This window comes from Megalopta genalis, chromosome 1 (genome assembly GCF_051020955.1).
Source record: "Megalopta genalis isolate 19385.01 chromosome 1, iyMegGena1_principal, whole genome shotgun sequence".
In the NCBI taxonomy this organism is placed as follows: domain Eukaryota; kingdom Metazoa; phylum Arthropoda; class Insecta; order Hymenoptera; family Halictidae; genus Megalopta; species Megalopta genalis.
The window spans coordinates 19955421-20027509 of NC_135013.1; the positions used below are offsets into that span (position 1 = coordinate 19955421).

The following is a 72089-nucleotide window of genomic DNA, read 5'->3' on the forward strand; positions in this document are numbered from 1 at the left end:
GTCCAATTATTATAAATTAAATACAACAGCTAACGAGTTATAATCTTTAATCACTGATAAGATAACTTTTTGCCCAAGTCTAATTGAAAGTATAGCAACGGTAGTGAAAAGCGAGGAAAGTAGAAACGTTGATCAAAATTAATTGAACAAAGGGTAATTTGAACAGTCCGAAACTTTCCGATGAAACCGACGGAATAAAGGCAGGTGCAGCTTCCTCGTAAACACAAAAGTCGCTAACTAAACATTAACGTTCGTCGAATCGTTTAGATTTACGAGTTTCTGCAGGGAAGAATGCGGGCGATCTCCACCACGAGGCTTTGTCGTTTATCGAGGCATTTATTGATCCGTTAATGATAGTTTATGGTCCACGTTTCCTCGGTAGGAAAGAAATTTTAATCGCGTTTCGCGTGAGTTTACGAGCATTGCTAAACGATTTGTTTATGATACGCGCGCCGGAATGGTCGAATTGTAAAGTAAAAGTTGTTCTCCGGGACACTCTATCAAAAAGCACGTTTACCCTTGCAGGAAATTCTGCAGTTTTCTAGTACAGTGTCCCACCATCCAGTGGCGTTCAACAATTATTTTCGCACAATAATGCAAGTTCTATATATTGATCTTAATAATTGCAATAATTTCTCTCGAAAGAAATTTAAAAAAACTTTACAAGTTTTCATGTTTGTTGTGGAAAATGACACCCTTACGATTGACCAATTCTGGTCGCTTTTTTCCTTGACCGCTGCAATCAATTTGTCCAGTTCTTAACATTAAAAATAATAATTTAATTATATAATAATAATATAATAATAATAATAATATAATATATGTAATTATAATATAATTATAATATAATATAATATAGTTATTATATATAATATAATATAATAATAACATAATAACAATAATAATAATAATTTTATAATACAACATTTACGAATATCATAAAAATGGGAGTGAGAGACATCTATAACTGAAATCGGCAATTACTTAGTTGCCAACCCAATATCATAGATGAAATTGGCGATGCAACGAATAAGTTCAGATAAGAAATTAGCGAATGAACAGACTGAATGCACTCGTGTCTAAACAACTTGGGTGGCCGACTCTCTTGGTGTCCACGTGTTCATCCGATCCTACGAGTCGTGACGATCCATCGCTAGGTCGTCGATTTTCGATCGCTAGGATGTGGGCTCGATCCCACGCGAGGATGGCCGTGCTAAATGTGCTGTGGCAAATCGGTGCTGCCTAAATATTGAGTCACTGGCTATTTCTGTAGCCGTTGTCCGCGCCTAGGGCTCGCCGTAACGGCGCGTGAGATTTCGCGGCCTATAGCCGACGAACACGGCCGATTTGTGGGCACGAATCGTTAACGAGTTGGACAGCGCCTGGGTGACCCATGGAAAGAATGGCCACATAACGAAGGCAGAGGTCGATCGGCTTTAAGCTCCTTTGCTTGATTGATATCTGCGATCTCCGACGTTGTGCACGCTGGACTCGTATCAGGACACGTAGATAGTTCTGTCATTTCGCCGCTTTCTGACGGATTACTGTCGGCCTGAAATGATATGAATTTAGTAATTACACCGGTTCAATACCACTTGTGCTGTAACAACGACGCAGACTCGTTTAAAAGATTTTATAGACAATCTGTTAAATTGGAATGTTATTCGTTTCTTTCGAATCGAAACAAATTTCACGATTTCGTAAAATCGTAGAACAGTGAAATTATTCGTTTCTTCTAAGTCGAAACAATATTTGATTTAACGATTTCTTTTTTCGCTTCACAATATCTTGAAGAGATCGTTTAGACTCGTCAAATCGACCCTAAACATTCTTAAATCGGTCAACGTGGTTCACGTCGAAGTCAGTCTGTCGCGTCATCAGTCAAAGTCGGATTTATTTCAAAAACTTTCGCATTTTTATGATACAAGTAGGTGTCAATTTTACGTTTTACCTTTTACGAAGATTTATCGATGGTCATCGATCATTGTGTTTGTGTATTAGATTTAAGAACACTCCCTTGCCAAATCTGTTTCATTGTAATCTTCATTGTTAACCCCTTGTAACAACGAGTCGAGAAACAAAAATAGTCTCGTTCTATTAGGAAAATCGTTGAGAACGTAGTGCAAAGAGTTAATTAGACCAAATAAAAGATTAAAAAAATCAATGGTCCAACAGTTTATTGAATCCTGATTTTAACTGAGATCCAGACGTTTGCTATTAGCACGAATGAGTTGAAGCGAAAGTAAATCGTGGATCTGGTTTTGAAGATGAAAATTAACTAAAATTAAAGAATAGGAATTCGCCATTTATTAATTTCCATAGAAGAGTTCTTGAAATCCTCAGAGGTCTCTGCTACTTTATGCGAGGTTTATACGTGAAAGTAATTATGTTCTTAGTTCCGTTATTAATGTATAATACATCAGGGGTGTCAAACTCAAAAGCTAACTTGGACCAAATAAACAATGCTTAACTTTAGATGGGCCGCAAAAAAAAGATCAATGTTCATAGAAACAAATATTTCTATTTTGACTAGTACATTGTAATAAACACATATATAAAGTTAAATTATTATTTACGTCCCGATACTTGACATCTCCTCTCTCTCTCTCTCTCTCTCTCTCTCTCTCTCTCTCTCTCTCTCTCTCTCTCTCTCTCTCTCTCTCTCTCTTCTCTGATACTATCTTTCCTATTTCGGGAGAAATTTTATTGGCCGAGACTATTTCTATTTTATTTTTACTTTGCGTCGGATATATTGACTGGGCCGCAAAATCGTTCATCTCGGGCCGCATGCGGCCCGCGGGCCGCGAGTTTGACACCCCTGATGTACATAACATATTATGTTGGGTAAAAGTTGGGAAGTTAGCGAGGAATCTACTGAAAATCAATTGGCCTCTTTCGAGGTATAAAGTAAACAATGGCTGATAAGCCCACATTCTGTATAGCAAGACAAATAAAAATAGACGATTCGACGCATTTATTAAATATCAGGAGGATGGCTAATGGCGCCGGCTGCGTCGAGACAGATTCTTGGCACCGAGTGGCTTAATGCTGCTGTTCTGCTGCATTCATCACTTCCAGGAACCGACTGATCGATGGACTGGTCCTGATCCAACTTTGTCTTTAGAGCTGTAGATCGCATAACTTGTTCTTTAACGATAGATGTTAGAACACAGATAGTAGTCCGACGACCGCTGTCAGTCCGCTTTAGAATTTCCTGCGATCTCCTCGCTGCGGCTGGTGAAGCGAGATAAAATAGCGGAGCATAGTTATTTTAAAATGAGTTCGCATTGAAAGCGGAACGTTCGCAAGCGGCAGAATAAATAAAAATTTATTGCAGATAAAACGTTCTCGGAACGAAACTTAGACGCGTCTCTACGAGGAAGTTCGATTTGTAATTCAAGCCGAACGGTTCTGCTCTATGGGCCAGAAAGGCGGCACAGGAAATAGTAATTTGGATCGCGAGCAACCGAATTTATCCGCGCCTCCGATCCCAAACGCGTTTTGTCGCGGCGCGATTAAATTCCACGGAAGATTTATTGTATGTAAATCCGGACAGGTAATGAAACCGTGATCAATCTACCCGGCGTGGCAATCGACAGAACTCGCCTGACAGGTTACGGGACACTAATAACCAGTTCAAGGAATGCCGCGAATCATTTACATAATTTTGACTTAAATTTGACCGCCCGATGCGGCGACTAACGTTCGACTAATTTCAACCGTGACGTGATTTTCATTTACTACATACAGGGTGTCCCAGGTTTTAATGTTCAAACTTTGTCAGTATATTCTATGGCACAGAGTAAGAAAAAAATGTTATGTAAACATCGGTCATATAGAGCTTTATTAAGAAGTTATAACAAAAATTCAGAATAGGAATAGTAATCAACTAAAAAAAAAATAAAAAATAAAAAAAAATCTTCGATCGATGTCAATCATGTATTGTCAACAACGGTTATTAATACATTTCGAAATGTATTAATAAACACAGCTTACATAAACACACGACATGCGCTGATCTATTCAAGCCAATGCTCGCAGTAACAGCAAGTTGATTACTATTCCTATTCTGAATTTTTGTTATAACGTCTTAATAAAGCTCTATATGACCTATGTTTACATAACATTTTTTTCTTACTTTGTGCCATGGAATACACTGACAAAGATTGAACATTAAAACCTGAGACACCCTGTATATGTATAAGCCCCTCAAAACGAGCCGTCATTACTTTTAGAGTCAGGTTTACAATCCTCTTAGCAAACTCTAAACAAAATTTTATTCTTCTATTATCAAGATTTAGGAATACAAGAAAATAAAATAAATAAATAAAACCATACGAGAAGGAAACATTATTTCTTAACTAGTTTTCGAAGTTCATTTTTATTGTAATAATATATTGAACAAATTGAATGTTTGCTAGAATTTGTATAATACAAAAAAGGTAATTTCCTATGGTAAATTTTTACTTTATAGTTTCGATTTCATTAATCAAATGATTTTGATATTGCAGGAATTTTTGGGGTTGACATTCAGCACTTGACATAATTACTATTATACTTTAAGTACTTACTGTCCTTTCAAAATATAATTCAACAAATTATGTACCATTTGTATATCCATATAATGTAACAACGTCATCTGAAATTGTTGCTTAATTGAAAATTATCAAACGTCTTTTTCGTGCAGCTCGTAACGTTTATTAATAGGCTATTGATAAGTAAAGTGTTGATAAAGAAAGTGCTAATCATCGCAGTTCAAAGGTATAGTGCAAGTAATTAATCTTTCTACTATTTCAAATTACAGATAATCTTTATTACGACAAACCCATAAAATCGGCAGCCTAGATATAACTATGATGCAGTGATCAAAATTTCAGACATCATGCAGTGTTGGAAGGATGGAATTAATATCACTTCGGGGGAAGACAAAAAATGACATGTGGACTGCATCGCATATTAAATCACGAGCGTATAGGACACGATAAAGATGATATGGCAGTCGTGGGAGACAATGTCGAAGACTTTAGGCCCGTGGGACGCGTTACATGCGACTCCAGAGCTCCGGAACATGATACAAATGACTTTGGCTTCGTAAAACATGATACAAGTGATTGCAGTCTTGGAAGATATAATAGACGATGTCAGACTCGTGGGATTCAATGTGTATAGATGAGGTCAGACTTAGGAGACCGAATACAGAGAGGCCCACTGTACATGAAGTCGGGCCCACGAAGCCGTATGTAGAGGATGCGAGACCAAATATAGGCAAGGTCAAACCCGTGGGACCGCATACAAGAAATGAACAAGAAATAGATACAGAAATGGTCAGTTTAGGAAGAGGGGATACGATTATTCGAGCCTTGCGGTTCGTTTTTATAGTTACCGATTGTCAACAACTATCAAAACGAAATGCAAGGTTCGAATAATCGTATCACCTCTTCCAAAATTGTTCATTTTTGTGCGCGATCTAAGCGCGAATTAGGGAGAAATTACTGTAGTTCTTTAGAAGTGGGACCTAAATTAAGGACCCACGAAGCCGTATGTAAAGGATGCGAGACCAAATATAGGCAAGGTCAAACCCGTGAGACCGGATACAAGAAATGAACAAGAAATAGATACAGAAATGGACAGTTTAGGAAGGGGGGTTACGATTATTCGAGCCTTGCGGTTCGTTTTTATAGTCACCGATTGTCAACACAACTATCAAAACGAAATGCAAGGTTCGAATAATCGTATCTCCTCTTCCAAAATTGTTCATTTTTGTGCGCGATCTAAGCGCGAATTAGGGAGAAATTACTGTAGTTCTTTAGAAGTGGGACCTAAACTCTAGGTCAGTGCTCGGAATGCTTCGGAACGCAACATTGGGCTCCGCCTCCTGATTACTGCCGCAGCATCTTGCTCCCCGCATTGCTTCCATCGGCTCACAGTCGATTGAAGCAACGCGGGAAGTGAGGCGCTGCGACGATAGTTAGGAGGCGGAGCCTAATGTTGCGTTCCAAAGCATTCCGAGCACTGCTCTAGGTTCTAGAAGACTCGAGAGCCTAGATATCTTGAAACTGAAGATCCTTCCAAATACGTTATAGCATACGTTATAGCATAATATGAATGATCAGATTTGATATGCAAAACTTTAAATTTTCTCGAAACTAGATTTTTCAAAACGGTGATCGTGATATCTCAAAACCTACTTAATCAATTACCTTCAAAATTTAGATGCACATTCAGTATTTATGCATACAATCCGTACTACAACCAACTATATTTCTGTGAACATTTGCAGTTTGGACGTGACTAGACTGCGAGTTTTATGCATTTAGAATAAAAATAGTTAGGTGAAGTATAAAACAGTAAAATTATTAGAATATTATATAATTATTAATCTATATCTAATAATTATTAATCTTCTATAATTATAGAAGAACTTGCAATTATCGGAATGTTACGTCCATAAATTGTTTAGAGTTTAAATAAATTTTAGATTAATTAGTTATATTAATTAATTAATTAGAGTTTAAATAAATTGATGCTGACAAATTAAATTATCCGTGAATGATCTACATCAGGATCCCAGGAGTCTCGAGTGATCGAGAAGATTCTAGGAGTCTCGATTATAATTTTTGCAGAGCCCTAGAATTCTATTGTCCGTACAAGAGATCGCACGAATCTATGATTGCACGTCTCGATTGTCTTGACGTTGATGCTATCTTTATTGAGCCTGACGACTGTAAGATCGTTCAAGTTTCATAAACTTGAGGTCATAAGAATTGTCCCTATAGGATCCACACACAGCTCATCTTGTACTCTATTTTAACGAAGAGACAACGAAACGATATCAGGCAAATAAAATACTGGAATGCAATGGTCGATGTAAATATAAATTTATTGTAGTCTTCAAGTGCTTATACTAAACAGAAACATACGTTAAAATGAACAAGTAAGTACACCTACGTTCCATTCATACACTCACCGTATAAATATTATTTTACACTTAACGCGAAGTGTTATAGTATTCGGTAATCACCTATATTTACTTGTCTTTATGTATGTGTATGTGTGTGTGTGTGTGTATATATATATATATGTGTATATTTTTCCTATATACAAATCGATGTGATGCGGTATATGTAATGTACATACATAATTTCTGGCAGAAAACATATGGCGTTCGTAATTGCTGCCGCCATATTTAATAGTCTACCAGCGATCCTCCATTTAAAAAACGATTTCGATCTCGAGTGCAGATAAAATTGTTTGCCGGTGCTCGTTGTGCGACGCTCCATCTTCTTATGTACACCCGTAATTGTTTCGCTTGGCGTTCGTTAAATTGCTCTTACGATGACGCTGAACACTCATATGATATGATTGCGCGGCCATATTGTCGGCCCGAGATGTTCCCGCGAAAATCTCTGTAACGAGCACGGAAAACCGAAAGTTCCATCTGCGATCGAATCGAGGGAGAATGAGAAACCGCCACGAAATGATACTGAACAAGCGTTTTATTGTACTTCTTTTATTGCGATCTCGTTAAGAGTATACGGAGAGTTAGGTGAACGAACGTCGCGTGCCGATACGGAATTGCGTCGCGAACAGATATCCGAGCGTGGTACATGGTGGATGGGATAAAAACCATACCCCGATTTTCAACACGATAGAAAACTAGTTGAACGTTCGTCGAACTACACGCGAAATTGTAATCGAACGAAAAGGTAGGTCCGGGGCCTAACCTTGGAGTTCAAAGTGAAAACGAACTCCGCGTATAAAACGAATCATACCTTTGGTTAATAACCTTCGATAGAGGACAATCTCTGCTTCTGTCGTCGTATACATAGGCAAACTCAACGTGAACATTGCATAAAGTTGAGCAATCGAATTCAGTCCCAACAACCGTGACAACAGAAGGGTGTTCAGCGAGTCAAAACAGTCGTCCAAAGAGGAAGCATCCGTATGTACAAAAGGAAAATATGGGAAAGGTGAAGAAAGGAACAAAGATCATGGGGACAGATGTCTGGACAAGCGAGAGGACATTTCATCGTTTCAACAAAGAATCACTCTTCGAGCGTCCATCCCCACCAACCGAGCGAATCACTATCGTCTCTAAGTTGTTTCCGTAGAAAATAATCAGTGTATATAGTCAGTCCAAAATGTCTCTAGTCGTGTCGCATCGTCAACAACACTGATTCGGGATCACGACTGGTCACACGATCGCGCAAAAGTCATAGAATCGGCTCGATCGTCTCTCCAGTTCACGCGAGCTTCATGTATATGGTGCGATCCCTCATCTTGCAGTGTTTCAGCTCTCTGAGGGCTCTTTGGGCCTCGCTGGGTGACGCGAACGCTACCCTGGCGTCTCCTGTGGGCATGCCTCTTTCATTGTAACGTCTAATCACGTTTTCTCTCTTGACGTCGAAGTCACCGAAGAACTCGATGATCTCGTTAATGTCGGCCTTGAACGGGACGTTCTCCAAAGACAGGACGCAGCCGGGCTTGCCGAAGCCCTCGACGTAGTCCATGGAACCGGGGTGTCTGCCAAGCAGGTGTCTCGGTATGCCCATGAGTCCTGGAGGACATCTAGGTCCGAAGCCGGTGTTGCCGAAACGGGGCAAGTGATTTATAGGACCGGAAAAGCGCGGCCGCTGTTCCTGAAGTGGAGGAAAATGCTGCTGCTGGGTCTCCATGATCTGCGGGTCGACCATGCCAAGTGTCTCCAGCATTTTCGCTCGAGGCACCAATTCTATGGTTGGCACGTTCTTGCCGAAGGGCAGCCCGTTCTTCGCGGTGGCCCTAAGGGCTTCGTCGGTGGTGTCAAACTCGCAGAAACACTCGCCCGCGGGTTTGCCACTTTGGTTGAGCAACATGTGTATCCGGTGAGGCACGATACCGATATCAGAGAAGAAGTCGAGGATGTCGCGATCGATAGTTTGGAAGGGCAGTCCGCGCATGATCACGCAGTCAGAGCCCGTGGTCTGGCTCATGCTGTTTTGCTCGTGATCGCGTTTCGCCTGGGCGAACTTCTCCTCCGTAATAGCTGTCGCGGTGACTGGTTTGCTACCGATCTTCAGAGACGCGTTCACCGAAGCTTTCGCGTCCTCTATTCTGGCGAACTGCACGTACGCCTGCACGTTACCGGAGTCCTTGGTGTTCGTGATGAATAAGTCGTTGATCTTCCAGTCGTGGAACAGCTTCGCGATGTCCATCTCCTTGGTGAAAGAAGGCAGGTCGGTCAAGACTATGCACGCGGATGATCTGACGTCATCGGCGCTGTCGTCCCTCTCCTTCTCCGGCGAGTAAGAGTCAACCGCCTTGTCGAATAGACTCTCGTCTAGATGAAGAACTTCGACCTCGGAGCTGCGAACATATCTGGTCGTGCTCAAGGCCAACTCCTTGCCCTCCGCCTTGCTGAATTTGACGTAGGCGATACCGACGCGGTTCCCGTGGTTGTCGTTGATCAGCTTCAAACCGTCTTTCCTGATGTAGATACCCTGGAAAGCGTGGCGAACGTCGTTGTACGTGGCGCTCAACGGCATATTGCGAACCTCCACGCAATGACCGCCACCGCCGCCGGCGCTGTTCTTATTCTCGCCGGAGAATCTCAAAGAGCTGTTGGTCGTGCTGCGGCTGCTTTGCCTCTCGTTGTCGAAACCGTACTGAGCGTTGTTCGCCTGGAACGCGTGCGGATTTCGGCGGCCTTCCAGCTCCTGAACCTTGCTGAGGAAAGGATTATTCGGTCTGATCCCGGGTCTGTAGTTCACGGACCCGTTCGGGCTGTAAAGTTCCGTACCGAATTGCGGAGTTCTAGCGGGGAACCTGGCCTGGTCCAGTCTCCCCTGCTCGCCCTGGCTCCACGACTCCTTGGTTCGGTTCAGCGCAGCCACGCCGGTGGTCAAGCTAGGCAGATTGGGGCTGCCGATATTCTGAGCGAGCGAGTTCATGCTGACAGTGTGGCTGAGAGTCTGTACATGCGACTGCATCAAGCCGCTCACGCCGTTTATTCCATTTATGGGGAACTGGTTCGGTTGGAGCATCGATTGCTGCCCGATCACCGAGCTGCTGAAGCTCATGGCTCGGGATTCGCCATCCTGTGCGATCGCTGCGACTCCGGCACCCAAGATTCCAGGGGCTAACAGGGCGGCAGCTTGCATCTGCGTCTGCGGAGGAACCTCCCAGATGCCATTCTCCAGCGACTTCTTCGCGCCAGAAACGGGCTTGTCCTTGTGAAACTGGCCCACGCAGACGACGTCGTTGTTGTCGTCGTCGTTCGCCTCCTTCCGGCGCTCTCCCGTCGAGCTGCGCTTCGTGTCCCTGTCTCTGGATCGCGTGCGATCCCGGGATCTAGATCTGTCGCGACGACGGCGCCTGTCCCTCCTGTCCCGCTCCCTGTCGCGGGATCTGCTTCGGTCTCGACGCCTACGATCACGGCCTCTGTCTCTGTCACGGCGATCACGGTCCCTATCCCGGTCACGGGACCTCGATCTGTCTCTCGATCTTGACCTGTCGCGTCTGTCCTTGCGATCCTTGCTCGACTCGCTGTCGTTGTCCTTCTCTTTCTCCCTTCTGTCGCCCGGGGACCCAGGCTTGGGAACCACTGGCGCCACTGCAACCGGCGCTGTCTGCATGAACGACTGCAGGCTCAGGGTCTGCTGCCTAGCAGCTTCTATGACTTTTTGCATCTCCGTCCGCGAGCTCAACAACAGCTTGATTTTCATCTCCTTGATCTTGCCGCCGTCGTGCATCATCGCCTGCCGGGCATCCTCGTCGGTACTGAAAGTGCAGTCGGGATTAGACCGAGGGAACGGTTTTCACGCTACGGGTCGCGTTAGACCGCTCGTGCTCGAATACAGTATTTTCTCTCATTTTACGGAAAATTCGCTTTCTTTGAAACTTCATGCTAACCCTTTTATACTCCGTTGGCGCCGCTGCGGCGACATTAATGATACGCTTCATAACTCCGGTGGCGCCGCAAACAGCGTCGTGAGAAATTTGCATGCGAATCTAACATTCCCAACCTCGAGTCTACCATTCTATGCGGAGCGCGAGGTTTACTTGCATTAGAATAACGGAAATGGTCATAAAAGGGGCGTGAATAAATCAATTGGGTAATAAAATTTCTGTTTGCAGGATCTCTATTGCGAAAATGATTGGCCGTGTCAGTTCATCGTCTCGAAAAATGTTCAGAGTGTAAAGGGCCAGAAATAAGTTAATTTTTTATCGAAATTGCAAGTTTTTCGAGATTGTACTGTTGCGTCGGGGAGTTTAGTTATTCTACGGAGGATCGGAAAAGAGACAATTCTAAGTCGAGTTATTCTTGTACAGGGTGTTAAAAGCGCCAACGATACTTCCGTGACTACTCTTACGACTACAAATTACTCGGCGCGCCTAAGATTATGGGAAAATCATGGCTTCCAGGAAGCTAACTACCGCTGAACGCTTCGTATGCGCAACAACGTTGGGCCCGAGACACGATGTAAAACGCGTGACAGTAGTTCAAGTTCTTATTTCTTCTTTTGGGCTTTCCTATTCAATGAAGCATGGAAAACATCGTTCAACAGTGAGCTCTTTTATAATAATATTAGTAACTTGAACAATGTTAGTTTAGGTTCAGATTAGTTTAAGTACTGATACTTAGAAATACATTACGGAAATTCGTGCATTAATAGTTCAGACAAATAATCAAACATTTATTTAATTTATATATAATATCAATCAACCTACAACAATCTCTGTATTTCTACATACTATATTTATTAACACTTTATCCACCGGAAGCCTATGAACTGGATTTTCAATTATTGTGTTCTACTAAGAGGAATTATAAAATTTTTTTTAATATGATAATTCCAGACGAACAATTCATTAAAAAGCTTTTAACCGTAAATCGAGGACTTTGAAAAATTATAAAATCATCGTCGGTAGGTAACATATTAACAATCTGATTGTTGTAGATTCTAAGGCAACGATATGTTCTTTTCGAACTGCATCGAGTACTATTGACAAGATTGCTTCCAATATCAGCGAGTATCCATCATTAAGTAGTATCAATGCGATGCTGGTTTAGATGATCTAGAAAATTCAATTCTATTTACACGAAAATCTAGGTTGCCGAAAGAGTGCCAGACATGTGTTGGCCCTAATCCTGATCTTTAACCTTTTAGGTACGGCTGAATTCTGCGCGAGGCTATTTCTCTGGACGGCAGAGTCTGATGTGTACTGTACAGAGTCTGATACTGTATATACAGGGCGTCCCAAAAATGTCTCGCAATCCAAAAGTGGCGGGTTGCTCAGGCCATTCGAAGCAACTTTTTCGTTTACAAAAATTTTCTCCGAGGCACCGTTAACGAGTTATTAACGAAAAACAGTGACCAATGAGAGGCGAGCTCAGCTGGCGCGCGGCGATCGAGCCAATGAGCGGAACTGGGCTTCGTGCGGTGGTTGGCTGGGCCACCTCGCGTCAGCCGTACTCGATTCTTATTGTTCACTGTTTTTCGTTAATAACTCGTTAACGGTGCCTCGGAGAAAATTTTTGTAAAGGAAGAAGTTGCATCAAATGATCCGAGAAACCCGCCATTTCCGGATTGCGAGACATTTTTGGGACACCCTGTAGTCTGTTGTAAATCGATGTGAAGACAAAAGAAGTGTGAAACAATGCGTATGAAGACGATTATTTGGTTCAAACGATGAGCGAGTGAGCTACTAGAGCAAGCCACTATAGTGGCGCGTCGTGCCTAAAAGGTTAACTTTGCAGCATACGATCACGTCAAGCTATTTAATCGACGTTAAGCAGTGGATTTGCAGGTTGCACGCTCGGTTTCTTCAAAACTGCACGAACTTCCGTAATCTATCGATCGATAGTCAACTTCTCGGCGGGAATACGAAATCAAAGGCGCAACCACTTGTTGCGCCGTGATGCAGGGCAACGAATCGCCCCCAAAGTCCCGCAAAACAGCCTCGGAACATCGCCCGAGCGCATTTAACGATCGAACGCGGTGCAAGAAATCAGCGCCCCGTGTCTCGAGGAAGCGATGCGAACGATAGAAGGGGGCGCAATAGTACGGCGTGTTTCTATTAGTAGATACATATATGTAACGTTTGATTACCTGAACGCTATAAACGCGTCGCCCAGCTCGCCGCCGACGATGTGGACACCTCCTTCCGGTATGCTCAGCCCTCTGAAAAATTGGCGAATGTCCAGAGCGTTGGCGGACCATGCCAAGTTCTGTAGCCTGATTATGACGCTCATTCTCGACTGTGTTACTCGACGGATCTGCAACCGAGCCGAACGATTCGTATTAACACCGAGGTTCGAACAGTCTCCCATGATCGAGTCGCTGCGCACAGTGCTTCGAAGTCGGGGATTATGTTCGGGAAGGGTGCACGAAAAGGAATAAAAGTCAAATTTCACAATTATCATCCCTTTATTTCCCATTCTTACTGTACATACACTTTCCTCTGTTTCTGCTTCAAATCGCGCTCCGATCTCAAGAAATTGGAGAAATCCAAAGCTCTCTGTTAAGAGGTTACAATAAGCAGATTGCAGGTTTTACGTGCACGTGACAAAAATGTGTAGATCAATCTCAAAACGGTAAAAACATTTAGAAAATTTAAAAACATTATTGTGTGTCATTTGCGACAAATTATCGAAATTATTAAGAAAAGAAATAAATGTTTCTGTAGTTCCTACATCTTGCGATTAATGCGGACAATTTTTATTTTGCATAACGATCCTAAGCTTGAAGTAAAATAAATTCGAATGTTTAAAGTGACTAAAATTCTTCGTCTAATTTTGTAAAAGTTCCGCACGCTCTTTGTCAACTGCTGATCTTGACGTTGACGACACTAAATCTACTGAGCAGAGGTAAGGAAAAAGCCGGTTTTACAATTTTGTTTAAAGTTGCTGAAATTATAAAGTCGCTTCCATAGGAAATGATTGAATAACTTTTTTAATCCAACAATGCATTGTAATAGAAAGATTATATTAGGTTATTGATTCAGTGTTAAAAAATTGTCTTGTTCAATAATTGTTCATATTTAAATTAAGCACACCGTGTTGTTTTCAGTATTTCTAATTTTATAGTAAATATTCCTACTATTTCTATTCAGCTCTCGGCAAATCAAAGATACATTTCAACAAGTAATAATTAATCTGTTCATCGTTAATCAATATTTTTGCAATAAATATTTCTATCGCGTTGTTTATGTTCAGCAGTTCCAGCTCGTACCTATTTTTAAAAAAGGAGCTGTTTCGGTGATAAGTATAGTAATTATCTTGCAGAAAAAGGCGAACGAGGCCAGCCTCGTTCTCACGCCGTATTTTGCATCGCGCCATTGTTACGGCGCTGGAGAATTCGCATGATTCGTGCGTACATTTTTACTGGTCCGCATATTTTTAGGCCTTTAAGCCTCGGAGCCGTCTTACAGTTCCAAGTAATTCGTTCCGGAAACAGAGAATCGTTCTGACAACGATGCTTGTCGGCGTAAATCATGGTAACCGCGACCTCGATCGCGCGATTGTTCCAGTCACTTTGTCTCTTATCTGGTTGTCACTCGGCGTGACGTAACGAAGCCTCGCGAGACTATCCCCGGATCGGCAAAAGCGTGAATAATGACAAAGAAAAGACGATCGGCCGATAGCGACGTTAATTGACCGACATTTCGTCGGACGTATACCGGTGGGTTCGATTTCTGAGAGCGCATCGGCGAGTGAAGAAATGTTCACAATTTTTGTGTCATTTCACATGCGTAATTAACAGATTACTACGTCGAGAGAAATCTCATTTCTCTTGCTCTATGTTTGAGTAAATACAATGATGTTTTGTAGACTTGCGGCCCGCAGTTTAATTGCTCTGTTTCGTTTGTTTTTAATCATAAAATGGTAAATTTTCTGTATCGCGTGAAAATTGCGAATATGGCGTTTGTTTTTAACTTTTTAGTAACATTTAGGCGCTTTGATCAACTTTCATCGAATTATTAGAAGCAGCACGGTAGAATTAGTTACACAAGCTCGGATAAAGGTTGCATTCAAAATTGTTGTCAAAAGTTTTAATTTACATTATAGCTGTTTCCTTTATTAATGTTTTCTGTGATTACGTTCGGAGTTCTATTCGTGTTGATCCAGAAGCTTCGTTCGAAGCAGGCCAGTCATCGTTTATTCCCGGAAAAATTACGTCTAAAAATCAAAGGATAGGAACCTGATTAGACCCAATCATCGCTTGAAATCGTTTGATTTGCAAAGAATCAGCGAAGATTTGTTCTTCCGTTTAAATCGTGAACGTTTGAGAAATTAATAGCTCGTTCTGTGCGACAGATAAAAACTTCGGACGGATGGTAAAGCGAACTATAACACCCCGGAAACATTTATTGTTTCATAGCATTCCGCTGGGCATTCGAACCATCTAGTAGCAATAAATCCGTTAACTTTATCGCGTAATAAAACAAACGCAACGGCACTGATGCAATAGCCTCCCATCTATCTATTAAAAGTGTCGTAAAACTTGGTCGATTTTGTAAACCAATTCAGCGAATCGAAATGTGCGCCCTCTACTGACGCAGTTTCGGCCAGATTCGAAAACGATCATCGATCCGGAGACTCCGTATGGGGAGGAGGTGAACAACACATTCGGCAGAATTTGCATTAAAAAGCTTATTAATCCTTCGGCGAACCAAAAAGCGGAAACATCGTAGAATGCAGATAATCCGAATCGATGGAGTAGAAAATTTCTAGACGGTCGAACGATTACCGGAGCTAATTATTCGTGTGTATAAATAGAACGTAGTTATGCAGAGAAATAAAAATCCTCCGCTAAACATGTTTCCATCGAAGAATAATTAATCAAATATATGGATATTTCTGAAAATTCCAGTTTCCATTGAAAAATCTCTAAAGGTCGTCAACAAACGCTTACTATTGTTATAAACACATTCAGTAATGTAAAACCTTTACAAAACTCGATTGCAACGCGCACTGATATATGTTTCCAATGCATAAACATGCGTGATCTATTAATAAGTCTAGTATGTGGTAAGATCTATATAGTTTAATTATCTTGAAGGAGAGAACGAAACGAATCGCGTGCGAATGCCGAAATGAATTCAACTACAGAGGCGAAACCGCTCGTTATCCGGAAGTCCCTCGTTTCGGATCACTATGATCGAGTCGTCGATCATCGCGAGGCGAGAGTAGCAATTGGTCGCCTGAATCCTTGCGGCTCTTGCCGAGCACAGATCATCGTCCTCCCACGTTGCAACGATCGTCATCAATAAACTGCCATTGTTAACCCGCCTCTTAAAATGTGAATCAATCGAACCGGGATCAGGATCCCGATTTGCGATAACAATGGCCTCTGATCTTACGACAGTCTTGTTACGCGATGACTCAAGATTTTAATAGATTATTGGCCGATGTTCTTCTATTGTTTCGATAGTGCGTGCGCGCATTGTTATAACACGAACGATGACCAGAATGACTAAACTACTCGGACAATGCAAGAACAATTTTCGAACATATCATGAATCATACTTGGACCAATTTAAGTGAAGTTATTATTATTATTATTATTATTATTAAGCGAAGTTAATCCCCGTGATTAAAATCAATTCGTGCGATGGCTGTTTAAACGGTTTTAATATTAAACTTGCGAGTATGCGATATATCGATTAGCAGGAAAAATAATAATGCGTCAACGTTATATATCTACCGTTGATTCGAACGCGCAATATTGCGTCACCGGCTGCGAATACGTTTAAAAGCGACGGAGTCCAAAGATGCGACATTTTTACGAAGTTTCTACGTGTCAAAATTTTTCGAAGATCTTGCTTATTTCTATGTTTATAACCGAATTCGTGAGAAAAGGATTAAAGCGATTCAAAATGAGAATTCGCAGATTATATAATCATTAGAAATGTATGTTATTAAACCGTGTACACAAATAGTAAATTATTATTGACATTTTATCGAAAAGTGTAATGAAAAGAGGGAACAAGTTTGCAATTTTATGTATTAATATCTCCATAGCGCGCAGATTTTCAGTTTAAGGACTTTGAATATGTGGTAGACTTCAAAATCGATGTCTCAATTAACCAACGGTCACTGTAGCGAAAAATTAAATGTTTAATAGTACATCGAGTTAAAGGATAAATGGTAGAAACATTTAATAGCGGCAAAAAGATTTAAATTCCTTCGACGTCGAGAAGATTTCTGAACGGATGGAGCCAAAATAATGGTTTTCTTATCAAAATAGCGCCGTTCTCAGTAGAGGTCTCTCAATAATCAAGTTTTTTTCATTATTCTCGTGTCATGGTGCACGATGGTGAAGTAGACAGTTTGTCCTCCATGGACAGCTTCAATTTTTAATTCAGTAAACCAATCTACAGAGACACGTAAATGCCCTAATTGTAATCAGCAGTCGATCGATGGCCGAACCTTAACATTTCGAAGCTAAGGGAACAGGCTACTGCGAACACCATCGAATCGAAACGCAATTTCCGATGTCTCTGACGAAACCACCACGACGAGATTGCCATAAACTCCGTTTCCTCAGGTTCCAAGCGGTGAGTCCAGGATGTAGTTGGGAGAAAATCAACATTTCGAGAGGATCAGGACGCGCACGAGTATTCGAAACGTTCTCACGGGACGAAATTCTTTGCGACGCAAACTGGATCGACTAAACAACGGAATCGAACACTTTTCCACGAATGTTTCAGATTTGACTAGTAATACATCTACTGATCGAGCCAAGCCGACTTGCATCAGATCTTTCATTTCGCAATCGCAGGAAATTCGTTCGTTTGCGCGCACGCTACAATAAAAGCCGCATCAAATCTCAAGAAACGCAGTGCTCCAGGCTTTATAAGAAACTGTAGGGTCACTTCGATTGCTTCGTGAGTTCGGCGTTAGTATTAATTAGACACACACACAATAGATATATGCGTATATTAATGTGAAAGATATGGAAATATTTGCGATGTACTTGATGCCATTATTAATATCAACCAAGCGAGAAAGACGAATTCGGTCGTCCACAGTTCAACTGTGTCAATCTTCTCAATACTCCATCATTTATTTATCCGTTCCGCAGACTATCTGTATGTTTAATTGCGCCACAGCAACTGCAACGGCGTTTAGCATTTATCGCTGATTCAAACGCGTCAAATCAATTCTATTCGTCTTCACAATTTACTCAGGTTGATTTATGCGGGCGAAGGACGGTCTGATTACAAAGTTTGAAGTCTCCTGCCTGGTCGACCGCAAAAAGGACTATTCAACTTTCGAAACAGCAAGTGTTCGATCAGGATTAGTTTTCAGAGCCAGTCCCCTATTACTCTTACATACGAAACGAAAAACATCTTTCCATTAAAATAAAAAATAACACGTACTTCCGATTAGCTTAAAAAAAAAAAACAAAAAAAAGAAAACAACGGCGAGCAGCATCGGACTTATATTCCTTCCCCCACTCCGATCTTCGAAAAGCGAGGAGAACGGACCGGTTGCGACAGTGTTAGCCAGCTTCCGGCGTTGAAAACAAAACAAAGAAAAATAAAAAGCTTCTCGGCAGGTTGCAGGTCGCAAGAAATGCTCTAATCTCTCGAAGTTCGCAGACTCGTCTCGAGACCGAGATGCATATCTCAGCGAACAGGAAACTGAACAGGGAATAACGAAAAAGGGATCGAGAAAAAGACTAGATCCGAATTTCGAGCCTGTCACGATCCGGATCGGGTAAATCGGCTAGCAGATTCGTTCCTTATCGTGAGGCCGAGGGGGGGATGAAAACTCGCGGCGCAGAACAAGCTCTTCTTCAGCGACCACCAGTCGGTGACGATTACGAGAACGTCCTCGTCCGAGCAGCCGGCTATCTGGCCTCTCCTTCGGGAAAGTTTAGCTTCCTCGAAAGGGTTCGACCACGCGCCAAACAGTAGAGGCTGGCTCTTTTGGTGTCTGCGCGTTCGCCTCGAATCAGAGCAGTCGTCCCATCACAACGTCGGTTGTTCCAAGCGTCGACCTTGCCGCGAGGTCTGGCCACTGACATGATGAACGATTTTCCGCATTTTTTCGAAACAGAACGGAGCAAGGAAGAAGGGGGGTGGTGTTTCGGAGATGGTGGTCTCGACGTGTCGGTTCCAAAAATCGTAGGCGATCGAAGCGCAAAAGAGGCGGGAACGAAAAGAGAACGCTCGGTTCCGATCGGCAGGCTTTTATGCGGCCAATCTGAACCCTTCTGCTAGCGCTCGAGCTGCTGGTCAAAACCACATTGTTGCTAGCATTCGCATGTACGCACGCATACTCTTTCTCTCTCTCTCTCTCTCTCTCGCATATTTCTATGCAGCTAGGGCGGCTCGAGAGATTTCGGGGTTCCAAACTTCTTTTGCACTCACCTTTCTTAACACGTTCACATTCCACTGACCCACGAATGCGAGTCAATGGTCGGCCGTATGGTTGATCTGAAAGCGCTTCCGAAGCTAAAAAGACCCGTTGTGCTGTGACGACGTGTTTTGAAACCAAGCCAAAGCATGTGCTCGTTGCTGCACGAAGTAGTATCGCGAGGATCACTCGTGCCGAGTTTATGTTCCCTAACGGCAGGGCGGTGCCTCGATAATAGTCGCCGACTTCGGGCTCATTAGCGACAATTCTCGGGGGCAGCCGACTAATTGCCAGGCGTGGAAGTTCGTCGAACCTACGTCGGGAAAAGATCTCTGCAGACGTCGAGTCGCGGACGATTTCTTCGTGTTCGACGGAGAATCTCGAATGCAGTAGCAGTCGCGACAATTAGCGAGGCACTGCTGTGCTTATCCGTTTGCAGACGCGGACCGTGAACGTGTTAATGTTGTAATAAAATGTTTCTCTATCGTTACGCTACCGACCGATTATCGATCATTATAGCTTATAGAGGCAGGACAAGATTATAGTAAAAGTAGTGTTCGCAGGACCAAGAGGTGCTTTTAAATTTAAAATAAAAATGATGAAATTTTCAATCTTAGTCATTAGTTGTTTAATTTTTCCTATCAACCAGTTAATCCTGCGGAATACTGTGATATTGTAATGAAATCATGTTGTTTCAAAGAGAATAAAGCAAAAGAAGTTTTGAACGACTGGCGCTTAATTGATGGGGCTGCCACTTCAATTTCGAGACTGAAAAACACCTGTTTTTTACACTCTTCTACTTTCGGTTATTTGGTGACGGTACTACGTTTACTTTTAAATTTAGTACGCCCTCTCTTAAGTAATTGATTAACGACGATTATTGCGAAGGTAAAGCCTTGAGTAACTGATTGATGTCAGTCTAGTTGTAACTTAATTATCTCCTCTCGCCGTGACGTGAACATTTGAGCGATTTTAGCAAAGAGTTCGAATCTTGTTCTTTTGGTCGATGAGGATACCATGGCTAGGAAGTATTAAATTATTAAATTGAAACGTATTATTCATATCCACTCCCAGATATAGCGATAGCGATAATGCTTGGTGTTGCACGATCAATCCGATATGCATCGACAAAGACCGCATAGACAAGTGCAATGATGGAAGTGCATGATAAGGTGTAGATCGTGTAGGCAGAAGGTAATTGATAGATTACAGTTGTCCACATGTACGTTCACATCCATATTCGTTTTCCCCGTCGCTCAGCACCAATCTCAATATTTCTTGCAAGCGAAGAAATGGTAATAAATCACGTAATTAAAGACAGGAACCTAAGTGTATACATCTTCCAAGTATTACGCATGCATTTATGTTTGACATTTAAAAAATCGAGATTGTATTTAGATTTTGTTGGTCGAGTATTTAAGATTGATTGTTTTAGGTGTTTTAAAATTCATTGGCGAATGGAGTCGTTCGCTTATAGTAGAGATTTATGCGTTTTCAATGCAACAACTTTTCGGTGTTTTTATACCCTTTAATAGCGCACGATAACTGCAAAAGAGAGTAATTCACACTCTGTAAGTTAGTGCATTGTATGCGATAGGAAGAAATAGAATTTTCAGAGAATTTGTTGAGTTATTCGATGACCACTGTGTCCACGTAGAACATGCAACAGAAACGCACTCGAATAAGAAGGCGGTGACTCCCAGCACTCAAAGACCTCAAAGAAGAGTTGTGAGACCGAGCAGCAGATATCTCACTTTAGTAACCTTGATTTTTCTTTTTAAATTCTCTTGGTTTGTGTACCAGAACATTTCAGTAAAACTACAAACTGTAAGTTATCTATCCGAACACCTGTTCAATTTTTATAGCTATCCCTGTTTGTCGACTTATACTTCATACTACAGTAAAATTAATTATGTAACTCAATTTATTTAACAAAAATAAATGAATAGATTTCGTCTAGTTTTTGCATTGTTAATGAATAATTTGAGTATCCTGTACTAATAGGTAGAATCAAACAATCTTTTTGAGTTAACATAATTTTGCAAATGCTTGTTTGAACTCTGCAAAATGTGTATATTCCAATTGTGTAAAGTTCCTTTGACTATAAATAAACTTACCTCGTTTTCTTGCATAATAAATGAATCAAATAATCATAGTTGCTGCATTCTGAAGAGACTAAGTGTAAGATCATGTTACACTGTTTATCATAAAATAAAGGTTTAACATAAACAATCATTACTGTGATAAGTTTTGAAGATTCTGAATGTATATTTAGAGCACAATCTTATGTAATCATAAGCAGAATCCATGATTATGATTTGTTACATTAACATTCAACTTTTAATCAGTATTTATAGATCTAAAGGTTTACACAAAGAATGACGTGCTTCAAAAATAATTGTTATTCTTCAAATATGAATTTGGATATTTACTACTATTGAAATTTCATGATATATGTATACTTCATGAAAACTATTTATTTATCAAATGTGTTAAGGTAAGTTTACGTTGTCAGGACGTTGAGAATTAATATTTGTAGAGAACGAAGAATATGAGAGAATCATGCAAAATATGAAGAATGTTCTCCATTTCTATGCTATATATTGTTTTAAGTATCTTTATTGTTTCTGTTGATGCAATTTCATTGATTACTTACCATTCCCTGATAATGTGAACATATAATGAAAAAAAATATAATATTTTCCATGAAATGTAAATATGAGACGGTTCTCAGATTTTTCATAACCATCTCGGAACATCATTTCAAGTTAACGAAGAATTAAAATCAGCCTGTAGTGAAATCACAACACTTCCCTCCATAATTATGAGCTAAGTTTTATTACGTTACTTATGAGGTATTACCTTCTGCTTTAGACACTTCAGAAATTTCTTCCTTCTTCACCCTCAGTTATAACGTACGTTGTAAGCAAAGAAGTTGACGAGAATAAAGACGACCAAGTAGCACAGTCCATCAGCGAAGGACAATAAAATGGAGAAGCAGAAAAGAAGTCAACTGCACCATGTCATTGTATAAAAGTCCACTGATGATTGCTGATACCTGATCTTGTCACCTAACACACACTGAGATGCCTAAGATCCTGCAACACACACCATTTTTTCCATACTATACCTAAAACCTCTTATGAACAATTGCAGACTGTAACTATAAAAAAACATTAAGCATCAATTTGATTAAAGTTTAATTGAGCAATGTAAACTAAAAAAAAATGAATCAATATTATAATGATTAAGCAACAATTTGATTAAAGTTTAATTGATCAGTGTAAACTAAAAAAAATGAATAAATTTTATAATGATCGTATACTACTCAAAATTCAATTTTTATTATTTAATCAATAAAACAGCGATAATATTTGATTTCATAAGATAAATGTACTCAATCCTACCATTATTTACAGTATAATACACAATGTTGATAATCGATACAGAAAACACTAATGACTCATGGGACACTTTGGTGTATACAATAAAATTGTACCAATCATCGAACACTTTTGAAACACAAAAGATATATTGAAAACAAAGAAAAATTCATTACTAATCGTATTATTTAAGAAAACGGCAGAAATGTGCATGGACTAGGAAATTTAATGCACGATGAACACTATACTCAAGGACAGCGATCTACTAAGGCTAGAGTACGAATACAGTTTCACGTTGCGTTACCCAACAATTCGCCATTTTCGAAAGACACTTATATACGTTGGGTGGAAAAATTTGAGAAGCACGCCAAAATATTTGACTTACCGAAATTACTCTGCAAAAACAGCGGGTCTCATACGGCGAGTGTTGATTATGGACGTAAACAAATTCGAACGCGACAAAAAAGGAATTTTCTTTTTCCAAGGAACGCCAAACGTTGCCTCTTCTAAGCGTATCCCGGAATGGCTGACGTTGTCGTCCGTGCGATCGGTTATGGAAACCCCGCGGACGTTAATCACTGTTGCCAACACAATTCATGAAAACGATTCTTGTAGAAGCAGAATTCAATGAAAATCAACTGCGTTTTGACGTTGCTCAATTACGAACCGTTTATTCTTATTTATAATCACAAAATAATGCAATAAGAAGTTTAATTGCCAACGTTGAATTCATAAAAATTCTCCGGCAGAAATATTTGGTCAATACATAACAATCATGCCTCACCCTAGTAAGCATTTTTATCCCCATCACATTGATGTGCATCCAGGTCCGCGCACTTGCTTCAGAAAGAGAACGGGAGATGATCGAGAGAAACGGAAAGAAACCAGAGGGCCCTATGCGTAAGAATCCGCGCGAACGACAGACCTAGGCCGTTTCACTTTACCGTACTTGCCGTTTCACTCTCTTCGCGCATCCGTACAACTGGCGGCCCATCTGAAACACGTGGCGCGATATTCGACTTGTACTATTCGCCTTCTATATGAATGCCAGTTTCAGCTTTGTTTTTCAAATTTTTGAAAGTGAAAATCGTATAAAATTGCGGAATTATTCGAAGCTTTTGAAAATCCTTTTCACAAAGTAGAGCATTGATTCCGAGCCGTTCCAGTTGACAAGTGAAGGGACAGCTAAATTAACAAAATTTTGTAGATTCATAAGCTAGAAACCATTACCTACGAATGTAGCTTACGGATTTTCGAAAATTTTAATAATTGTAGAAATGGTCGTCGTTTCAAATCGTTCGCAAATATGTTGGACTGTGGGAGAAAAGTACAAGTCGAATATCACGCTGTGTATTTCAGATGAAGCACCAGGGAAATAGATGCGCGACTAGAGCGAATTCGCAGGAATGGTAAAGTCAAACAAATTACATTGGTCGTCCGTGATTTGTTTCGCGCGCCGCGCGCGCGCGCTTGGGGTTGTTGATGTATGCTCTCTTGGTTACTCGTCATTCCCTCTCTTTGTCTAAAACTATGAGGGCAGCACTGCTTATCTGTGAAGCGTCAACCAATCAGAGAAACGAAGTGTCTATACCCACACTCATATTTCTGGGCGCTTTGCCTCCGTCATCGCTCATTCCAGCTCAGTATTCCGAGACACTACTGTAAATTCACTATCTGGCAACACTGTTTAGCTCGCAAAACAGTGTCAGGGTATTGGAGAAGACAAGAAGTGCTTCGGTTGCGCGGGTAGAACCTGGATCGTTGAGTTTGTAGAGCGAACGAGGAGAAAAATGGCGATGGCAACAACTCAAGTTAAGGGAAGTGGCTGGCCGAGGAGAGCAAGTAACAGTTCGTTTGAAGGGAAAGTGCTACAGAACCAGTCTGTAACTATCAACAGGACAGTTAATTTGTAAGTGATAATCAATATGTGACTTAATTACATTATTTTTTAGAGTTAATGTTTTGACTGCCTCTCCTGTAGAACACAACTATGGCCGGTTAAGAGACGCTAGCAATTAAAATTATGTTCCTAACACCTTTCAATGCATCTTACATGGTACAACCATGAGACGGCTGTTCACCTTTTTGTTAAGTAACTATGGAAATTTTAAGCAGCGGTCGACTTGATTATATCCAATGCTAATTCAATTTAACGATTTACCTTCACGCGCCATAACACGACATAACCAACTGTTTTATTATATTAAAAATTTTGATTAGTATGTGTGCTTATATTTTCGTATCATTATTTTTTAAATATCGCAATACCATTTATTGAACGAGAACTATTAACGTTTGCTTAAAATTTCCAAAAATAGATTAAAATTATACCCTCTGTGCTCCATTTACATGGGGTATATTATATTTGAACTATACTAAGTTCTGATTACTAAGAAACTGAAGAAAATTTCATTTCTATTATAACATTACATTTTTTTGTACGTACCCATTACTAATGAATTTATAAAAGTAGTAGCCATTGTGTACCAGGTACATTGGCCTCTTTTATACATTAAATGTATATTTGCGTACAAAATACTTTTTGTTATTTCTCATGATCATCGTGATAGATGTTAAACAGTGACTGTTATTTTGTAATGCGTACCTGAATTGTCACTGTTCATTACTTTTACTTCTGTAATATAAATTACTTTGATGCCCTGTGTAAAAGAAAAAATGTACAAAATAATGATCCAAATCATATTGTTGCGTTCTAAGAATTATGCAACCTGTAATTCTTCCAATGAAACCTGTCTGTATTTTTTTTATTCATAAATTGGCTACATGCAGTTTATGTAAAGTGAAACTTCCATTATAAAATACTTTGTACTTACGCTATTATGAATGTATTTGTTTTATTCCATAATTATGTCTGTTTCTTAATCTAAGAAATCATATAATGCACATAAATGTTTGAGAATGTTTTAAACTTCTTATGAAATGAAAGTTTGTTGTTTTAGAACATATAAGACAAACCTAATATAAAAAAGCATATATGCACTTTGGGATTTATATCTTGTATTTATGCGCTATTTGTAATGTTTTATATATTCAACTAACCAGTGAAGAATGTAATCGATATGTACTATGTACCTATGAAAACATTACAATGCACTTTCTTAATTTAGATGATGTAAAGAGCCAACAACGTAGCTATAAGAATATTAACAGAGTATTTACATTTTGACATGCAAGTATTTATGATTGCGTAGCATTACAAATATCAGAAATTAATATTGATATAAAGTATGCAAAATGTACCTATTATCACATCACATGTGTGAGAAAGAAATTATAAATTTACAATATAATAGCAATATAAACATAAGTATTAAGTACTTTAAAAGGAAACACAAATATGTTTAGTAAAAGAAGTTTATTGCTAATGTAACACCTAATACTATAAGTAATACACTAATGTGTATATATCAGTTGCAATTGATATTTTGTACTTTATTGTTAAGTGACCACAATGTATGTGGTTTCTACATTAAATTTTGCAATTACTTGATACGATGTCCTGTTTTACTTGTTATATGATACTTTGTTGAACCTTGTTGAACATTGTATTTACATGTGTTTTTAATTTGATGTACATACATTTTTAAATGTGAAGATTGTCAGATAAAAGTAATGATTTTTATACCATCAATTTGTACATTATTCTTCTTGCTTGCATGAAAAATAATATTTTTCATTTTATATCGAATATGGAAGTTGATAGAAACTTACCAGAGGAAAAGTTACATGCTCAAAATATCCGATCCATAGTGAGTATCTGCATAATCTTTATGATTATATACTGTAATACTTTTTGTGGAAATAGTGTTGAAGAAACTGGATTTAGTTACTGAAGGATTCTATTAAACATATAAGAACCTAACACAAAAATACAACTCATTTATCATAGATATCCTTTGACAAACTATACATTTGGAACAAAAGAGCCACTCTTCGAGAAAGATCCGTCAGTGCCAGCAAGGTTTCAGCGAATGAGAGATGAATTCGACAAGATTGGAATGCGCCGCAGTGTAGAAGGAGTTCTATTGGAACATGAACATGGATTACCACATGTCCTCCTTCTACAATTAGGAACAACATTCTTCAAGTTGTGAGTACAATTTACTCTCCCAATTAACTGTTTTCATTAATATTCATTGGCATATGAAAAATTTGTTCTGTTTTTTTTTCTTTTTGCATTTGTAGACCTGGTGGAGAACTAAATGCAGGAGAAGACGAGGTAGAGGGCCTAAAACGGCTCCTTACAGAGGTAACAGTTAGCACGACGCCTAATGCTACCTTATGAGGTAGCTAGGAGTGACATTTTGATATGTTAGATTGTAACACTGTTTATGAACTTATTATACCAATCCTAAAAATGTTTGTAGAACTTATGTAACCGGGCCTGTAGCTCAAAATAGGGACTTTTTAATTTATTACATTAGGATATACACTTTAGTGTGCTGCATGCCCGGACACTTCAATGTTCGTAGCCATAAAAAAATTGTAACTTATTACCTTGTATAAGGGCCATGGTTAGCTAAGAACATTGTTCTTATTTCGCTCGTTATATGTGTTAGTTCAAATATGAAAGAAGCAAACCACGAAGATTGTAATGTTATAACAAGAAGATTGTATTGTACAGATTGTTATTAACTTTTTGTTGTGATCTGTGAAACAATAACGTAAGGGAAAATTGTATGAAATTATAGATAGTACTAAAAATTCTCGCTAGAATTTATTAATTGAATCGTACAGGACTATGGTTTTTCCTGGTGTGATCAATATAGGTAGTTTTCAAGTCTTTATGCATTTCACAAGATTCTTATTAAAATGTGTATTTATGTACAACAGCTGTTTCATTCAATTAGGTATCTGTAAGCAAAAAAGTCGAAAGTATTTTAATAAATACTTTTGGCTTATATTATCGATTATGCAAAAGTAATAGGAACATATAGGGAATCGTTGACGAGGTTAAATGTTAACGATCTTAATAAGATTATATAGTTGTTTTAAATATGTAATAAAATTGTGTAACCATGTTCTTAGTGGACTGAACGAAGAAGGATGTATTTTAATCGCGTACATCAAACATATATGAAAGTGTAGTATAACTGAAATGAAATGTAGTTTAATATTAAATTAATTTTTAGACATTTGGACGTCAAGATGGAGTCAAACAAGAATGGGTGATAGAAGATACCATTGGAAACTGGTGGAGACCCAATTTTGAACCTCCTCAATATCCCTATGTACCGCCACATATCACCAAACCAAAGGAACACAAAAGGTTGTTCCTTGTACAGTTACAAGAGAAAGGTAATTTCCACTCTCTTGAGCATGCTTAATTTTCGTAGTAAATTAATTGATTGCTGTTGTAACCTTTGTTATCTTTTAGCTTTATTCGCTGTACCAAAAAATTATAAACTAGTCGCCGCACCGTTATTCGAGTTGTATGATAATTCACAAGGATACGGTCCCATCATCTCCTCTTTACCACAGTTACTTTGCAGGTAATTGCAAATGTACGGCAGAATTTACGATTTCATTTTTTAAATACATACTGTATTTTGTGTTTCAGATTTAATTTTATCTATATGTGAAAGAGGAAATAACATAAGCGAGAAAGTGAAGTAATTTTATTTAAGTTAACAGAAACTACTATAAATATATGTATGTATGAGATGACGAGTGAAACGGCAGAAAAGACTTTTGTTCTATGTATAATATGACGAGCACTACAAATTAAATCATTTTTTAAGTAGTACTTATACAACTCATTCGCACTTTTAATCTTCAATCCTTGTATTTACTTCATTTTTCCACTTTTTGCTTATCGATAGCTATGATTATATCGACATTTACTATAAGATGTACATATATTGTTAAACATTATCGTTTATATATATAACTGTGAAATGTTTTAGTATTATGTTATGAATTCTGTCAGACAAGTATTGATTTTAATATACATATAATTTTATGACAAATGTAATTTTGTAAAACCACGATATAATTCACAAAATTTTAATCTCATGAAAATTAAATTTGATATTAACAAAAGCAAGATTGTATTAATTAGTAAATATTTCCTTATATTTACATAAATAATTATAATATTTCAGATATTTTTTACAACGAAAATATATTTCTTCTAAGCTCTTGTACACACAAACATAATTTTCATCTTTTTGTATAAAGCATAATAGATATATTTACCATATAAAAGTTAGGAACAGAAATACATTCTTTATATTAGTTCTCTCATTGCAACATCTCTGTATATTTTGTGATTGTTATCTGTTGAACCACTTTTAATTATGCAGTAATTAAATCATATTGAGGTGTTCCAGCAAGACGACTTTGTGTATATTTAGCATGTTTTGGGGATATACTTTATCCAAATAGTCAGCAATGATAAGACTTTCGTACAATGTTTCCCCTCCATTCATCTCTACACGAGGAACTTTACCATATGGGCTTTTTTCTAGTAACCATTCTGGTTTACTCATTAGATTAACATAAACAACATCATATCTGTAAAGAAATAATAACAAGTTAAAAGAAAAACAATACAAATAAATAGTACTTATATGATAAGTATTCACAAGATATACTATAAGGTAAAATTAATAAGCTATTCGAGTTACAGCTTGTAGTAATAAAAACAAGTAAAAGTCGACTATTAGGTTTATTTACATACGGTATCATTTTTGCATACAGGACTAGATGAATTCTTTGCGCATACGGGTAAAATCGCATACTGTATAAACGTATTTTTTCAGGTTTAAGGGGAGGGGCAACAGATCCTGGAACAACAATTTTTTTAAAGAAAGATTCTTTTCACTTACGCGGATTTTGAATTTTGTAGTAACTCTATCTTACCGGCTGCCAAATGTTTTGTACTCATATCGGCTGTCTTCCTGATTGAAAATACATACAGTAACAAGGACCCCTAGGTGCTAACAGGGCGGCAGCTTGTATCTGCGTCTGCGGAGGAACCTCCCAGATGCCATTCTCTAGCGACTTTTTTGCGCCGGAAACGGGCTTGTCTTTGTGAAACTGGCGCATGCAGACGATGTCGTTCGCCTCCTTCCGGCGATTTCCCGTCGAACTGCGCTTCGTGTCCCTGTCCTTGGATCGCGTGCGATCCCAGGATCTAGATCTGTTGCGGCGACGGCGCCTGTCCCTCCTGTCCCGCTCCCTGTCACGCGTACAATCATGGCCTCTGTCTCTGTCACGGCGATCACGGTCCCTATCCCGGTCACGGGACCTCGATCTGTCTCTCGATCTTGACCTGTCGCGTCTGTCCTTGCGATCCTTGCTCGACTCGCTGTCGTTGTCCTTCTCTTTCTCCCTTCTGTCGCCCGGGGACCCAGGCTTGGGAACCACTGGCGCCACTGCAACCGGCGCTGTCTGCATGAACGACTGCAGGCTCAGGGTCTGCTGCCTAGCAGCTTCTATGACTTTTTGCATCTCCGTCCGCGAGCTCAACAACAGCTTGATCTTCATTTCCTTGATCTTGCCGCCGTCGTGCATCATCGCCTGCCGAGCATCCTCGTCGGTGCTGAAAGTGCAGTCGGGATTAGACCGAGAGAACGGTTTTCACGCTACGGGTCGCGTTAGACCGCTCGTGCTCGAATACAGTATTTTCTTTCATTTTACGGAAAATTCGCTTTCTTTGAAACTTAATGCTAACCCTTTATACTCCGTTGGCGCCGCTGCGGCGACATTAATGATACGCTTCATAACTCCGGTGGCGCCGCAAACAGCGTCGTGAGAAATTTGCATGCGAATCTTACATTCCCAACCTCGAGTCTACCATTCTATGCAGAGCGCGAGGTTTACTTGCATTAGAATAACGGAAACGGTCATAAAAAGGGCGTGAATAAATCAATTGGGTAATAAAATTCCTGTTTGCAGGATCTCTATTGCGAAAATGATTGGCCGTGTCAGTTCATCGTCTCGAAAAATGTTCAGACTATAAAGTGCCAGAAACAAGTTAATTTCTTATCGAAATTGCAAGTTTTTCGAGATTGTACTGTTGCGTCGGGGAGTTTAGTTATTCTACGGAGGATCGGAAAAGAGACAATTCTAAGTCGAGTTATTCTTGTACAGGGTGTTAAAAGCGCCAACGATACTTCCGTGACTACTCTTACGACTACAAATTACTCGGCGCGCCTAAGATTATGGGAAAATCATGGCTTCCAGGAAGCTAACTACCGCTGAACGCTTCGTATGCGCAACAACGTTGGACCCGAGACACGATGTAACACGCGTGACAGTAGTTTAAGTTCTTATTTCTTCTTTTAGGCTTATCTCTTCATCGTTAACCAATATTTTTGCAATAAATATTTCTATCACGCTGTTTATGTTCAACAGTTCCACCCCGTATCTATTTTAAAAAAAGAGCTGTTTCGTTGATAAGTATAGTGTTTTTTCACGTTTTCTCGGTGAGATCAAACAGTGAAACTGTTTGACCTACGGAGGTCGTAAGTCTCCGATTCAATTTATATAACACCGAGTCTGCATGATTCCGTATGACTCTTTCGAGTGATACGGATGATAGGTTTATGTGTTTGGCGGCAGTTGAAATGTGTCTATGCTTGTGGAGAAGGAGAGGGGAGACGTTTCGTCCGGGGCCCGCTAGAGGACTCATCAGTAAGGCTATCCTAGCGGGCCCTTACCTTAGACGTGGGGCTAGGAAGGACGAAGTCTCTGTATATATAGGGATCGAGGCGGATCGGTTACTAGCGGGAAGTGGAGCCGCCACATGTGGAATGGTTTTAAGAATTAGGTGACTAATTGTATTTGGTTTAAAATGAACTGAGTTGAACTGACACTGACTGATCGATGACGGACGAATGACTAAAGGCTAATTGACGATGAACTGACAAGTGACAACTGATGGAAGGGGATGTAGAGTGACGTAGCACGCAGTGCCGCAGGTAGCAAGAAACCCTGGACGGGCGACCGAAGCGGTGCGTGCTAGCGACCCTGTTATAATAAATGCTGCCGATGAAGGTGTGCATTGTTCAAAAAAGCAGAAATGACTTTATTGCCGGAATGAATATGGCTCGAAAATCATAAATTTAGAAATGGCAAGGAAGAAGACGATGGCTCTACGAAATTGAAAGCCCAACGAACGTGACCCTCTGGACGGAACATATAGTAATTATCTTCCAGAAAAAAGCGAACGTGGCCAACCTCGTTCTCACGCAGTATTTACGTTCGGAGTTCTATTCATGTTGATCCAGTAGCTTCGTTCGAAGCAGACAATCATTGTTCCCGGAAAAATTACGTCGAAAAATCAAAGGATAGGAAACTGATTAGACCAAATAATCGCCTGAAACCGTTTGATTTACAAAGAATCAGCGAAGATTTGTTCTTCCGGTCAAATCGCGAACCTTTGAGAAATTAATAGGTCGTTCTGTGCGACAAATAAAAACTTCGGATGGATGGTAAAGCGAACTATAACAGCCGGAACCATTTATTGTTTCATAGCATTCCGCCGGGCATTCGAACCATCTAGTAGCAATAAATCCGTTAACTTTATCGCGTAATAAAACAAACGCACTGACAGTGATGCAATAGCCTCCCATCTATCTATACAAAGTGTCGTAAAACTTGGTCGATTTTGTAAACTAATTCAGCGAATCGAAATATGCGCTCTCTATTGACGCAGTTTCGGCCAGATTCGAAGACGATCAACGATCCGGAGACTCCGTATGGGGAGGAGGTGAACAACACATTCGGCAGAATTTACATTAAAAAACTTATTAATTCTTCGGTGAACCAAAAAGCGGAAACACTATTATGAAACATCGTAGAATGTAGATAATCCGAATCGATGGAGTAGAAAATTTCTAGACGGTCGAACGATCACCGGAGCTAATTATTCGAGTGTGTATAAATAGAACGTAGTTATGCAGAGAAATAAAAATCCTCCGCTAAACATGTTTCCATCGAAGAATAATTAATCAAATATGCGGATATTTCTGAAAATTCCAGTTTCCATGGAAAAATCTCTAAAGGTCGTCAACAAACGCTTACTATTGTTATAGACACATTCAGTAATGTAAAACCTTTACAAAACTCGATTGCAACGCGCACTGAGATATGTTTCGAACGCATGAACATGCGTGATCTATTAATAAGTCTAGTATGTGGTAAGATCTATATAGTTTAATTATCTTGAAGGAGAGAACGAAACGAATCGCGTGCGAATGCCGAAATGAATTCAACTACAGAGGCGAAACCGCTCGTTATCCGGAAGTCCCTCGTTTCGGATCACTATGATCGAGTCGTCGATCATCGCGAGGCGAGAGTAGCAATTGGTCGCCTGAATCCTTGCGGCTCTTGCCGAGCACAGATCATCGTCCTCCCACGTTGCAACGATCGTCATCAATAAACTGCCATTGTTAACCCGCCTCTTAAAATGTGAATCAATCGAACCGGGATCAGGATCCCGATTTGCGATAACAATGGCCTCTGGTCTTACGACAGACTTGTTACGCGATGACTCAAGATTTTAATAGATTATTGGCCGATGTTCTTCTATTGCTTCGATATTAGTTTATTATTAGTGCGTGCATTGTTATAACACGAACGATGACCAAAGTAACTAAACTACTCGAACGATGCAAGAAAGATTTTTGTACATATCATGAATCGTACTTGGTCCAAGGTAAGCGACGTTATTATTATTATTATTATTATTAAGTGAAGTTACTCTGCGAGATTAATTTCAATTCGTTCGATGGCTGTTTAAACCGGTTTAATATCAAACTTGTAAGTATGTGAGATATCGATTAGCAGGAAAAATAATAATGCGTCAACGTTATCTATCTACCGTTGATTCGAACGCGCAATATTGCGTCACCGGCTGCGAACACGTTTAAAAGCGATGGAGTCCAAAGATGCGACATTTTTACGAAGTTCCTACGTGTCAAAATTTTTCGAAGATCTTGCTTATTTCTATGTTTATAACCGAATTCGTGAGAAAAGAATTAAAGCGATTCAAAATGAGAATTCGCAGATTATATAATCATTAGAAATGTATGTTATTAAACCGTGTACACAAATAGTAAATTATTATTGACATTTTATCGAAAAGTGTAATGAAAAGAAGGAACAAGTTTGCAATTTTATGTATTAATATCGCCATAACGCGCAGATTTTCAGTTTAAGGACTTTCAATATGTAGTAGACTTCAAAATCGATGTCTCAATTAACCAACGGTCACTGTAGCGAAAAATTAAATGTTTAATAGTACATTGAGTTAAATGATAAATGGTAGAAACATTTAATAGCGGCAAAAAGATTTAAATTCCTTCGACGTCGAGAAGATTTGTGAATTGATGGATCCAAAGTAATGGTTTTCTTATCAAAATATGTAGTGTCGTTCTCAGTAGAGGTGTATAATGCAATAAGAAGTTTAATTGTCAACGTTGAATTAATAAAAATTTTCCGGGAGAAATATTTGAGCAACGGTTGTGAAAGGACAATTTACAATGTCATTAATGGAAAATTCGTATATATTATAACGAAACTTTGCAATCTTGTATGAGTATGTATTTCTTTAATATTTTAATTTATCTTTTTATGTAAATTACCAATAATTTCTACATTCTGCACCGAATTTGATTAATTCAAGAATCTGCAATTGAAACAGAAAGCGACATCTGCTGACAGCGTGAGCTACTATCGTTCGTCAACACATTACAGTCATGTCTCACCATAGTAAGCATTCTTATTCCCACCATTTTAATGCGCATCCAGGTCCGCGCAGTTGCTACAAAAAGAGAACGGGAGATGATCGAGAGAGACGGAAAGAAACCAGAGGGCCCTATGCGTAAGTATCCGCGCGAACGACAGACCTAGGCCGTTTCACTTTACTGTACTTGCCGTTTCACTCTCTTCGCGCATCCGTACAACTGGCGGCCCATCTGAAACACGTGGCGCGATATTCGACTTGTACTATTTGCCCTCTAAGATTTTCGATCTTTTCTCTTTCTAAAAGAATATGAATGTAAGTTTCAGTTTTGTTTTTCAAATTTCTGAAAGTAAAAGTCGTATAAAATTGCGGAATTATTCGAAGCTTTTGAAAATCCTTTCCGCAAAGTAGAGCATTGATTCCGAGCCGTTCCAGTTGACAAGTGAAGGGACAGCTAAATTAACAAAATTTTGTAGATTCATAAGCTAGAAATCATTAGCTACGAATGTAGCTTACGGATTTTCGAAAATTTTAATAATTGTAGAAATGGTCGTCGTTTCAAATCGTTCGCAAATATGTTGGACTGTGGGAGAAAAGTACAAGTCGAATATCACGCTGTGTATTTCAGATGAAGCACCAGGGAAATAGATGCGCGACTAGAGTGAATTCGCAGGAATGGTAAAGTCAAACAAACTACATTGGCCGTCCGTGATTTGTTTCGCGCGCGCGCGCTTGGGGTTGTTGATGTATGCTCTCTTGGTTACTCGTCATTTCCTCTCTTTGTCTAAAACTATGAGGGCAGCACTGCTTATCTGTGAAGCGTCAACCAATCAGAGAAACGAAGTGTCTATACCCACACTCATATTTCTGGGCGCTTTGCCTCCGTCATCGCTCATTCCAGCTCAGTATTCCGAGACACTACTGTAAATTCACTATCTGGCAACACTGTTTAGCTCGCAAAACAGTGTCAGGGTATTGGAGAAGACAAGAAGTGCTTCGGTTGCGCGGGTAGAACCTGGATCGTTGAGTTTGCAGAGCGAACGAGGAGAAAAATGGCGATGGCAACAACTCAAGTTAAGGGAAGTGGCTGGCCGAGGAGAGCAAGTAACAGTTCGTTTGAAGGGAAAGTGCTACAGAACCAGTCTGTAACTATCAACAGGACAGTTAATTTGTAAGTGATAATCAATATGTGACTTAATTACATTATTTTTTAGAGTTAATGTTTTGACTGCCTCTCCTGTAGAACACAACTATGGCCGGTTAAGAGACGCTAGCAATTAAAATTATGTTCCTAACACCTTTCAATGCATCTTACATGGTACAACCATGAGACGGCTGTTCACCTTTTTGTTAAGTAACTATGGAAATTTTAAGCAGCGGTCGACTTGATTATATCCAATGCTAATTCAATTTAACGATTTACCTTCACGCGCCATAACACGACATAACCAACTGTTTTATTATATTAAAAATTTTGATTAGTATGTGTGCTTATATTTTCGTATCATTATTTTTTAAATATCGCAATACCATTTATTGAACGAGAACTATTAACGTTTGCTTAAAATTTCCAAAAATAGATTAAAATTATACCCTCTGTGCTCCATTTACATGGGGTATATTATATTTGAACTATACTAAGTTCTGATTACTAAGAAACTGAAGAAAATTTCATTTCTATTATAACATTACATTTTTTTGTACGTACCCATTACTAATGAATTTATAAAAGTAGTAGCCATTGTGTACCAGGTACATTGGCCTCTTTTATACATTAAATGTATATTTGCGTACAAAATACTTTTTGTTATTTCTCATGATCATCGTGATAGATGTTAAACAGTGACTGTTATTTTGTAATGCGTACCTGAATTGTCACTGTTCATTACTTTTACTTCTGTAATATAAATTACTTTGATGCCCTGTGTAAAAGAAAAAATGTACAAAATAATGATCCAAATCATATTGTTGCGTTCTAAGAATTATGCAACCTGTAATTCTTCCAATGAAACCTGTCTGTATTTTTTTTATTCATAAATTGGCTACATGCAGTTTATGTAAAGTGAAACTTCCATTATAAAATACTTTGTACTTACGCTATTATGAATGTATTTGTTTCATTCCATGATTATGTCTGTTTCTTAATCTAAGAAATCATATAATGCACATAAATGTTTGAGAATGTTTTAAACTTCTTATGAAATGAAAGTTTGTTGTTTTAGAACATATAAGACAAACCTAATATAAAAAAGCATATATGCACTTTGGGATTTATATCTTGTATTTATGCGCTATTTGTAATGTTTTATATATATTCAACTAACCAGTGAAGAATGTAATCGATATGTACTATGTACCTATGAAAACATTACAATGCACTTTCTTAATTTAGATGATGTAAAGAGCCAACAACATAGCTATAAGAATATTAACAGAGTATTTACATTTTGACATGCAAGTATTTATGATTGCGTAGCATTAAAAATATCAGAATTTAATATTGATATAGAGTATGCAAAATGTACCTATTATCACATCACACGTGTGAGAAAGAAATTATAAATTTACAATATAATAGCAATATAAACATAAGTATTAAGTACTTTAAAAGGAAACACAAATATGTTTAGTAAAAGAAGTTTATTGCTAATGTAACACCTAATACTATAAGTACTACACTAATGTGTATATATCAGTTGCAATTGATATTTTGTACTTTATTGTTAAGTGACCACAATGTATGTGGTTTCTACATTAAATTTTGCAATTACTTGATACGATGTTCTGTTTTACTTGTTATATGATACTTTGTTGAACCTTGTTGAACATTGTATTTATATCCAAGCTTTGTAAATTTTACAGGTAAATGTTTTATCAATACCTGTTTACAATTTTATTACATGTGTTTTTAATTTGATGTACATACATTTTTAAATGTGAAGATTGTCAGATAAAAGTAATGATTTTTATACCATCAATTTGTACATTATTCTTCTTGCTTGCATGAAAAATAATATTTTTCATTTTATATCGAATATGGAAGTTGATAGAAACTTACCAGAGGAAAAGTTACATGCTCAAAATATCCGATCCATAGTGAGTATCTGCATAATCTTTATGATTATATACTGTAATACTTTTTGTGGAAATAGTGTTGAAGAAACTGGATTTAGTTACTGAAGGATTCTATTAAACATATAAGAACCTAACACAAAAATACAACTCATTTATCATAGATATCCTTTGACAAACTATACATTTGGAACAAAAGAGCCACTCTTCGAGAAAGATCCGTCAGTGCCAGCAAGGTTTCAGCGAATGAGAGATGAATTCGACAAGATTGGAATGCGCCGCAGTGTAGAAGGAGTTCTATTGGTACATGAACATGGATTACCACATGTCCTCCTTCTACAATTAGGAACAACATTCTTCAAGTTGTGAGTACAATTTACTCTTCCAATTAACTGTTTTCATTAATATTCATTGGCATATGAAAAATTTGTTCTGTTTTTTTTTCTTTTTGCATTTGTAGACCTGGTGGAGAACTAAATGCAGGAGAAGACGAGGTAGAGGGCCTAAAACGGCTCCTTACAGAGGTAACAGTTAGCACGACGCCTAATGCTACCTTATGAGGTAGCTAGGAGTGACATTTTGATATGTTAGATTGTAACACTGTTTATGAACTTATTATACCAATCCTAAAAATGTTTGTAGAACTTATGTAACCGGGCCTGTAGCTCAAAATAGGGACTTTTTAATTTATTACATTAGGATATACACTTTAGTGTGCTGCATGCCCGGACACTTCAATGTTCGTAGCCATAAAAAAATTGTAACTTATTACCTTGTATAAGGGCCATGGTTAGCTAAGAACATTGTTCTTATTTCGCTCGTTATATGTGTTAGTTCAAATATGAAAGAAGCAAACCACGAAGATTGTAATATTATAACAAGAAGATTGTATTGTACAGATTGTTATTAACTTTTTGTTGTGATCTGTGAAACAAATAACGAAAGGGAAAATTGTATGAAATTATAGATAGTACTAAAAATTCTCGCTAGAACTTATTAATTGAATCGTACAGGACTATGGCTTTTCCTGGTGTGATCAATATAGGTAGTTTTCAAGTCTTTATGCATTTCACAAGATTCTTATTAAAATGATGTATTTATGTACAACAGCTGTTTCATTCAATTAGGTATCTGTAAGCAAAAAAGTCGAAAGTATTTTAATAAATACTTTTGGCTTATATTATCGATTGTGCAAAAGTAATAGGAACATATAGGGAATCGTTGACGAGGTTAAATGTTAACGATCTTAATAAGATTATATAGTTGTTTTAAATATATAATAAAATTGTGTAACCATGTTCTTAGTGGACTGAACGAAGAAGGATGTGTTTTAAACGCGTACATCAAACATATATGAAAGTGTAGTATAACTGAAATGAAATATAGTTTAATATTAAATTAATTTTTAGACATTTGGACGTCAAGATGGAGTCAAACAAGAGTGGGTGATAGAAGATACCATAGGAAACTGGTGGAGACCCAATTTTGAACCTCCTCAATATCCCTATGTACCGCCACATATCACCAAACCAAAGGAACACAAAAGGTTGTTCCTTGTACAGTTACAAGAGAAAGGTAATTTCCACTCTCTTGAGCATGCTTAATTTTCGTAGTAAATTAATTGATTGCTGTTGTAACCTTTGTTATCTTTTAGCTTTATTCGCTGTACCAAAAAATTATAAACTAGTCGCCGCACCGTTATTCGAGTTGTATGACAATTCTCAAGGATACGGACCCATTATCTCCTCTTTACCACAGTCACTTTGCAGGTAATTAAAAATATACGGCTGAATTTATAATTTAATTTTTTAAATACATACTGTATTTCGTGTTTCAGATTTAATTTTATCTATATGTGAAAGAGGAAATAACATAAGCGAGAAAGTGAAGTAATTTTATTTAAGTTAACAGAAACTACTATAAATATATGTATGTATGAGATGACGAGTGAAACGGCAGAAAAGACTTTTGTTCTATGTATAATATGACGAGCACTACAAATTAAATCATTTTTTAAGTAGTACTTATACAACTCATTCGCACTTTTAATCTTCAATCCTTGTATTTACTTCATTTTTCCACTTTTTGCTTATCGATAGCTATGATTATATCGACATTTACTATAAGATGTACATATATTGTTAAACATTATCGTTTATATATATAACTGTGAAATGTTTTAGTATTATGTTATGAATTCTGTCAAACAAGTATTGATTTTAATATACATATAATTTTATGACAAATGTAATTTTGTAAAACCACGATATAATTCACAAAATTTTAATCTCATGAAAATTAAATTTGATATTAACAAAAGCAAAATTGTATTAATTAATAAATATTTCCTTATATTTACATAAATAATTATAATATTTCAGATATTTTTTACAACGAAAATATATTTCTTCTAAGCTCTTGTACACAAACATAATTTTCATCTTTTTGTATAAAGCATAATAGATATATTTACCATATAAAAGTTAGGAACAGAAATACATTCTTTATATTAGTTCTCTCATTGCAACATCTCTGTATATTTTGTGACTGTTATCTGTTGAACCATTTTTAATTATGCAGTAATTAAGTCATATTGAGGTGTTCCAGCAAGACGACTTTGTGTATATTTAGCATGTAGTTCAGTACTTAAGTAACTATTTTTAACTGCTGGATTTTCTTTCATGGCAGATCTCCATTCCAACTGCAATTGTAAATAAATATTTTTAAAATGATTGGTCATTTGATGACCATAATTTTATGTTAAAATGTTAAAGTAAAATCACAACATACCAGTTTTTTAAAACGACCTCGAGGTATACCGTATTGTTCTCCTCGTAAAACTTTAAGTACATCTGCTCTTTCCCACCATGGCCAAATCATGAAGTCCAACATTCCAGGGGACTGACCACCAAAGAAAACTGTTTTTCTGACTGCAAGTTCTTTTTCAAACAGTTCCAGACCAGTTAATGCCTCCTCAAACATGTCACATCCTGTAGATGCATTCAGATATAGCTAAAATCAATAAATTACTTACTGCATGTTACACAATACGTTGAAAAAATTCTATATTAAAGTATATGTACTTTATAAATAGTACTTATAACAGAATTGAATTTATCAATCAGTAATTTATCTTTGGCTTTTGCCAGAGGATTGTTTGGATAAAGTTTGTTTTGGGGATATGCTTCATCCAAATAGTCAGCAATGATAAGGCTTTCATACAATGTTTCCCCTCCATCCAGCTCTATACAAGGAACTTTACCATAAGGGCTTTTTTGTAGTAACCATTCAGGTTTACTCATTAGATTAACATAAACAACATCATATCTGTAAAGAAATAATAACAAGTTAAAAGAAAAACAATACAAATAAATAGTACTTATATGATAAGTATTCACAAGATATACTATAAGGTAAAATTAATAAGCTATTCGAGTTACAGCTTGTAGTAATAAAAATAAGTAAAAGTCGACTATTAGGTTTATTTACATACGGTATCTTTTTTGCATCCAGGACTAGATGAATTCTTTGCGCATACGGGCAAAATCGCATACTGTATAAACGTATTTTTCCAGGTTTAAGGGGAGGGGCAACAGATCCTGGAACAACAATCTTTTTAAAGAAAGATTCTTTTCACTTACGCGGATTTCGAATTTTGTAGTAACACTATCTTACCGGCTGCCAAATGTTTTGTACTCATATCGGCTGTCTTCCTGATTGAAAATACATACACTAACAAGGACCTTGTAGAAATGTGAAACTTCACGTCAAATAATATTTTAAATTCTTTTATAGGTCGCAAGATATAGAATAAAGATCAGATTAGCAAGGTTTCCAGGCGTGGTCGTTAACTGAGAACGTGCTTTCTCCAAACTCCAGAGCCTAGATATTACGTATACATGTATTTTTATCCTTATTACAAATGTGTTCTGAAAGTCATCTGAATAAACATTCCAATTGTTTACCAATGTCAATTGTTTTTTCCGAGTTCCACGTTGTAGAAAATTTTTGATTTGGTAAACTTGAGAACATTTTTTCTTTGCTATCTACCAATACTTCAAAAGTATGTTTCTAGGGTCCTATGAGAAAAATTGTTATCTTTTGTAACTAGAAATATTTGGTACTTGTGGGTTGTATGTACGAAGCCAGACGGTAGCGCCATCTTAGGTGCCATTAAGAATTTCAAACGTACGCACTGGAGTGCTCTTGTTGAAATATTTTTTGATACAATTAATAGTTTAGTTGTTTTTTGAATTTGTTTTACTAGTCTGAACTTGTAATTAAGCATATAGTCTTTTCGTGGAAGTGTTTGCAATAAAATTGAACATGTCTTCGTTGAGATTTTTCAACAAATGAAAATCAGTTCTGTTTCGAAGATTCGGTATGTACATACTTTTTTAATTGCATACAAACTTTTATCTGAATTATTATTGATAACATATGTGTTAGGTATGTTGTAAATAGCTATATTAGATTACGAGAATAATGTGATACTTTTGACCTTTACTTTTGGTTTATTATTATATATATATTACATTATTATTATTATTTATTATGTATATATTATATATTATATATATATTTATATTATTATTTATTATTATTATATATATTACAATTGGTTTATTCAAAAGTAAGATATGCTCAATTTTTTAGAATCTCATGAAAATCTATTTGTAGCTTGTAAGAATAGAAAAATATTGGTAAACAAATTTCCACACTAATATAAGAAACTACTACCATAAAAACTAAAACTAAACTATACCATTCTTAGTGGCAGCCATTACCTATGACGCACTGCTGTCTGTTTATAGATATAAATATTGTATTTATTTTTATAATCTGAATTGCTAAAAATGAAAATCGTCGGAACAATTAAACAGACTATTTTATAACTTTTTGAGATTAATTGTTCAAATTAAGTTTTCATATTTACGTGACCGAAAGGGTTAAATCACTACTTTTGGAAGACACCGGGAGGAATGATAAATAACTTGTGCCAGAGACATTAAAAAATGAATGATCTAATAATAAACTAACAATTATAAAATTTAATAACAATTGAGAATTCAACAGACGTTATATAAAATATTCCATATCAACATAAGTTGGAAAACTCAACGGAAATATTATCTCTGGTTTGACCAATAATTATAATTAAAAGCAAAGAGAGAGAGAAGCAAAATCTCACGAATCTCCGCGAAGGCGGAACCAGTTAGATTTCGCTCGTTCCCAAAACCGCAGCCATGATGATTACTTTAGTTCCTTCTTTTCCAGTTCTCTGCATCCTGCTCTCAATTTCGGTGAAAATGAAACACAAAAATCCGAAAAACCCCTGGTGTGAAGTATCATCCCCGAACGAGATCCTCTCAAAGCATTCGCGTCACGAGCGAAAACGAAAATAGCGCGTGGACAAAAAGGCGTCGATCTTTCTTAATTACTGACAACTATTACCGAAAAACCTCTCATCCCCCCTTTTCAACGAGGCTGCACGTTACTTTCCCTTTAACCCCTTAACATACCATTCTCTTCGTAGTTGCTGCGATTAGAAATTTTTCGATTATCATAAATTCTTAGAAGGGAAAGAAAATTTATGCTTATCGTGTGCCTAAATTTACTGGAATGCTTAAATATTGATGACAAGAAATTAGAATTTTATTCAAATTTTAGTGGACAGAATAACATGTATACTCAATAAGTTATTATTAGAAATTTTCATGACGAGTCGGACTCGTCAAAGTACGGCAAGGGGTTAAACAAGGGAAATACCGAGAAAGGGGTTAAAGCGTCGATCGGTGGGCACGAGCGAAAACGAAAATAGCGCGTGGACAAATGCGTCGATCTTTCTTAATTACTGACAACTATTACCGAAAAACCTCTCATCCCCCTTTTCAACGAGGCTGCACGTTACTTTCCCCTTAAACAAGGGAAATACCGAGAAAGGGGTTAAAGCGTCGATTGGCGGGCACTCAGGCCCGGTTGCCTCTATCAAGCAGCCGACTGCTATCCGGTGGTAATAACCGTACACAGAGGGATCAGACGGCTGGCCTGGTAGCTAAGTGGTAGCGCGAAGGACACGTGTAGGTGGAGACAAGGTGATGGTGGGCAGGAGACGGCGGGGGTGGACAGGGTTGGAAGGTGGGTGAAGAGGGTAGAAAGAAGGGTCGAGAGGGAGGGTTGCCGAGGGGTGGGTGGGTGAACAGCCTCGCCGGAGAGAACGAGGAGGGAACAGCGCGGGCGCTGATTGGTAGCAGAATCGATTAGCCGAGCCGGGCTAAACCTTCGGCATCGCGTCGGCTTCGGTGACGCCACGAATTTCCCGAATGGGGGTTTCCCGTTGGGGCGGACCCGAATCCAGGGAATACCTCGGCGTTCTCCATGGCAACCCGACCAATTCGCCAACCGCCGACAACCAAGGCTGACCTACCGTGTGTTGCTTATTTTTCCTCTGTCTCTCTCTCTCTCTCTCTCTCTTCTCTCCATCATCCCCACCTGTTCCCTCTTTCTCTCTCTCTCTCTCTTTCTCTTCCTCTCACCGGCTGTTTTTTTTTCTTCATTTCAACCCCTCCAGGAGTCCCTCATCCTCGTTCCATAGCTGTCCTTTGTGTCCGCTTTCCTTTCCCCTTTGTCTCCTATTTTTCTGAGTTTCGTTTACGCTGCCGGAGCGAGACGGGGAACAGGTATTACCACCGGGCTTCCACCTCTTCCTCCGGCGGTAACTTTGCCAGCACAAAGCTCGAACCCGCTCGCCGAGGTTCGCTCGCGAGCTTCGCGAGCGTGCCCGCGCGCATGCGAACACAGCCGTACATTCCGTTACGCAATCTCCGTCCGTGCAGATGCGGCGCACAGACACCGCCAGAGAGATACAGGGAGAGCCACATTGATTTTGCCGACGACTGATACAACCCCGTCGGCACGTTTAATTAGAACATGGCGACTTTAATACAAGCGCACGACAACAAGAACAACAACAGCGCCCCTTCCCCCGCACCCCTCCCCCGACCGACTGCTGTGTCCCTTCCAACGTCCACGCGTCTCTCGATCCTTCTCCTTCGTCTCTTCTTTTCTTTCTTTTTTTTTTGCTTTCTACCCCGGTGACTATGATGATGGCGGTGACGAGAGAGAGTCTTCCGACCTCCGACCGAAACTCGGCTCCTCTGACTCTCGAAGGGGTCGCTTATCTACCTAGCCTAACGCGGTCTATGCTAGTGCCAAACAACCCGTCTCGTCCGCTCCTTTTTTCTCTCGCATTCTCTCGCGCACACTCACCCGTCATTGTCGTCATCGTCATCTTTATTATTATTATCATCATCATCATCATCATCGTTATCATTCTCCTCGGTACAGGTTTCGAGAATCACGCCCACTCGCACGCACTCATGCAAACCTCACGCTTATACACGCCACACGCTCCACGCTCGTGCACACAGATTATCGGTTTCGCTCGATCGCGCGCGCACACGTTAATACATTCTCGCGCTATGACTATGTCGTCTACACGCCTACGCTACACATGAAAACACCCTATCTACATTAGAGCACCCCGACGCTCCGCGGAACCAGCTTGGAAAATGAGGCTCGAACGGGCTTGGCGTCGCTCCGCGACGGCCTGGACACACGGGTTTGATCGGATTTCGAATGGTTTTCGCCCGAAAATGGATCATCTTGGATCGTTTTTCTCTTTACCTTTCGCTACGGTTATCAAAGAAATTCCGTCGTTCGTTGCTGCAAATCGAGTTCTCTTTGGAGAACGAAAATCCTCGCTGTGCTTTGTCTCTCTAAGGTTACGAGTACCTGCTTTGTCCCTTCGAGAGAATAATATGTCTGCGGTAATGTCGTGGTGGTTCTGACAAATTCTGCAAAATTAGATACGATGCTTGTTCATGCGTTATTGCTTGCTTCTCGGAATTTAAAGCTTGCTGCGATGAACAGCTATCAAAGATCACGGCCTCAAATTTACATTCTTTTGAACAAACATTACATTTTTCTTTGAACTGCCGACCTATTTCTTTCGCTTGAAGTTGATGTCAAATTGATCTTATTCGAAACCGAGTTAAATAAATAACTGGAAGAGAGATTAAAATCACCGATGCAAGTTGAAGTCAAATTGATCTTATTCGAAACCGAGTTAAATAATTAACTGGAAGAGAAATTAGAATCACCGATGCAAGTTGATGTCAAATTGATCTTATTCGAAACCGAGTTAAATAAATAACTGGAAGATTAGAATCACCGATGCAAGTTGAAGTCAAATTGATCTTATTCGAAACTGAGTTAAATAAATAACTGGAAGAGAAATTAGAATCACCGATGCAAGTTGATGTCAAATTGATCTTATTCGAAACTGATTTAAATAAATAACTGGAAGAGAGATTAGAATCACCGATGCAAGTTGAAGTCAAATTGATCTTATTCGAAACTGAGTTAAATAAATTACTGGAAGAGAGATTAGAATCACCGATGCAAGTTGAAGTCAAATCGATCTTATTCGAAACTGATTTAAATAAATAACTGGAAGAGAAATTAGAATCACCGACGCACGAGTGAATTTTCTCCTTGTTGCAATGTATTGCGTGTCTAGGGATGAATGCTACTTTCGACCTGCAACTTTCATCCTCTAGGGCGATAGTATTTACGAGAACAGTCCTACTCACAAGTATCGTAACACCTGTTCGAAATAAAGAACCAATATTTCGTTAAAAATCTATACCGCATTAACTTCTCGCTTTTGTAATGAAATTCTGAGGGTTCAAATCAAAAGACGCTATTCATTTAGTCCATAAAAGTTCGTGCTATTTTTCATATTGCACATATAGTTCTTTAACGATTGCCTATCAGCATGCGACAATTTGAGATTCTTTCATTTGCAAAATGGTGTATTTCAATCCAATAGAGGTGATCTGCAAGTGACCGAATTTGATTTGAGAAAGGTGTATACGACCTGTAAAAATGTGTCTCTAATTTGAAAGAGACCAATACAAGCTGTACAAGGATGCATTTGATTTAAAAAAGTGAATATAATCGGTAAAAGAATGGATTTGATTTAAAGAAGATCAAAAGGAGTAGCAAAAGAATGTATCAGATTTGAGGAACGTCCGATGTGACCTGCAAGAGGATAAATTTGATTTCGATAAGAATTGAACGTGACCCGCGGAAGGTTGCATTTGGAGTGCAAAACCTGTATCAATGAAAACATGCGTCGCTGAAATAGCGACGACGTAAACATTATCCGTCAAGCGGAACGGACCCGGTTGGACAACCAAGGACTAGACGACGATCATCGCAAAAGAACTATTCATTTAGTCCATAAAAGTTCGTGCTGTTCCTCATATTGCACATATAGTTCTTAACGATTGCCTATCAGCTCGCGACAATTTGAGATTCTTTCGAAGCTTTCGTATTACTTTCAAATCAGCGAAGAACGATTTACGTATCTTGCTACCATACGAGCCGTTTATTTTGAAAGTGGCATAAGTCACTTTACCGTAATGAAAAGTAGTGATTTTTTAATGTTCATGCGAAATTATTTATACCGAGAAAAATATCAGTATCCTGAGATAACAAATACAAGCAAATCTTCTCGAAAGTCAGCATCCATATTTTTAAGCGTGTCAAAACGCAAACCCTTAAATATATCGACTTAAAAACAAAGTGACTTCTGCCTCTTTCAAAATAAACGGCTCATATACTGCCAGCTCGTAACAGTCTTTGGCATCGCAACATCCTCGAGACACTAATATACAAAGCGAGGAATCAATGCTTACCACGACGCCCATTTTCGAGCCAGCGTTTCCGAAAAGCCTTCGAATCTCCCGGCAAAGTATCCGAAAGCTTTTCACAGTGATCAGGATGGAGGAAGAACCATACGAAATGTCGAGAATCTTTTGGATTTCGGATGTCGCCATCTTGTTGCCTTCGCCAGTTTCGAGCAGAGCGACCGTCGGTGGACGATTCCGCGGAGCGCACGACGGGCCCGGTACGCTAATCGTTAGAGTAATTCTAGGGATGCTTGGGGTCTTACGAATGGTATGATACAGTATACGACTTAAGGAGTTACGCTTCTTCGACAGAGGTACACCTTATCGCGGCGGGCTGGGTCGCCTTGTTTCGGCTGGCCCGCTGGACGGGTTCTCCGGGCCCGAGACCCGGCCCCGGTTTTTCCGGCCTCTCCTGGTGACCCTGTCCCACCGTTCTCTTCCCACATAGATAGAGCGACCGCATCACTCGCGGCTGATCGGCGATGAACGACGGTGAGAACGCGGCTACGGGGATCTTACGCTCGGCTTTGATATGACTCGACGTTGTACTTTGGAATTCCGATTGTTTGCGACTCGAACTTTCGTTGGGATGGGCGATTGGTCGGCGGTTTGATCGATCGTACTGGCCACCTACAGTAGAGCCTTCGGTTCCTACGCGTTCCTTATCATCATCTATCGTTTCAACATCCTGCCAATTTTACTTTGCGCCTGCTTGCGTCACCGGTTCTCAAAGATCTGCCGGACACTGTTCCTTAACCGTTTGCGTACCAGATGGTCAACTGTGTGGTCAACTGTGACGGGTTGCAATCGATGCTTCACTCTACGAGAATGGATTTTCGAAAGCGACGAATAATTTCGCAATTTTATATGATTTTTACTCTTGAAAAACTTTGAAAAACATAGCTTTTAGAAAGACTACACATTTAATTTAGTAATTACCTACAAAAACGTTCTGAAACTCAGGGATTTAGAGAATTAGCGCGAAGACTGGAACAATTTACCGGCAAAAGAAGATTTAGAAACTATATGAAATAGTTCCAAAATGTCTAGTAGAAATTTTGATCCGCAATCTACAACGAAACTGGGAATATAAGGAAATGGCTGTGTTGTTTATGGGCCTGGGTTGTGTATCATTCTATGTTATCACTTCTGAAGTGAATAAGGACGAACTTTCCTGTGTGCATAAATTTGAGGCCCCGGAAAGGGCTGTTATTATTAACCGTTTGCGTACCAGATGGTTCTGAAAAAAAACAGGATCGAAAAGAGCCGGAGAGCGCGATAGCGCTCCTTCGATTATGCGTCGAAAAAGGCCGAAGAGCGCAATAGCGCTCCTTCGATTATGCGTCGAAAAAAGCCGTAAAACATAAAATAAAACGTTACGAACGAAAATATATATACTATTAATTTAGAATAGGTAACGACAAAATGCAAATTGGATTACTGACAGCGATGCGACGCGCGACGTATACACGCGTCCGAAAGACCGAGCACGTTTCGACAAATTTCGGGTGGACCATAAGTCGTCTGTTTCGGCCAAATGCCCTGGCTTTTCTCGACACAAAATCTGAAGAGCGCAAAAGTGGCTCGTGGTACGCAAACGATTAACCCTTAGACTACCATGGGAGCTTATTATTTTGAAAATTTGCTTCTGACAAACTATTGGCGTCTATAACTAATCGGCAAAATTTATTAGAAATTGTTACTATTATTATTATTATTATTATTATTATTATTATTATTATCATTAGCGAATGTATGTAATACGGTTCAGTGTTTCGACCATTTCGGTTTAAATGTCAAATATATGCGCCCGTTATTCGTAATATAGCTTGCGATTGAACTATCACGTGCTTTATGCGCGGTAAAAATTTGTCATAGTCAAAAGGTTAAGGAAGCAGCCGTTTTGGTCTTTGAATTTTGTCGCTTTAAACGTGTAAATCGTTTGCCTTTCTCATTTGTACTTGGACCAGTGAAATATGGAATTAGAAGAATGATTGTTATTCTTCAATTGTTATTGTTATTCCGTTTCGTCTTCCTAGATCGGATACAGGAGGCTCTATTGTACACGCCAAGTTTTTGATTCTCTTGTCACGTAGCACTAATTTATTATCTTTTTAGGTCGTCCCGGAAATTTGAGCCTGATCGCAACTCTGCCAGAAAGAGCAGTTTTCTAAAACAGTGATCACTGAAAAACTATGTTCTTAGTCTTTAACAGCCAACCATAAGGAGTATAAGATTCCGGGGATACAATCTTCAAGGACAACCTAACGCTTTAAAAATTGGTACATTTCTGACTGCAGTCTTTTCATCGAGCTGTTATGAAGAATTTTCTAGGCTTTCGATGAAACTACAGGAACGTCTCGGAACACCGGACAACAAAATCAAGGCTCGTGAAATAAACGTCTGAGAATTGAGCCGTTTATTTTGAAAGTGGCATAAGTCACTTTACCATGATGAAAAGTGGTGATTTTTTTCATGTTTGTACGAAATTATTTATACCGAGAAAAATATCAGTGTCCTGAGATAACAAATACACAAGTAAATCTTCTCGAAAGTTATATATAAGTTATATATTATATATTTTTAAACGTGTTAAAACGCAAACCCTTAAATACATCGACTTAAAAACAAAAAGCGACTTATGCCACTTTCAGAATAAACGGCTGAATCGAGATTTTCATTGGTGAACAGCTAGTTTCGAATGGTTCGCGAACATCCGGGGGAAGAATCATGGAGAATAGCTCGGCCATCGCTAATCCGGGGCGAAAATCGCTCGCTAGTCCGTTGTAGACCGCTCGATAATAGTAAAAATTTTTCGTTGGTCGCTAGTGATTGAGTCAGGTTTGCTATATAACCGAACCAGTGTATCTCGAAAATTCGTTGTAAAATCATACCGTCTGGTTGGTCAGTGTGTCACGAGGGTGGTAGAAGGAACAGCCCCTAAAGAAAAATATAAAGTACCAATGCGAGCGCGCGTCCCTTGAACGTGCGCCAACCTCGAGAAGCATGCCTCACGATGACTTTTTTCTCTCTCTCTCTTTTTTTTGTCTTTTTTTACGAACGGTGATATGCGGTTCCTCTATCTATACATCGTTATGTAACAAATAAGTTAAAAGAGTTTATAATACACGCATTACTCTTGGCCCGAATCGAGCATTTCGCACATTTCGTCGACGATATCGAGGTGTCGTGGCGTCGCAACGCGTCGTTGTTCACGCTTTCGCAATCGACGAAATTGTTATAACTATATAAATTGTTATAACTTGTTGTTATAACTATATACATTGTTATAACTTATTGCTATAACTATATAAATTGTTATAACTTATTGTTATAACTTATTGTTATAACTATATAACAATATTGTTATAACTTACTGTTATAACTGTATAACAATATTGTTATAACTTACTGTTATAACTGTATAACAATATTGTTATAACTTATTGTTATAACTATATAACAATATTGTTATAACTTACTGTTATAACTGTATAACAATATTGTTATAACTTATTGTTATAACTATATAACAATATTGTTATAACTTATTGTTATAACTATATAACAATATTGTTATAACTTACTGTTATAACTGTATAACAATATTGTTATAACTTATTATTATAACTATATAACAATATTGTTATAACTTACTGTTATAACTGTATAACAATATTGTTATAACTTATTGTTATAACTATATAACAATATTGTTATAACTTATTGTTATAACTATATAACAATATTGTTATAACTTATTGTTATAACTTATTGTTATAACTATATAACAATATTGTTATAACTTATTGTTATAACTATATAACAATATTGTTATAACTTATTGTTATAACTATATAAATTATCATAACTTATTGTTATAACTATAATTTCAACTGGAAACTGGGTCATCGGCGCCATAAGTTCACGATTTATTCTCAAAGAACTTCATTTTCCATATCGATCGAAGGAAAGATTCGTGAAGCGATACAAATAAAACGAACGTGGCAAAATTAAGATTTCGATTTTCAAGCGTGTTTCGTGCAAGCACCGATTGCGAAAGCGCGAAGACAGAAATTCGTCTCGACCGGACACTTCAATTCCCTCGCGTCGTCGTTAGCACGTGGTCTCCTTAAAATGTGCACGCCCGATTCCATCCAGTCGGAAATGCCGGCGTTGCTTTACGGAGGCTCGCCGGTTTGTTGTTATTCCCGTACAGGACGACGTTTACTTGAACAGAATCATTCTCGACGCACGATCTTATCTCATCTTATTTCTCGCGTACAAAATTGCAAGTTCTTCCAAGAATTTCATGAACTAGCTTCTCGAATTCTCGCATCGGAGGTCTAAAATTTGCAGATCCTCTAAACTTAGAGTAAACATTTTTCGTGCGTTTGGTACGTCAAAAACGTACGACGACTCCCCGATTTCGAAATAAATGTTGACAATCGATAAATCTGACCTGAACAACGTCGTCAAAAATTTGCAAAATTCGCGGAGAGAAACAAGGGAACTCTCGATCTCGCACGATGAACAAATCGACTGTCGAGAATCGTCCTGCGAACGTGCGACCCTGTACTTACGCAATCCATTATATTGTATGTACAACGTTCTTACAATAATTCGGGCGCACCGTCGGCCGTGAATCGATGGTGGTCCTCGTACAGTTTTCGCGCGTGATCGACACTTCGCTGCAACATGTTATTTCGAGCGAAGCGAATCAAACACGGTTGCCCCGACGCACGATACCGAAATACGCATCGTCGATCGACGCGTCCTCCAATCGGTTTCGAATTCGTTCGTGCAATAATTCCGAATCGCGAGTTTTCGCTCGTGAAAAACAGCCCTTGGGTCCGGTGAATTGAATTTGTTAAATAGAAATAATAGTTCTTAAATTCCTTCGATTCGGCGCTTCATCGTGTTATTTCCATAAAATTTCTCAGGATTTAACGGCATATCTGAATTCTACTTTTATTTAGTTCGGAACAAAGATCCGTCTTTCGTTCGACACTATTTAGGCTAGTTCTAGCTGAACCCATTTTCTTGTACGCAATTGCAGTCTATTCACGAATGAGCAGAATTCGAAGAATTATTGGGACTGAAGATGGGTCCCACGCAGCGGCAAAGCTGCAGAATAATTCTGTGGCTGCAAGGAAGAACGTCGCAAGTCATATGTTTTCATTTTCGAGATATTGTTGCTTAAAGTTCTGATTTCCGATGCTTCGAACTAGTAGCGTTTCGAATTACGGAATGTTTTTGAGTCTGTGGAATTTGTTTTCACGATGCTTTTCTTTATAAATATGTAAATCCTACATGTTACAGTTCAATTAATGCATTAACTTAAATTTGTTAAGATTGCAACTTGCGACGTTTCCCCTTATAGCCATAAGATTAATTTCCATTCGCAAGTCACATGTTTTCATTTTCGAGATATTGTTGCTTAAAGTTCTGATTTCCGATGCTTCGAACTAGTAGCGTTTCGAATTACGGAATGTTTTTGAGTCTGTGGAATTTGTTTTCACGATGCTTTTCTTTATAAATACGTAAATCCTATATGCTACAGTTCAATTAATGCATCAACTTAAATTTGTTAAGATTGCAACTTGCGACGTTTCCCCTTATAGCCATAAGATTAATTTCCATTCGCAAGTCACATGTTTTCATTTTCGAGATATTGTTGCTTAAAGTTCTGATTTCCGATGCTTCGAACTAGTAGCGTTTCGAATTACGGAATGTTTTTGAGTCTGTGGAATTTGTTTTCACGATGCTTTTCTTTATAAATACGTAAATCCTATATGCTACAGTTCAATTAATGCATCAACTTAAATTTGTTAAGATTGCAAATTGCGACGTTTCCCCTTATAGCCATAAGATTAATTCCCATTCGCAAGTCACATGTTTTCATTTTCGAGATATTGTTGCTTAAAGTTCTGATTTCTGATGCTTCGCACTAGTAGCGTTTCGAATTACGGAATGTTTTTGAGTCTGTGGAATTTGTTTTCACGATGCTTTTCTTTATAAATATGTAAATCCTACATGCTACAGTTCAATTAATGCATTAACTTAAATTTTTTAAGATTGCAACTTGCGACGTTTCTCCTTATAGCCATAAGATTAATTCCCATTCGCAAGTCACATGTTTCCATTTTCGAGATATTGTTGCTTAAAGTTCTGATTTCCGATGCTTCGAACTAGTAGCGTTTCGAATTACGGAATGTTTTTGAGTCTGTGGAATTTGTTTTCACGATGCTTTTCTTTATAAATACGTAAATCTTACATGCTACAGTTCAATTAATGCATTAACTTAAATTTTTTAAGATTGCAAATTGCGACGTTTCCCCTTATAGCCATAAGATTAATTCCCATTCGCAAGTCACATGTTTTCATTTTCGAGATATTGTTGCTTAAAGTTCTGATTTCTGATGCTTCGAACTAGTAGCGTTTCGAATTACGGAATGTTTTTGAGTCTGTGAAATTTGTTTTCACGATGTTTTTCTTTATAAATACGTAAATCCTATAAGCTACAGTTCAATTAATGCATTAACTTAAATTTTTTAAGATTGCAAATTGCGACGTTTCCCCTTATAGCCATAGGATTAATTCCCATTCGCCTTCACGTCGAAAGACGCGGACACGTGAACCTTCAAATATTAATTAAGTTAGTCGTGTCCATTCCGCTTGATTGACAATGATTTCCTCGACACTATTTCACCGATATACAGACATTCCGTTTCCATTGATACTCTAATTCCAGAGACATCATTTTCTATCGATATTCTGTTCTCGTCGATTGTCGAGATATACAGTACGTTACAATATATAATATAATAAAGTAATAATATATTCAATAACGCGGTTCATGTTGGTACATTTTTCACATCATTGTGAATTATCCCGTAAACGCAACTAGATATCATTGTTAAACACAAACTACGTATCTGATATTATTTCGCACCCGGGAGACCCACGAAATTAATTGTAATTAATAATACGAGAACAGTCCTACTCACAAGTATCGTAACATCTGTTCGAAATAAAGAACCAATGTTTCGTTAAAAATCTATAGCGCATTAACTTCTCGCTTTTGCAATGAAATTCTGAGGGTTCGAATCAAAAGACGCTATTCATTTAGTCCATAAAAGTTCGTGCTGTTTTTCATATTGTACATATAGTTCTTAACGATTGCCTATCAGCACGCGACAATTTGAGATTCTTTCATTTGCAAAATGGTGTATTTCAATCCAATAGAGGTGATCTGCAAGTGACCGAATTTGATTTGAGAAAGGTGTATACGACCTGTAAAAATGTGTCTCTAATTCGAAAGAGACCAATACAAGCTGTACAAGGATGCATTTGATTTAAAAAAGTGAATATAATCGGTAAAAGAATGGATTTGATTCAAAGAAGATCAAAAGGAGTAGCAAAAGAATGTATCAGATTCGAGGAACGTCCGATGTGACCTGCAAGAGGATAAATTTGATTTCGATAAGAATTGAACGTGACCCGCGGAAGGTTGCATTTGGAGTGCAAAACCTGTACCAATGAAAACATGCGTCGCTGAAATAGCGACGACGTAAACATTATCCGTCAAGCGGAACGGACCCGGTTGGACAACCAAGGACTAGACGACGATCATCGCAAAGGAACTATTCATTTAGTCCATAAAAGTTCGTGCTGTTCCTCATATTGCACATATAGTTCTTAACGATTGCCTATCAGCTCGCGACAATTTGAGATTCTTTCGAAGCTTTCGTATTACTTTCAAATCAGCGAAGAACGATTATGTCTTGCTACCATACGAGCCGTTTATTTTGAAAGTGGCATAAGTCACTTTACCGTAATGAAAACTGGTGATTTTTTAATGTTCATGCGAAATTATTTATACCGAGAAAAATATCAGTATCCTGAGACAACAAATACAAGTAAATCTTCTCGAAAATTAGCATCCATATTTTTAAACGTGTCAAAACGCAAACCCTTAAATATATCGACTTAAAAACAAAGTGACTTATGTCACTTTCAAAATAAACGGCTCAATTGAACATGACCTGCGGAAGGTTGTATTTGGAGTGCAAAACTTGTATCAATAAAAACATGCGTCGCGGAACGGACCCAGTTGGACAACCAAGGACTATCATCACAACGATCATCGCAAAAGAGCAGAAAACAACGGCTGGCCAGTTGTAAGATTTGATCCGTTCAAGACATTAGCCGATACGAAGGACGAACGACGGGAAAACTGTACAGCCAGGCCGACGGTCCACGTTGACCAGTAGAGTCGGGTCCGACGTGGTCGCTTAATTCTTTCGGTAGAAACTCGTTAACGTGGCGTACCCAGTGCGCCCCAGTGCTCGGCGGTGGGTCATGCGTAGTGGGGGTAGGTGCCCAGATGGGGCGGCACATGGCCGGAGGCCGTGTGGTGACCCGCGTACAGGTTCGCGCCGGGGCTCGTCGACCAGTAGCTGGACGCTGATTGGAACAGGCCGCCGGGAACGGAGACCGACACCGAGGCGGCCGGCGGCGGCATCAGGTTCAGCTTCGCGTGCCCGTACCCGGACATGAACAGCTCGCTTTGGTATTTGTACGCGGCCGGGTCCGCGGCCGCTGGCTGCGTCGCCGCTGCCAGCCCCTGGAAGTCGAATTTGTACGCGTACCTCTTCCCGTGCACCTTCGTCATGATGTTCTTGTCGTAGTAGTACCTGCAAGCATAATTCAGAATTTCCTTCTTTGCAACCGTTACGTCGTCTCTCACCCGGTGTATAGTAATCTGAATACGAAGCTGAGAGGTCTACAGGGCTCGCAGTGGTCTGAAGCAGAAACCGATACTTGGATACATACGGTATATGGAAATATCCATATGTTTTTATTTATATATTTTTATCTGTAGGTATTACCGCGGTTTCTCAATGAAGGCGAATTTTGACAGAGGAAATAGGATCTTTCACGCCAGTAAATTGACAACTTGAGCTATACCTATTACTCTTTAACTTGAACATTTACTTTTCTCAAAATATTGGATTTCTTGATATTGATATGAACATTAAAAAGCATATTGTAAAGAAACCATACGTGTGCATATATCACTGCGGTTATGTATCTATTACTGCAAGCCAAATATTGCGGACGTTCCGATTACTGCGTGTCAAGGTTGACATAATCCATTTTCTTTTAAATCATCTAAATTTTAAATCATCATAATCCATTTTCTTTTACAAGCTCTAAGAATCTCACTGTAGCGCTTTACAAATTAGATATAGGTACTCGTACAGGTACGATCAAACGTGTTCGCACCGGCTCTATCGAGAACTGCACGGTATACAGGGTGTCCCAATAATGTCTCGTAATCCGGAAATGGCGGGTTCCTCGGATCATTTGAAGCAACTTCTTCCTTTACAAAAATTTTCTCCGAGGCACCGTTAACGAGTTATTGACGAAAACCAGTGACCAATAAGAATCGAGTACGGCCGACGCGAGGCGGCCCAGCCAACCAGCGCACGAAGCCTAGTTCCGCTCATTGGCTCGGTCGCCTCGCGCCAGCCGAGCTCGCCTCTCATTGGTCACTGTTTTTCGTTAATAACTCGTTAACGGTGCCTCGGAGAAAATTTTTGTAAAGGAAAAAGTTGCTTCAAATGTCCTGAGAAACCCGCCACTTTCGGATTGCGAGACATTTTTGGGACACCCTGTAGGTTAAGGTACGTAATTCAGTAAAGCACCGCAGCAATCTAAAAAACTATGTGTCAAGTACTGTGTTAGTAAATAATATTTGAGAATCGATGATAGGGACAGTGTAAATCGATTTTTTTATAAAAGTGACGATTGCTTTATCTAAAAATAACGCTAAAATGAATGGTTTATTATTAATTGCCAAAATATAAATGCCTTTCGAATCAGCTTTCACAGCTGCCATCACGAGTATTTCATAAGACTTAACGTTTTCATAAGATTCCGAATATCAAAAGTCAATAAATTAATTAAAACTGCGCGATTGCTGTTACTTGTATTTCATAGATTATCAATATTAAACATATAAAAAGTTACGAGATTCATTTTTAGAAGATTACACACTATGAAATGTTAGATTTGATTACTTTTATAAAATACAGCAGTATTTGGGGCGTCCGCAGTAATACCCACATTTACCCTACAGGGACTCGTATCGGTAAAATAAAAGAAGACGTTACAGAGACGCCGCGATTAATACTGTAACATTGTAATCAAACCTAGAGTCTCATAACCGGTATTATACGGGTAAATATTTCGGTATTTTAACCGGTATGGTCGTCATATTGGTATATATTTCGGTATTTTTACGTCATGTACAGATATTAAAACCAATTCTCCAAATAGCGGTTACATTACGACAATATAGAAACAAATATCGGCATAATACCTAAACCTTGACCTTTTAGGTACGACTGAATTCTGCGCGAGGCTATTTCTCTGGACGGTAGAGTCTGATATGTACTGTACAGAATGACTGTATATTCTGTCTGTATATTGTTAAGATACAGTTATATTGTTAACAGTTATATTGATAAGATAAGTCTGTTTTTAAAAAACGATGTGAAGACAAAAGAAGCGTGAAACAATGCATATGAAGGCAATTATTTAATTCGATGACCGAGTGAGCTACTAGAGTAAGCCACTATAGTGGCGCGTCGTGCCTAAAAGGTTAAAATATTTCGGTTTTTGGTCCCTAGTCTATATTGCAAACTATGTGGTGATCAGCCGAGGGAAATCTGGATGTTTCTGCTCGGGTAAATAGATTAGGAGAGAGGATGAAGAGAGATCATAGTCACAGACGTGTATAATAGGTGCGGACCATGGTCTGGCTAGTGAAAGAGGAACCATATATGATCAGACAAGGGGAATGTGGATGTTTGTGCTCGGACTAGTAGATTAGGGAAGTGGATGAGGATACTTCATAGTCGGACACGTACAATAGAGATTGTCTATGGTTTGTACAGTAGAACAGGAGCAACATGTGGCCAGACAAGTGGAATACGCGATGAAATGGGGATACAGTGCAACTCCATTTATGTGAACAAGCAGTTCATATAATAGTAGTCGACTGGCTGCCATCACTACTTGCAATAAACATCTTGATTTCTTAAAATCAATTGGATGTTGCTATCGACCCCACGTTGTGTTACAACCGCCCCCGACATATTATTATTTTTCTTAATAACTTGGACATTGCAAGACGTATAACAAAATAGCTGTGATTCGGTAATCTTGGATAAGTAGGCATCATGTTCACAGCAGAATCGTTGCTGTAAATGCAATAGTTTCTGTATAATCGTATATTAACACTATGCCTATTCACAGGTAACTGGTTAAGTTGTTATGATTTGATAGCCTTTCGAAATCAAATGGATCGAAAAAATGAAGTATAAGAGAGGTTAACCTCTTGCCATATCATTCTCTTCACAAGTAAAATGAAATAACCTTGAATGCTCAGATATTAACACTATGCGGTCCGGTGGCACCACTTTGGTGGCATTTTAAAAAACTGAAATAACATTTGAACTATATTTCTTGGGTGTTAAAAGGCAGCAAACTAACTATAGCATTGTGCTTATTTAACTAAGAATTAAGTACGAAGATTCTTGGATGACATATCTTAATTTTAGGAATTTATATTACCACCATCTTCGACATTTTTGTTTAAATCTAAAATTTCCAAGCTATTATGCCGGCGTCAAACAAAAGAATCGTATCTAAGATCTGCGGGCGGCATAGTGTTAATAACTTGGACATTCCAAGACGTATAACAAAATAGCTGTGATTCGGTAATCTTAGATAAGTAGGCAACATGTTCACAGCATAATCGTTGCTGTAAATGCAATGGTTTCTGTATAATCGTATATTAACCCCTTAACGTGCACGCTCGAGTTAACTCGAGCGCGCTAAACTGGCCAAACTGTGCACACTCGAGATAATTCGAGCGGCGTTGTACTTTATGTTGCTATAATTTTTCACACACGAATGCAATCGAGAATTGAAAATAACAATGTGAAAGCAAAAAAAAACAATCGTTTTATTGATATTTATCATTTACATGGGATTGTAAGCTATAACACTTACTTATTCAAGTATAAAATATATCCTTTTTCTACTTATCACTTACGACTTATCTCTTCCTTGTGAGCCGCTTTCCGACAGCGTATTCATATTCAGATTCTGATTCGCTCATTTTTCAATATATATTTTACTAAACTGTAATGTAAAATAAAATATAATAATAATAATAATAATAATAATAATAATAACAACAACAATAATAATAATAATAATAGTAATATTCTGAAAATTAGAATTGCAATAAAAATTTTGATTATTTTTGTATTTTTGTAATTTTCTTGCCAAGACAACGTTCTAAACTATTTTTTTACATTTAAAAAAATTGATTATTTTTTTGGCCGGCCTTTTTCGAAAAAACTGTGCATTAAGAGGTTAAAGTAAAAATGTCACAACCGAGGTCAGTCTATCTTATCCATTCGAAACTGAAAATAAAATCTCGAAAACATTTTCGCCAGGCGGCAGCAAAATTTCAGAATACTTTGACGACCGACGAGGAACACACCGCTCGAACCGCAATCGGATGAATCGAGGGCACGATCCGGCCCATTATTCAGGCTCGCGCGACGGCAAACTTTCTCAGAAAATATCCCGGCTGAAAAAGAGTCAGAAAATCGAAGTTACCATCGATTTCCTGCGCTTCCTACTCGGAAACACCGGGAATAAAAAGCTTCATCGAACGTTCGCCGGTCATATTTCTCCCTCGATCGGGGGGAGGGGGGGAGGGCGAGCCGCGCCGCGAAGATCCCGGCGATAAAGGTCTCGCTTTATTCGTCCGGACGAGTGGAACAAACCCCCCCCCCCCGGGTCGGTTTCCTTATTTTTGTTTCGTCTCCTTTTTTTTCTCGCGCAGTTGCTCTCCGCATCCCCCGGTTTCGCGTGAGATACGATCGAGCCCAGACCGCGGACGTGTTCCGCCATAAAAGTCGCGATTTACGAAGGCGGCCGCGCGAAATGGCCGTGCGGCTATAAAAGCGTGCAAACGCGGACGCGCGCGCGAGTAGAAGCAAGAGGGTTTTCAGGCCGGTCCGCGCAGCGGCAGTCTTATTTAATAAATTCTATTTGCCAGCGCCGATAACGACGCCGCTTCCGCGGCGACGGAAACGACGGTTTTTTCGTCGGAGTTACGGCTCGTCCGCCTGAAAAACTTCTCTCGCGACGACTGTCTGCGCGTTTCGACGGGGATCGGTCGCGGAGGTGGCGTCGTCTCCCAATGGGGGCGAGAGGAGGGCGAACGAGAAGGAGAGCCGAGGAGCGAGCAGTCGCGTAATATAATCAGTCGATCTGATCGAAAAATAATAGCCGCGTCTGCCGTCGGTCTGACTGTCGGTGATTGAAATTTCTGCTCCCCCTCGCCACCCACGCCCGGGTGCCACCCTCCCACCCCGACTGGCTGGCTGGCTGGCTGGCTGCGCACCCGAACGAATTTACTTTCTCTCCGGATCTTCAATACGGACGTTTATCCATTAAATGTTGGCGTTTGATGGATTTTCTCCTCTTCCTTTTTCGGTTTTCCCGTGTCGCCCCTCCTACTCTCTTCGCGCTTCTTCTCGTTTTTCGTGGCGTTCGAGCGTGATTCGTCGCGGGTCGACTACGGGGTCGGTTTTTTAGATTTTTAACCCTTAAATGCATATCGTTGCCAATTGTATACGTTCCAGATTCACTGAATTTTATTCGAAAACCTGAGCATGTGCGTTTTCCGAGCACACGTTGATAGCAATAGACGATAGATTGTGTGTGAAATAAAAGAGTTGACGTTACTTTTGGCGAGTAAGTTATATGTTTTTTGACATTCGAATGTGGTGGGTGATAACTTCCAGGTTGCAAAGGATTTTCACGGACTGAGTGCATCGAATGCAAGGTTGCTTCGTGTCACAACAAAAATCGCAATTGCTTTGCTGCGTTTCATTTATAAATCATGCGAAAATTCCTATGCTAATAGATGATATAAATACATGACCGTTGGTTTACGTCTACAATAATTTTAGTAATAAACGCATATTGTTGCCAAAAGTCTACATACAACATTTTTTCAAAATAAATACTCGATATTATTACCTACATTCTTTTTATTTATTTTTTACGTAACCTATGACTACATTCCTATAAAAAAAACGATTTTTTAAAATTCAAAACAAGAAATCATGCATTTAAGGGTTAAGGTCGGAGAGAATTTGTTGCTCTTCTCCATGAATGAAATTTTATCGTTTATGAAAGTATAAAATTCCTGTAAAAGTGATGAGCGATAATGTAACGTGTTTTTTACGATAATGTAAAAACGATGGGCTCCGAGTGCACTTTCTTGTTGCTAAAGCCACAAGCTCTCGCGTTATACAGGTCATAAAAACTCCCTTATAAGAAATGATTCAACCAACTTGTTAATTCGAGCATTCGTTGTTACGAAAACGATGAAAAGTCTAAATAATTCCACTGTTAATACACGGTAGGTTTAGTGTCAAATTATTTCAGAAACGATGGTTAATGTATAAGGAACTATAGAACTATAATAAAATCATATTTGCTCGGATACAGTGAATCAACATTGATCCTGCCTCTGGATAGCCAACGATTAACAGAGGCATACCTTTTCAAAATAAATATCGATATAAACGCGTATTACATACTTATTGAAAATAGCATTTTTTATAAAATCATAATTAGAATTCAAACGTTAAGAATTTTGCAATAATTGTGCGATAAACATTGTATTGCCCAGATAGTTCATTCCATTCCGTACTCCTTCGTAGCTGAACGTGTGCAGATACATAATTACGAATGCATTTATTCTAATCATTGTCCTATTAACCCTGTGACAAGAAAGAAAGTTCGAGAAAAGTCTTGCGAGGTTATTCTTTTGTATTTTCATTTCATTTTCCAATTGAATCGTGAAACAGAATGAACTGTCCGGGTATATATACTAATATATATATACTACTATACTACTATACTATTTTATTATTATATTATATTTTTATTATATATTGCTTATGCACTGTGATCGCGTATTTAGCGACAACGTACACTATATATATATATATATATATATATATATATATATATATATATAACATAATATACTATACTATATATATAATATAATATAATATAATATAATATAATATAATATAATATAATATAATATAATATAATATAACATAATATAATATAATATAATATAATATAATATAATATAATATAATATAATATAATATAATATATATATATATATAATATAATATACTACACTATACTATATTATACTATATATATTATATTATTTATATATATAGTGTACGTTGTCGCTAAATACGCGATCGCAGTGCACAAGCAATTGGACGAAATGCGGAGGGAGGATTCAAGGTTCACGGAACGTCACTCACCTCAAAGCCCTGGACAATTTGTCATAATTCATGTTAGGCTTGGACTTCCTTTCGCCCCAGCGTCTCGCCACCTCGTCGGGGTCAGTCAACTTGAACTCGCCGTTGGTTCCTTCCCACGTAATGCACGCGGCGTTACTCGAGTCCGAGAGCAGCTCGAGCAAAAATTGCCAAAGCTGTATCTGACCAGAACCAGAGCTTGCGAGGCGACTGCTCGTCGCTCCGAACATTTGGTATGGATCTGGAAAATCATCGTAAAATCGGTCTCGATCAGTTCCACGTTTCCGTATTTCCTTATTCGTTACTCGATCTCCATTGACCCCCCCGTGTCCCAAGACAATGCTTCCGCGCAAACGATGCCGTGAACCAAACGTGCGCAGTTTTTTTTCTCACGGTTAAATAATAGATTTCTTACGTTACAGTTTGTCGAAGTTATAAATACGCTTCTATGGGAAATTGTCAAATATATTTGTTATTCTAGTAAAATCCGTACAAAATCTAGCGTGTTTAGTTTTCTTAATCCATTAACTGTTAAATTCTTTTTTTTGTTGAATTTTTGACGGGGAAAGTTATGTATATGCACATAAAGTTGTGTAACAATATAATTATATTCAGATTATGGTTTGTTGTTAAAATATTCTATATTTTTTAGAAAGTCCCAAATAGGGATTGTGGCGGGTTGTATGAATAAGAAAAAAGAAAAAGGTTTTTTATTGTATGAATTATTTTATATATTGAAAAATAGCTGTTATTTATCCCATTTTTTCCATTATTATTATATTTTATTTTTATTATTATATTATTATTATTTTATTATCATATTTATTATATTTTTATTATTATTATATTATATATTATTATTATGTATTATTATGTATTATATATTATATTATTATATATTATTATATATATTATTATATATATTATTATTATATATTTATTATATATATTATTATTATATTATATATTATATTATATATTATTATATTATTATATATTTTTTGTACACACTATGTATTTTCTTTGTGTTTTCCTTTAAAAGATCTTTGTAAATAATGCCCTATTTGGGTCTTTCCTTACGGTATACTGACTGATATGTATAAAATAACATTAAGCTATCAAACGCACCTGATATATTCTGCGCGTCAAGTGGTGCACGTAAAATTCCAAAATCCCCAAATGGGGATCGTGGCAGGTAATGAGTTAATACATACGTATATCTCACCAATTACAGAAAATATTTTTATTTAATATGCATATAACTTGATGAAGATTTTGGAAATATATGGACCGGAAATAATTGTTGAGTTACACGAATCAGGGCATAAATTTCACCCTTTAGAATCTAGATAGTATTAGTTTAGTATTCTCTGGCTAATATAGTTGTGGGCTAGAATTCAGATATTGCGCTAAGTTTGATTCAAGGGAGTATAAAAGGAATGAGACGCTTTTGTCATCGTAAAATTTAACTTCCATTTCGCGAAAGTTTCACCCGATTGTTAGCCGGCGCGTATAAAACAAAACGTATAACGCATAAAAGCGAACGTGTTCGTGAACGCGGAAAGGACGATTTCTTGTAAAAACAAAACAAAACAAAAGCAGTTAAGTTTAAGAAAATTCGAAAATCCCCACGAATCTTTAAAGAAAATCCTTATTTCCCTCGAGAGATTGCCCGAGGATTAAACGATTCCAGAGGCACGAAGGCAGTTCGCGTTCTCGCGTGCCGAAGAAAATGAGAAGGAACGTGGATTTTTCGTGGAAAGAGAAAAGCGAGGGAAAATATAGGTGGTGCAACGAAACGAGCCAGCGTAAATTTTTATTTCTCCGCTCGAGTCGAATGTAACTAACTCTTCTCTCTCTCTCTCTCTCTCTCTCTCTCCCCCTCCCTCTTTTGTTTCTCTTCCTTTTCTTCTATTTTACGCGTTTCCCCTCCCTGACGAGCATATACCTATCCATTACACGGTTGTTTCCCAGTCCTCCCTGTATCGCCCTTTAAAAGCCTTACAATGCGTCATCACCGTCGTTTCGCTACTGCTCAGCCGTGGAGTGCCCTACAGCCGTACAAAAGGATATAATCGCAACCCTACAATAGAATAGAGTTCGTTTGGATCATAATAATTCCAATTGGAAGGAACGAAACGACGGAGTGGTTCAAAGGGCGTGCACGAATGTCTTCTGAGAGTGCGCGGCCGTTGCTCGCGGACCGAAACACACGAGCCTGTCGTTTCTCCCGAGCCTGCTGCTCTAGATTACGGATATACAGGGTGCTTCCGAAATTTTGCTTCAACCGGAAACCCGGAAATTCTAAACTAAAAAGAATTCGCTCGAAACGGGCAATCAGAGAAACGTGACACGAGAATTCATAATTAACCTTTTAGGCCCGACGCGCCACTATAGTGGCTTCCACGGATATCATCTTTCAGAACGACAGGTCACTATAGTGGCTTTCGCGGATGTCATCTCTCTGGACTATAGAAACTTGGACTATGGTGGCTTGCTCTAGTAGCTCACTCGCTCATCGTTTGAACCAAATAATCGTCTTCATACGCATTGTTTCACACTTCTTTTGTCTTCGCATCGATTTACAACAGTCTACAGGGTGTCACAAAAATGTCTCGCAATCCGGAAATGGCGGGTTCCTCGGATCATTTGAAGCAACTTCTTCCTTTACAAAAATGTTCTCCGAGGCACCGTTAACGAGTTATTAACGAAAAACAGTGACCAATAAGCATCGAGTACGGCCGACGCGAGACGGCCCAGCCAACCAGGGCGCGAAGCCCAGTTCCGCTCATTGGCTCGATCGCCTCGCGCCAGCTGAGCTCGCCTCTCATTGGTCACTGTTTTTCGTTAATAACTCGTTAACGGTGCTTCGGAGAACATTTTTACAAAGGAAAAAGTCGCTTCAAATGGCTCGAGGAACCCGCCACTTTCGGATTGCGAGACATTTTTGGGACACCCTGTATATACAGTATCAGACTCTGCCGTCCAGAGAAATAGCCTCGCGCAGAATTCAGCCGGACCTAAAAGGTTAAATTGAACTATGGCTGTTTACAGCTTATTAATAGTAGATTGCGAATTTTATGCATTTATGGCAAAAATGTGTAAGTTTGCTTTACAACAGTGAGAAGCTTAAAAGAAGCTAAGGGAAGGTTGATATATAAATTTTAACTCTTCGAAATCATTAAAGAAGGAGGAAAACTTGTGCTTGGCTCCTATGTCTTGTAATCTATTTGTTAATTATAAGAATAAATATTGCATCGAACTCCTATTCCAGATTATCTGTTTACTTGAGTTTTTGGCGTTATCTAAGTTAATCCTAAGAAGAAGTTTCGAGAAACATTATTCAATTCAAACATTATTCAAACATTATTCATTTTAGCAATTTTTAAAGTACAAATGGCGAATATTGATTTTGTTCAATATTTTTGGCATGTGATATAAGGGATATATTTTTCATATCTTGTGACCGGTGAATACTTGTTGAATTTATTTAGGTTCATTATCTCCGGATTTGTTTAACGTTTTATAGAAGGGGTTGTTTGTTCAAAATATATTCTATTTTTATATTATATTATATATTATATTATATTATATCATATATTATATTATATTATATTATATTTTATATTATATTATATTATATTATATTATATTATATTATATTATATTATATTATATTATATTATATTATATTATATTATATTATATTATATTATATTATATTATATTATATTATATTATATTATATTATATTATATTATATTATATTATATTATATTATATTATATTATATTATATTATATTATATTATATTATGTTATATTCTATTTTTATATTCGAAATCTATTAATGGAATAAAATTACCTCGAAGTCAAGCAAATCTCATCACTGGACTGCGAATTTGTACACAAAATAAAAATGATCTAAGTTAATTATAAGAAATATAAGTTAAAAATATCTCTCCTTTCTTGATAATTGTAATGAGTTGAAAATAATGTAACAGAATCCTTAAATTCTTCTAATTCCTTTACAATTTTGTATTTGACCAAATTAATCTTCCTCATAAATGTATATGTCCACTCATCATTTGCTCCATCATCGTTATCATCTTGCATAAATTCTCATATTAGTCGCCGAATTCTGTTGTCCAAACGTTCCAAATTCTTGCGATCAGGATAAAGTATAAAACCGAAGTTTGAACCGCAGAATCAGCCGGTAGCGTCTTATTATCTTCCGTCCGAGATACCCCGGGAACAATGACGCCGATCACTCCGGACGTCTCCATAAAAATACATTTGCTCGATTATCAGGGGGTGGAACATCGAGGGGGATGACTTCTGAATCGCCGGACCTCAAAGGTCGTTTCGCCCGATGAGTCCCCCGGAACGCGTGGCGGCCGATCGTCTTTCGATCGAACGGTAATTCACTTACAAGTTAATAATGGGAAGGGGCGCGGTACACCCATTTATCTGCGAAAACGAGGGAACCGGAACGATCGTTGTCCCGATCTCCGGGATCTATCGGGAGCGTTCGTCCTCGCTGGTCAGCGGAGAAAGGCACCGAATTGTGACCCCCTTTCCTGACTTTGAAAATTCGTTCTTTCTGCTCCCGATGCACGAAGTAATTTGTTTCAATTTGCATGAGATCGCGGGACCCCGGAATTTTATTTTCTCGAAATCCGAGCTGCGCGGACTGCTCCGATGTTGGACGACGATTGGGATCGTTATGTAAATACGGATATTTGTTCGAAAAGTTTACCGGCCGTCGCACAGTGGAGAATTTGGCTTCAACAGCTGGTTAAAACGATCTCATTCGTTTCGTATCGGAAGAAAAATACTTAGAAATGAAGCAATGCAATTATTTACTATAATTTTACGAAAAAATGTTTAATTTTGATTTTAATTCTTTTTTAAGTTTTAATTTTGATTTAATTTCTTTTAATTTTACGAAACAGGATAAAACATGATAGATGAGACAAATAGATTTCTAAATATTTCTAAATATTATATGTTTGGCTATGGTAATACAAATCTTCATTTGCAATTATAGACATTGTAAGTTGACATGATTTCTTTGTGACATAGTGTTCGCAATAATTCAGAATCTAGTTACGTGAAAAACAGTATTGCATAAACATTTTGCTTTTAACTAAACGTAATACTTTATGAGTAAATCATTTAAAAGAGAATATATTGGAATATTTTTTCTACACTTTCAGCTATTTTAGGAGATAAAAATAGTATGTTTTAAGCAAGTTCTTGACGGGGGTTTAAGGACAAACACTCCACTATGTAACTCCACTATGCTTAAAAAAAGATCGTTTTATAGAGACAACCGAATTTTTAACGGAAAATTCATTGAATCTATTTTACATTTTAAGTTCATGAAATTTTTAGAAATTTAGAATATGTGTACTGATGTTTATGCGATCATCCAGCGAGCCAGAGAGACAATCTGCATGCTAGATTAAAAATAAAGATTTGAACCGAAATCGGAGGTCCGAAACAATGAGAAATCGTAGTGCAGATCGCGTCAACGAAAACGGTATCGCCGGCGAAGGTTTAATTAAGACCGATTTGTGCGAAACCTATAAAATTTTACTATTAGCAATATGAACGTCGAGAACAGCAATTTATCCAGCCACATAAAATTGGAACAACCATAATAAGTTTTCCTTTATATCCTTTTTTATGCCGAGATGAATGAGGTAATATAAAATAAAGTATAGAGTAAAACGTAGCATTATGAAATGAGCAGATTAATGTTTCTCGGTACGCAGATTTGAGGTTTGATAAGAAAATTGGCCTTGAATTTAGAACTCGACGTTTCTGGTACAAAATAATACAAGTGCAGTCGCAAGTCTACATTTTATAGTAACACTAATTTTCAACTAGGTTTTGTAATTTCACTTAATTGTAATTTATCGAACGAACTGAATGTTGCTAGGATTTTCAGAATATGAAAAGAGTTAAACTAATATTTCCTATGGCTGACTTTCTATTGGGCTGGCAACTAAGTAATTGCCGATTTCAGTTATAGACGTCTCTCAGTTCCATTTTTATGATATCCGTAAATGTTATATTATAAAATTATTATTATTATTATTATATTATATTATTATTATATTATATTATATTATATTATATTATATTATATTATATTATATTATATTATATTATATTATATTATATTATATTATATTATATTATATTATATTATATTATATTATATTATATTATTTTATACTATATTATACTATATTATATTATTATTATTAATGTTAGCAACTGGACAAATTGAATGCAGCGGTCAAGGAAAAGCGATCGGATCACCACTTATTTCGATCCCTGGACAACTCCCTTCGTGGTAAAACTTTTAACGATGACGACGCTGTAAAATCTCACTTAACTCAGTTTTTGGCCGAAAAGGATCAGACTTTCTGCGAGCGTGGCATTTTCAAGTTGTCAGAGAGATGGCAAAAGATCATCGAACAAAATGGAAAATACATTACAGACTAAACTTCGTTCCAAGTAAAAAACAATTTTTATTTCATTGAAGAAATCGGCAATTACTTAGTTGCCTACTCAATAGTTTCGATTTCATTAATTGATCGACTTCGATATCGTGGGAATTTTTGAAGTTAATATTTGGTGCTTGATGTTTTAGTAACAGTAATGACCGAGATCGAACCGTAGAGTCACTTTATTTAAAGCTATCGATCGGTCGGTAGAGATAATTTTTGGGCGTGCCGTTTGAAAAGTCGAGGATCGAGGGGGCCGGTCTCGCGTGATTAGTGACGGGACGTAATAATCCTGAAGGTCATTCCGTGCAATTGCTTTGACAAAATCGCCGTCGATTGGCTCACGCGTCACTGCTCGTTTCTCTATAGCGAGCGTGATCATTTTTTCTTATGCTCCTGTATACCCGTCATTATCTTCCTAACAGCGTAATAATTAACGCGTTAGCGGCGCGTGCGCTGACTCTCCGATTCCTATTTGCTAGAGCCGATTATCGAGCATTGGGAAATCATTATTCTTCAACTTAGGGATACGAACATCTATTGACGATCGTTGGAGAATTAAATTGGAATTTATTTCATTTGTTAGACCGTAAATAATATAAAAATTTCATTTTGCATTTCATCTCTTGCTTCTTGGATTTTGGTTCTTTTGTTTGTTAATAGACCGAAGATTTTATACATTTATGATAAAAATAACTAAGTCAACTATGAAACTTTAAAAATAGTAAGAAGAAGAAATATATATATATATATATATATATATATATATATATATACATTTTCATGTTCTTTTTGTATCACTATTGATCAATGATTAGTATTTTATTATAATTTTAGTATTAATGTTTTTAAAAAGAGTCAATATTTTAGTAATGAGTTATTATTATTACTGTTGGGGAATCGTGTTTTCGACGGAGTCGCGTGGCAATTTTCTCGTGAAATTACTAATTGCTTTTACTCTCTTCTGAAGATAGGCAAAAAAATTGAAGAGCTTTAACTTCTCAGGAATATCTACCTACTACATACCAGGCTGCCTGAGGTGGGTGTGCGTGTCCAGTGCTGATTTGGATAAGCTGCTTCCGTATCCTGAAACAGAACAGGTATGGCTTAATACACGACATTCTTTTTTTCTCTCGCAAAAATTAATACTTCAATGATCATTTCAACTATTCCAGCACAATTTCTTAATTCAGTAATCCGTATTAATTCAGTAAAATGATCTAGTTATCAAAATTATTCTATTTAATGTAAATATTAGATCTTCATTTAATGTAAATATTGAATTTTTAGTTCCAGTAAATATTGACTTTTTCATTTACTATAAACATTATTATTAATTTCATTACTATATTTATTATTAATATATTAATTTCATTTATATTAATTGTATATATTATATTATAATATATAATATATATATATATTTATATATTATAATAATATTATAATATATTAATATTATATATATTTATATATTATAATAATATTATAATATATTAATATTATATATAATATATATTATAATAATATTATATATATATTATATATATTAATTATATTTTTTGATATATATTAATTTCATTTACTATAAACATTAAATATTGAATTTCTATCTACCGTAGATATTGAATTTTCATTTCACTATAAACATTAAGTTCACTTCGAATAAATAAATGCTCTGGAACGTGACGGAAGCTTTCGTTTCATTATACAACAGTTATTTCGCAAAACTGGCATCGGTGTCTAATGCAGTTCCACACAGAGCTCCAGTAATCAAACACCATCAATTCGCAGTTGCCTAACTAACTCCGAAAGCCAATCCAAATCAGCTCGCTAACAAACACGTCACCGAATTCGATGAACCCAATCTCTATGTAAAACTTTGTTTCCACTATTCGAACGCCGCTCTGTAAACTATCCGCTACAGTTTAATCGTATATCGAAGCGTCTTCGTTTTAATTGTCCTTTGATTTGCACACGAACCGTTAATTTCCACGGCCGAGCAAACACGATCAGACGGCGCCGACTAGTGGAATATTGGTTTCACATCGACCATTTTCATTATTATTCATTGCAGATCGTTCTGCATATTTTAGTAGCTGAAAAGCAGCATCAAGTATCCATAAATTTTTCTTTCTCTCGAAAAGCTTATTGGGAATAATTTGGAACTTTTTACGAACGTCCAAGTAGACAATTCGTCTATTTCCATAATCATTAGTCTTCTGTATGCTTTTTTCCATCATTTTCTGTAATCTATAGAGAGATACTTATTTATAGCAGATATTATGTATATATTACTATTATTACTATTATTACTATATTATATATATTACTTATAGCAGACATTTTCTGTTTCTGTATAACCATTAGTGTTTCATATATTTCCCCTAATTATATTATATATTAATATAATAATATTATATAATATTATAATATTATATTATGTATATGATAATATTATATTACATAATATTATATATTTCCCCTAATTTTCTACAATTTATAGTACTATTATTAGTCTACAATTTATAGTACTATTATAGTCACTTTGTTTTTAAGTCGATATATTTAAGGGTTTGCGTTTTAACACGTTTAAAAATATGGATGCTAACTTTCGAGAAGATTTACTTGTATTTGTTATCTCAGGATACTAATATATATTTTTCTCAGTATAAATAATTTCGTATAAAAATTAAAAAATCACCACTTTTCATTACGGTAAAGTGACTCATGCCACTTTCAAAATAAACGGCTCATATACACGATTAATGGTTGCGATTGTTAGATTATATATATTAGATTATATTATAATTATATAATAATTATATATTATA

At 37.8% G+C, this 72089-nt stretch overlaps 6 protein-coding genes across 12 annotated transcripts in view; 2 read left to right on the forward strand and 4 right to left on the reverse strand.

Moving 5' to 3' along the window:
* Positions 1-6862: 6862 nt before the first annotated feature.
* Positions 6863-23649, reverse strand: LOC117221465 (uncharacterized). Its single transcript, XM_033472476.2, has 5 exons — positions 23516-23649; positions 23117-23309; positions 22211-22446; positions 13092-13258; positions 6863-10758 (listed from the first exon to the last, which is right to left on the reverse strand). The coding sequence occupies exons 4-5, from the start codon at positions 13232-13234 to the stop codon at positions 8244-8246; spliced, it is 2658 nt and encodes an 885-aa protein (XP_033328367.2). The 5' UTR covers positions 13235-13258; positions 22211-22446; positions 23117-23309; positions 23516-23649; the 3' UTR covers positions 6863-8243.
* Positions 23650-24377: 728 nt separating this feature from the next.
* LOC143259700 (cleavage and polyadenylation specificity factor subunit 5-like) lies at positions 24378-28507 on the forward strand. The gene is made up of 6 exons (XM_076523047.1): positions 24378-24640; positions 26642-26842; positions 26938-27001; positions 27885-28050; positions 28130-28244; positions 28313-28507. The coding sequence occupies exons 1-6, from the start codon at positions 24522-24524 to the stop codon at positions 28332-28334; spliced, it is 687 nt and encodes a 228-aa protein (XP_076379162.1). The 5' UTR covers positions 24378-24521; the 3' UTR covers positions 28335-28507.
* Positions 27457-31737, reverse strand: LOC117221475 (pyrimidodiazepine synthase-like). 3 transcript variants are annotated; one of them, XM_076523000.1, is made up of 4 exons: positions 29617-29778; positions 29435-29540; positions 28951-29268; positions 27457-27606 (listed from the first exon to the last, which is right to left on the reverse strand). In XM_076523000.1, exons 1-3 carry the CDS (start codon positions 29639-29641, stop codon positions 29061-29063), a joined length of 339 nt encoding a protein of 112 aa, XP_076379115.1. In that variant the 5' UTR covers positions 29642-29778; the 3' UTR covers positions 27457-27606; positions 28951-29060. The 3 variants fall into 3 exon arrangements, with proteins under 3 accessions (XP_076379115.1, XP_076379107.1, XP_076379102.1); XM_076522987.1 differs by lacking the exon at positions 27457-27606 and adding an exon at positions 30431-31735 and having other exon boundaries at positions 29235-29268; positions 29617-30298; XM_076522992.1 differs by lacking the exons at positions 27457-27606; positions 29435-29540 and adding an exon at positions 30431-31737 and having other exon boundaries at positions 29135-29268; positions 29583-30298.
* A 3611-nt stretch (positions 31738-35348) lies between these two features.
* On the forward strand, positions 35349-39551 carry LOC117221490 (cleavage and polyadenylation specificity factor subunit 5). Its single transcript, XM_076523035.1, has 6 exons — positions 35349-35618; positions 37684-37884; positions 37980-38043; positions 38929-39094; positions 39174-39288; positions 39357-39551. The coding sequence occupies exons 1-6, from the start codon at positions 35500-35502 to the stop codon at positions 39376-39378; spliced, it is 687 nt and encodes a 228-aa protein (XP_076379150.1). The 5' UTR covers positions 35349-35499; the 3' UTR covers positions 39379-39551.
* On the reverse strand, positions 38384-41568 carry LOC117221474 (pyrimidodiazepine synthase). 4 transcript variants are annotated; one of them, XR_013033710.1, is made up of 6 exons: positions 41195-41444; positions 41013-41118; positions 40603-40846; positions 40310-40531; positions 39993-40220; positions 38384-38650 (listed from the first exon to the last, which is right to left on the reverse strand). XR_013033710.1 is itself a non-coding variant. In XM_076523013.1 (6 exons), exons 2-6 carry the CDS (start codon positions 41217-41219, stop codon positions 40092-40094), a joined length of 726 nt encoding a protein of 241 aa, XP_076379128.1. In that variant the 5' UTR covers positions 41220-41401; positions 41485-41568; the 3' UTR covers positions 39902-40091. The 4 variants fall into 4 exon arrangements, 2 of the variants coding, with proteins under 2 accessions (XP_076379128.1, XP_033328381.1); XR_013033709.1 differs by lacking the exon at positions 38384-38650 and adding an exon at positions 39393-39718; XM_076523013.1 differs by lacking the exon at positions 38384-38650 and adding an exon at positions 41485-41568 and having other exon boundaries at positions 39902-40220; positions 41195-41401.
* A 9620-nt stretch (positions 41569-51188) lies between these two features.
* Positions 51189-72089, reverse strand: part of Ets65A (DNA-binding protein D-ETS-3) — a 131713-nt gene continuing 110812 nt past the window's right edge. For both annotated transcript variants that reach the window (XM_033472531.2, XM_033472530.2), the window contains exons 4-6: positions 70282-70341; positions 62739-62976; positions 51189-55976 (exon numbers count right to left, since the gene is read on the reverse strand). In XM_033472531.2, the coding sequence (XP_033328422.1) occupies positions 55640-55976; positions 62739-62976; positions 70282-70341 (635 nt within the window). In that variant the 3' untranslated portion in view covers positions 51189-55639. The remainder of the gene's footprint in view (positions 55977-62738; positions 62977-70281; positions 70342-72089) is intronic.

Excerpts from the sequence above, each read along its gene's own strand:
- LOC117221490 (XM_076523035.1), top strand. The coding sequence starts at position 35,500 with ATGGCGATGGCAACAACTCAAGTTAAGGGAAGTGGCTGGCCGAGGAGA. Across the intron at positions 35,619-37,683 it reads ATCAACAGGACAGTTAATTT|ATATCCTTTGACAAACTATA; the intron begins GTAAGTGATAAT and ends CATTTATCATAG. Across the intron at positions 37,885-37,979 it reads GGAACAACATTCTTCAAGTT|ACCTGGTGGAGAACTAAATG; the intron begins GTGAGTACAATT and ends TTGCATTTGTAG.
- LOC117221465 (XM_033472476.2), bottom strand. The coding sequence starts at position 13,234 with ATGAGCGTCATAATCAGGCTACAGAACTTGGCATGGTCCGCCAACGCT. Across the intron at positions 10,759-13,091 it reads GACGCGTTTATAGCGTTCAG|TACCGACGAGGATGCCCGGC; the intron begins GTAATCAAACGT and ends CTGCACTTTCAG.
- LOC117221475 (XM_076522992.1), bottom strand. The coding sequence starts at position 30,522 with ATGCAAATTTCTCACGACGCTGTTTGCGGCGCCACCGGAGTTATGAAG. Across the intron at positions 30,299-30,430 it reads GCGCCAACGGAGTATAAAGG|CACCGACGAGGATGCTCGGC; the intron begins GTTAGCATTAAG and ends CTGCACTTTCAG.
- LOC117221474 (XM_076523013.1), bottom strand. The coding sequence starts at position 41,219 with ATGAGTACAAAACATTTGGCAGCCG. Across the intron at positions 41,119-41,194 it reads TACAAAACATTTGGCAGCCG|GATCTGTTGCCCCTCCCCTT; the intron begins GTAAGATAGTGT and ends TTGTTGTTCCAG. Across the intron at positions 40,532-40,602 it reads TTATAAGTACTATTTATAAA|CTATATCTGAATGCATCTAC; the intron begins GTACATATACTT and ends TATTGATTTTAG.
- LOC143259700 (XM_076523047.1), top strand. The coding sequence starts at position 24,522 with ATGGCGATGGCAACAACTCAAGTTAAGGGAAGTGGCTGGCCGAGGAGA. Across the intron at positions 26,843-26,937 it reads GGAACAACATTCTTCAAGTT|ACCTGGTGGAGAACTAAATG; the intron begins GTGAGTACAATT and ends TTGCATTTGTAG. Across the intron at positions 28,245-28,312 it reads TTACCACAGTTACTTTGCAG|ATTTAATTTTATCTATATGT; the intron begins GTAATTGCAAAT and ends TTTGTGTTTCAG.